General features: G+C 36.6%; 1 long non-coding RNA gene across 1 annotated transcript; it reads left to right on the top strand.

Annotated features, from left to right (window-relative positions):
* The first annotated feature begins 36,598 nt into the window (after positions 1 to 36,598).
* On the top strand, positions 36,599 to 44,350 carry LOC140625653 (uncharacterized). Its single transcript, XR_012024989.1, has 3 exons — positions 36,599 to 36,888; positions 38,066 to 38,183; positions 43,457 to 44,350. It is a non-coding gene; the product is annotated as an uncharacterized lncRNA (long non-coding RNA).
* The last annotated feature ends 25,841 nt before the right edge of the window (positions 44,351 to 70,191 follow it).

The following is a 70,191-nucleotide window of genomic DNA, read 5'->3' as shown; positions in this document are numbered from 1 at the left end:
TTATGTCTTAGGTAGTATCAAAAGATAAATGGAGGGCAATATAAATTTGTATTCTTAAAAAGTTCAAGAAAAATCATCAGGTGATTCTTTCAAACATTTATTATATCTTAAACTTATGTACAATGGTTTCCCACACTGCCCTCTTCTCTTGCCTGATGCCTATATCAAGGTCATACTCAGAGCTTTGAGGTATTCTAAAAATAGATCCAACTTCACTAAAAGCATTAAGCATAAAAGAAAGCATTAAGAGAAAAGTAACATTTAACTGAAAACTCATGGGGAGACAGAGAGGCAATTTACATAGCAGAACAACTATAAGAAATATAACCAAATTTCTCTTAGATATCTCAATTTTCTCCTAAGTATTATTTTTCCCTCTAGACTTCTTGTCCTTCTCACTCTCTTTTTTTTAATTTCTTTTCCTTTCTTTTTTGTTTTCTTTCTTTTTTCTTTTCTTTGCACCAGCTATAAAAATCTTTCCAACAATTCACTTGTATGGCCAACTTAGCACATCAACATCCTTAATTTGCTAATTATTGACAACCCGTGATACTTTAAGCACACATAACAGGTCTCAGTTTATCCAAACACATCTGCTTGTCTTAATTGAAATACCTTTTTTTGAATCATGAGGTTTTCAAAAAGAAAATTAAGCACCAAGATGTGAAATGATTTTCTTCAAGTTTATATTAAATGATTAGTGAAGCTGAAATTGCATCCTTGGCCCAGATCTTGTTATTGAATCCACATTTTCTGTCATTCACTAGATTCTTTATATAAGGCATTGGGAGAGATGTGATGAATACATAGATAAACTGGACACATTTCCTGCCTTCAATTAGTTGAATAGGCAGTTCAATAATATTATTGAAAGGAAAGACAAATGTAGTAGTAGTCTATTGGAGAATATGGAACATGATAAGGTACAGTTGACATGTCATTGAACCACTGAAGAAAATAGAATAACTCTGGAAGAAGAGAGAAAGGATGTGCATGAAAGATCTCAGAAAGAAGTAATCTTTGACCTAGAGACTACGCCGGTTTTGAATAGCTGCCAGACATGTTTATTGAATTCCAAAGAAATATTCACTGATTCCTAAAACATTTTTTGCATTATTTTTTATTTTTATTTTTATTTTTTTAAAGATTTTATTTATTTATTCATGAGAGACACAGGCAGAGAGAGAAGAAGGCTCCACGCAGGGAGACCGACGTGCAACTCGATCCTGGGTCTCCAGGATCAAGCCCTGGGCCAAAGGCGGCACTAAACCACTGAGCCACACAGGCTGCCCTGCATTATTTTTTTAACTAAAAAAATTGTCTTTTCAAATTTCCCAAATAGTTTTATTTATTTATTTTTTGTATCTAAATAATTAGAATGTTTGAAAGCCACAGGACTATCTATAACCTGTAAAATCTCACTTTGTGGTAGTTTTTATTTATATTCCCTATTATTTTATTCCCTGAAATTCACCATTTAATTTTGTTTACGTATATATGGCATTTGGCTGAATATCAACATCTGAACTATGTGAATCCAGCATCAATTAATGGAGAAATATTGATGTTAAAATACCCAGAGAAATAAGTCATTAGTCATTTGTATGAAATTTATCCATCTCTGTCTTTAATATTATTCACTGATCTATTGAATCAAATATGCTAGTTGAATTTATTGTTTTAGGTCATATTGGTACAAGGACTTATCCAGTTCTAATTGATAAAAAATTATTTTTTTCTGACAATAAATCATGCTAGCACACTTTCTTCCTGTGTGTTAAACTCAATGCTATACCTTCTCATTCCACCATCTCTCAATATCTCTCAACTTTCCCTACTTCTTTCCATCTTTACAAAATCAGTTTTTTATTGTTGCTGTAACAAATTACCACAAAACTAGCACCTTAGAAAAATATGTAATTATTCTTTTACAGCTCTCGAGGACAAAAGTCCAAAATAGGTCTCACTGGACCAAAATGGTGGTGTCAACAAGGCCGCATTTCCCTGGAGTCTCTAGGGTAAAATTCATCCCCTTAAATTTTGTAGTTTCTTAAGGCTTCCTATATTCCTTGGTTTATCACCACTTTCTTCCATTTTCAAAGCCAACAAAGTAGCATTTTTCAAGTCTCTGACTCCAACCTCCTCTTCTGCCTCCTTTCCACTTTAAGAGATCTCTATGATTACATTGGGCTCACTTAGGTAACCCAAAATAATCTTATTTTAAAGTCAGTTGATAGAGACTTTAATTCTATCCACAACTGTAATTTACTTCACAACATGTAACACAACATAGTCTCAGATTCCAGCGATTAGAATGTAGACATTGTTGGGAAGCCATTATTCCACCATTTTACCTACAGTCATGGTTCTGGCCACTGTCAGCTCCAACTTGGAAGGTCTCCGTGTGTCCATTCTATTCCTGTTCCTATCCTTTTAGTACTTCCCAGAAGGATCTGACACATCATCCTCTTACCCTTCTAGATTATTATTTTTTGTAAAGATTTTATTTATTTATTCATGAGAGACAGAGAGACAGAGACAGAGAGAGAGGCAGAGACATAGACAGAGGGAGAGGCAGGCTCCCCATGGAGATCCTGATGTGGGACTTGATTCCAGAACTCCAGGATCATGCCCTGAGCTGAAGGTAGATGCTCAACTGCTGAGCCACCCAGGCATCCCCCTTCTAGATTATTATTTAGAATAATATCCAAATTCTTTAACATGAACTCCAGGATTATATGTAGCTGCCCTTATACAAATTCCCAATTTTCTCTCTAATCACTCTGCTTCATTGTATGGAATCACTTCCAGCTCCCTGAATGAACCACACTCTCTCTTCTCTTCACATATGTCTTTTGTCTAGAACATGCTTCCTTCTTGTATTGGCTAATTCCTCCCATCTTTTAGATATCAGTTTAAATGGTATTTCCTCCAAACACTTTTCAAACACACAAATACCTAGGGATGTTTGAGCATTCCTCATACATGATCTTTTAGAACCCTGTACTTTTCATGTCAAAACACTTAATATGTTTTAGGATATTGTAAAGGTAACATTTTTAATTTTATACATTCTCCACTTTATGGTAAACTCTACCAAAGCAGGAACTTTGTCTATCTTATTCAAGGTTGATTGCATCTCTACTGCCTGACGACCTCCTGGCATGCAGATACTGAGTGTTTCTTGATTAAATGATAACCTAGGAGAAATAGAGTCAGCCCCACTCCCCTCACCCCCACCATGGCTACCAAACTCTCAAACTGCAACCCTCTACATCTCTTCAAAACCAGGGAAATATATGCTAACTGTTTGTAAATGTTAACATTTTACTTTGGTTGCTGAGTGGTGTCCAGCATGCATCCTTGAGATATACAATGTTATTCTACAACAAAAGTAGTAAAAATACAGATAACTGAAGACAATTGATGTGCCCCAGTAACCCCTGATCAAAAAGGTGAGGTTACTGGCAAGGGTTAATAAAGACACTATAGTTGAGTTAAAGTTTCAGTCCACTTATGTACAAATATGGTGGGCCTGAAGGTAACTCAGAACAGAAGCTGATGACCAAGGATGTGTGTATGTGTGTGGAGAAGGGGGTTGGGGTGAGTAAATATGGGGTAAAGAAGAAGAGGAGGTAGTCTTGAGGGAAAATTGAACTCACTCACTCATAAATAAAATCTTTGGATAAGCTTCAATGTCTCAGCAGTGGTTATATCATGAAAGGAATTAGAGATTTATCTTTCATTTTTAAATTTTATTTATTTATTCATGAGAGACACAGAGAGAGAGAGGCAGAGACACAGGCAGAGGGAGAAGGAGGCTTCATGCAGGGAGCCCAATGTGGGACTCGATTCCGGGTCTCCAGGATCACTCCCTGGGCCAAAGGCAGGTGCTAAACTGCTGAGCCACCCAGGGATCCCCGAGACTTATCTTTTCTAATGTTTTATTTAATTATTATTTTATTGGGCTTCAGACACAGAATTAAATTTATGTGAACTCTCAGTTCATTACATATTATTTCTAAATAACTACCACCATTTCTAAAATAGAAATTAAAACTCCTATTGCAAAGTATTCTGCTCACAATGGGAATGTCAATACCTATTGAGTGCCTCTTGTACACCAGGCACTGAGTTAGGACTGCAATGCACTTACACAAGTATTAGCATCTCTTTGGCAAACCATCAGAAATGGGTGGGCTGTTCAGTGTGCTTGGGCGTCATCCCTGAGGATATTTTGATAATAACACAAATGTTAGTGTCGGGAGTCCTGTGAGAAATTGTGAACTTGAGCCACAATTGGGATTCAGGTGTATAATGATCTTTTCCATGGATAGAACAATTAGTAGGACATAAAATAGGCCCTTTAGGGAGTCCAATAGAGTCGGCCAACTGGGCAAGATTAGCCCATATATAAAAGAAAGCAATGTTTCTATGTTTGATGTGAGCCTGTTTCTGCCTGACCATCCAACAACCTGACCTTCTCTTCTACTCTCTCCCTACCTATGATGATTCTCAGAAAGAAGAGAAATGTCATTTGAAGCCTGAAGCTTCTGGTAGTAGAATCCACTATGAAAGGGCTGGTCACAACAAATGGTATTTCCTCGCCAGCTAAGCAAGAGAATCTCACAGACAAGTGTAGAAAAATCAGCACCAGCACTGACAGCTTCATGGAGATCTGTGGTTTGGAGGTTGACAATGGAGAAAAAGGCAACCAACTAGGTGATCAAAGCTCGAAGAATCAAAAGGAAAGTGAAAGAAAAGGACAACAGGGCACAGTGATCACAGGCATGGGCAGCAACTATGAGTGTGGGAACCAAATGAACCTCTTCATCCTTTTTTGGCCTCAACTCCCACACACACAAACACACACTGCGCCAGAGACTCAAGGGGGTAATCAGAAAGGGTACAACAACAATAACAATAGCCATTTAGATCTGTTGAGTGCTTAATACTGTTTCCTTAACTACTCTCAACCATATAAGGTTCAAACCACAATGAAGCTCAATTTAATTAATTAATTAATCTATTTATTTACTTATTTATTTTTGGATGGAACAAATAATGCTTAGAGAAGTCAGTCACAAACTGACTGAAGATAAAGCCTACCACCAAGTAAGCAGAGACTCAGAGCATTAAGAAGCTATTGTTTTCTTTCTTTCACATATAGAGAGTAGCAATAAAGAAGAGGATAACTAGAACTCTTTCCACTGTGTACTCCCCAAATGAGTCCAATTTAAAAGTGTGTGCCTTTGTATATACACATGTGTGAAAAAGGAAAGGATGAGAGAATGGAAAATGGATTATTTTATTATCATTGGAAAAAATAACGAGAATATTTTTTTTCTTTGACATTGCAGCCATTCTACCTTCAGGATTAGAAAAACAGGTTGTCGAGATCTATAACAAATATCTATTGGAGGGTGGTGGTGGGGAACACATTTGGGAGTTTTTCCCATGGAACCTTGAGTCATAGTTATTGGATGCATGTGATTTGTCAGTTTCAGACATGAATCACTTCTGTTGTGGCACAAAGTTCTTGGTTGGGCTGAAGGTATGGAGCAGTTTAGTGGGTAACCCCCTTTCACTGCGCCTTGCCACTCCCTGATGAGTCTAGCTATGAGGCTCCTTACAATCTCTCAATGACAGCTCTCCCGCTGAGTCTCACTGTCCTTGACCACAAAACTATGGAGTTGGTGTTTTCTTAAGACCCTGCAATTACTATCCAAATGTGAAAAAGTGACCCCAAGATCTCAAGACTAGCCTGATTTTTCGGTGTGCCTTTCCCATTTCCAAAAGTAGCCACAGGACCAGCTCACTCACCCCTTGAAGCTGACTGAAGTTTCTTTCTTTGGGGCTGCCTTTGAAGTTTAAACCTGGGAGCAGTTATCTGCCAGCCAAGATAAGCATTCCCAGGGCTTCCACGGGCAGCCGGTCCTAACAAAGAAGGGATAAGACCTCTGAGTGTGCTTTGCCATCTACCAACTAGCAGCGGAAAAGAGAGTAATCAGGGCTCTTTCCACAGGGTGCTCCAAGAGTGAATCCAATCAAATTAAAAGAAAGTCAAAGAGAAAAGATAAAATAGCTTCAAAAGAGAACCCACAGCTGTGGACTTGCCTGTCAATCAGCAGGAGCCACAAGCCAATCAGAGGTAAAGTAAAAAATTGTTTGAAAGAAAATGCATTAGAATCAGTTGCATTCCACCAGAGTAGGAAAAAGAAAAAAAAAAAAAAAGCTGGCTAACCAGTACAAGGTGCAGAAAAAACTGATAATCAATCTGTATATCTAAGTCTGTCAATAAAGATTACACATGAATATCTGAATTGGTAGGATTTTCATGTGTTCAGCCATGATTTTAGCATCCTCATTGGTTAATGTTCATGATCTCGCAAAGCTAGTGTAATCAAGGCAATGAACAAAACTCTTAATAAGAACATTAGGTAATTTGGTAGGCGAATTTAATTTAGTAAGTATGATTGTTCTCCCCTCACTGTTGTAAGAGTATGGTGCCCATCCTAAGAAGGTAACTCAATCCTTGGGTTCCTAAATACAGAGTTTTTATGCATTTTTTAATAGTCCCCCAAATAGAATTTTCCATGCAACACCAGTCTTTTTGTTCAGGAAAAAATCTGACTCATTTCAGCAGCGGAGCAGGGTAACCTTTGAGCAGGAGGGAAGTAAAGGCTGGAAAAAGCCAGGAGTGATGAGACCAGACAAAGCTGATTAGCTTTGTGAAATAGGAAGATGATCAAGTTAGGGGAGTTTACATGTCAGGAGCCTGTGATCTACTTGCACACAGCATCATTGCTGGGAGGATGATAGCAGGAAGGCCAACTTGCTAAGCACATGTCAAAGCTTTCACCTCCACCTGGTTTAAGGCCAAGTTTGCAGTTGGTGGGGAAGAAAACCCTGTGGGGCAACTGTACCACCTGAAGTAACATGATCTGCCCTAAGGAACAATAGTAAAGACAGTGATAGTCAAGGACCAACACTAGGCCCACCACCATTTTTTCTGGCATGGTGGAAGTCAAAGTATTGACCCTACAAAGATGCCCACATTCTTAACCCCAGATTCCATAAATATGTTACTTGAAGTGGCAAAAAGGACTTTGCAGATGTGATCTAATTGAAGATCATAAGATGGGGAAATTATCCTGGATTATCTATGTGGACCCAACATAATCACAAAGGTCATTAAAAGAGGGAGACAGGAATATCAGAGTCTAAAAAGGCAATGTGATGATAGAAGCAGAGTTCAGAGAGGGAAGGGAGATTTGAAAATGTTATGCTGCCGGATTTAAAGATAGAGGAGGGAAACACAAGCCAAGGAATGCTGTTGATCTCTTAAGGTTAGAAGAAGCAGAGACACAGAAATTTTGGAAGAAGCACAGTCTTTCCAACTTATTTTGGACTTCTAAGCTGTAGAACTTTAATATAATATATTTATGCTGTTTGAAGCCATAGTGTAAATTTGTACCTACTCGTTACAGCAGCAGTAGAAACTAATACCGGCATCTTTTACAATCAGTATTCTTGTATGATATGTGACACTCTGGAATATTTGTAGCTTTTAGGAACAATGGACTATGCATACAGAGACCCATGGTACATCTTATATAAACACAGTGCTGAGTGAACATTATAACAAGAAAGGAACAAGCCTATAGCTTATTATATGTTACAGAACGGTCCTACATATTTTTAAATTTTGTGGACCTAAAACATTGAGTTGCTTTTGGTGGAGGGAACACTAAGGAAGAAATTAAGTTAAAAGGGAATCAATCAACCAACTAATCAGGAAAGTATGATTATCTCTATTTTCTGCACCAAATTTTTTTTAAGGAAAAATGATGACAAGCATATAGTTTTCTGTATTTTGAATGAGATTGTAAACTATCTTTGTAATAAAAGATATATGAAGGGACCTGACATCAAATGCAAATCCTAGAGGAAATGATGATTTATCACAGCAAACTGATTACTCATGGAAAATTATTGTAATTTATGGTTAAGCAGAGTTAATAAATATTTAGTTTACTGTAACGAAAAATGTCACTTGATTTTTTTGGATCATCACTGTTGAGATCACCTTACACCCTCCTCTTTTACATCCCCTGCTTTTCCTTCTAGAAATGAAATGCATCCCTGACCATTTTGTAAAAGTAAAAATGACTCAGAGAAATTGCTCTTTAGTCTCAATGTGTTTTAAAAAGGAGGTCAGATTGACGTTTGGGGTCTAACAATTTCTGAGCCACAGATTAGCATGACAAGAATTAGGATGAATCCCCTGAATTCACGTGCAGGTAAGACCTGTTTAAAAAATAATAATAAACATGAAGGAGAGAGGGAGGGAGGAAGCAAGGAAGAGAAAAAGAAACACAAATTTCAGGTCAAAAGTATATTTCAAAAAGCACAACAATAATCAGAGAAATAAAATATCCTGCAGATAATATCTGAGATGTAACTGTTAAATATAAAACGAACCTATTGAGAAAAAAAAAGAATCGTCTGGACATGACATCTTTTTTTTAAGATAACAATTATATTTTGCAGGGAGACATAAGTCAGGTGAGAATCTGGACATCTGATTTAAGAAGAATTAATTTGGTGGTGGTGGGGGGGGCGCCTGGGTGGCTCAGTGATTACCTGTTGGCCTTAGGCTCAGATAATGATCTCAGGGTCCTGGGATGATCTCAGCCCCTTGTTGGGCTTCCTGCTCATCAGGGAGTGTGCTTCTGCCTCTCCCTCTGCCCCCACCCCCTGCTCATGCTCTCTCTCTCATGCTCCCTCTCTCAAATAAATAAAATATTTTTTTAAGAAAAGAAGAATTAATTTTTTGTGTCTTTTTTGTGTAATCCAACTGAAAGCAATCTTCATGTTTGTGTGTACATTTGGCTGTTTTCTCCTATGTTTATTTTAATGCTAACTACAGAAGGATCTCCAAAGGAACTGGCATCAGATTTCCCAAAGAAAAGTCGGGTTTTTTCCCAAACATTGCCCAAGGGTTGTGGATGGTGCCAATAGAATTTTGGAAATATTTTTTCCTTATATTAGGAGAAGATAGAATCATGCTTTCCCTGAAAAATATGGGTAACTTGCAAATTCCTTGGCAATAATTTGGAAACTTTAAATATAAAATGGATCCATGTGATGAATCAGCTTTCCAATGAATGAAAAGGTAATAGTGTAAATACTGTCTCTTTTTCTTTCATCCTTTAGAGCTGAAATGTTGCTCTTCCACCCCACAAAAAGCTACGTAAGACTTTGAAAGTATAGAGAAAGTAAGTTGCCTTCTGTGCTGAAAGCCATTCCTGAAGCCGCACAAATATACACCTTCAAGTAGAAAAAAGACTTACAGCTTGTTTTCATTCCATGAATTTCCTAAGCATCTAAAACATAAAGTTTTATAACCTTGATTAGCATTGAAAATAGGTAGATCCTGGGAAGGCAATGGGTATATTATGCTCAAGATTGAGGGCTTTTTATTCCTCTGTGGAGTCACAATGATTCTCCCAACTTTTCGCAGAATATGATTGCTTTTTGGGAAGGTAAATTAATTTCCCAACATAAGCTGCTTTTTTCCCCCTCTGGTGAAGACAATTCTCAAATAAAATGAATCAAATTGCTCATCAGCTATAAAGAATACTCACAAAAACATTCTGACAAAAAGAGAAGTTTCAGATACCACCAGTCTCTCTCCTGACCAGAGAAGTGACCTCAAGTATTCTTAATAACTATAAAAGAAAATTCTTTTGAAATTGTCTTTCATTATTTTTTAAGATGAGATAATGGATGGCTTTATTTCTTTGTTGGGACCAACAGTACAGCTGGGTGTGCTTTCCTACTATGCAGATTCTATTTCTTCACAGTCAAAAATCAACCTCAACAGTTCCTAACCTCTTTTAGACAGATCAACACATGGTGGTGGTATATATATGCTTGGGTTATTGTCTAAAAGGTACCCAAATGACAATCTGTGTTTCTTTTGCATGTGGGGCTCTTACCTTGTTAGTGATAATAAACTATTATATTTCAATTTATTCTAAGTAATACCCAAAGAATTTAAAGAAAAATCTCAGAAAAAAAAAGAGAAAAGTCTCAGAAAATTGTGGTGTGCAGTGCAATCAAAATGATATAAAAGTGCAGTTTAATGATTTTTTCAGGTGACTATGGTGCCTTGGTAAGACAATTGATTTTAATGTGTATGAGTTGAATGAATATTTTACTAGTTTAGAACTTTATGCTGTCAACATCTGGTGACCCATCAGAACTGGGAATGTTTAGAATCTGCTACGTGAAAGATGTCACCTCTTGCTTTGCCGCTTAGTTTGATCCACTGAATTCAAGATACAATAAGCACGAGAGAACGAAGCATTATTTTAGAAAACATAATAACATGTATAATTATTGTGTGCAACAAGTATTTCATAAAATAGAAAGCATTATCATTTTTCCCTCTCATTGTCTCTTTTAATCTATCATGTAGGTTGGTGCTTCCTCTTTAGACCTAGGTAATCACACTTTAATCTTAGTAAATAAGTTTCCAATCTAAAATATAACTTCAATTTTGTTTTAAAATTTTGGTTCTCTCCCTTCTGTATGTAGTCTGTGCCCTTTGCGGGCTGAATTCTTTCATGTCCAGTTTATTTGCCACAGAGAAATTCATAATAAATCTGAGGCCACACTACTGTTCTCTACATAATTAAAGACAATGGCCATTTCTTTTTTGTTCTTCTTTTCATATTGGAAATTCTAAGCCCTTGTAACTATTTCTGTCAAACAGGGCATAGACCATTCAAATACTGGGTACTCTTTTCTTCATTTGTTCCAAGTGTGGCTGATCTTTTAAAAACCTATTGTCCAGGGATCCCTGGGTGGCCAGCGGTTTGGTGCCTGCCTTTGGCCCAGGGCGCGATCCTGGAGACCCGGGATCGAATCCCACGTCGGCCTCCCGGTGTATGGAGCCTGCTTCTCCCTCTGCCTGTGTCTCTGCCTCTCTCTTTCTCTCTCTGTGTGACTATCATAAATAAATAAATAATTTAAAAAAAAAGAAAGGAATCATAAGTTTTCTAATCTGGATAACCAGGTCTAAACTATAGGTTACTGATTTTACTCCAGTTCCTTGCTGAGCTAGAAACCTCACCTGGCCCTTACATTTGGTCTTCCAGCTTGAGCTATGAAAAATTTCTAGCTCTTGTCAATTTCCTCTCTACTACTGCAATAAGATCCCAGTCCTGTACCCTAATGGTAGCTAAAATGTAGCTCTAAAGCAGATGGACTATCTGAGTTGTTAAGAAAACCTTTGCCTAACTATAGCTATTGCAATTTTATCAGCTCACTAATACTATGACTCCAAAACACAGTGGCTGAACACAACACATTTATTTAGTTCACTATTTTGGGGTTAAGCCTGGGCTCAGCTAGAAAGTGGTTTAGTTCTCAGCTGGTCACATGTCTACAATCAGCTGCAAATCAGGTTCTTACAAACCTAAATTCTCCTTCAGCAGGTTGCCGAGGGCTTGTTCTAATGGAAGAGGTAGCAATTCAAGGGAGATAAGAGAAGTTTTAGCCATTTTGAAGGCTAGACTCAGTACTGCTACACCCTCACTTCTTTTTAGCACAACACAGCACATTCTTTTTTAGCAAAACAAGTTAGCCCCGGCCAAGGAGTAGGAAAATAGATGCTACCTTTTCATGGGAGGAAAAAGTATGTGCCCATATAGAGAGTTGAAATGCTGGGGAATTTTTCACAATTAATATACTACATTACTGACTCCAACATTGCTACTGGATTCCTACTCATCACAGACTGCTTTGAATACTAGTACTGGTGTGATCCCACCTAATATTCCCCAGTGGTATTTTTGATACCATATTTGGACTTGTTTCTTCTACTTCTTTAGAAAAAATCTGTACCACCACTGATTCATCAAGGTTTTATACTTTTAATCCAACTCACTCTTGGATTTATTATTTATTATTTTATTTTCCCCAATGTACTTTTCCTTGCACAGTGCTACTAGTTAACTGTCAAGCAGTAATTAAACATATTTATATTAATATTTGGAGGGCTTTTTTTCCTCTCCTTTGGAACATCACCTTAGGGAAATTATATCAAAATGCTTATAAAAAAAATGAGTCAGTCAAGACAGCTATTTATCAGAACTGAAGATGCTAAGTAATTAAAATAGTAGTCCTATGGCCCATCTAAAGTATTCTGACATTCTGTTCCCCCTATACCAATATCAATTTGAGGTATATTTGGAAGCTGTCATGTCTAAATATTAAAGATCAAGATGAAGAATCGGTAGTGGTTTCTTATCTTTGCCATAGGTAGAAAAAAAGCAAATTTCTCTAAGGACATGAAATGAGATTCATCATTTAAACAAAACCAATAAAAAGAGAGAGAAATAGAGGAGAAAGAGAAAGAAAGAAACAAACAAACAAACAAACAAACAAACAAGCTTTTTTAATTAATTGGTGTGCCATCAATAATCTAATCTAATTAAATGACCACAGACTTATTGAGTACCTGGACATACTTGAGCAAATTTAAATATTAAAACAAAATAGAATCAATTAAGTCAAAATAAGTTCACCGTTTATTTTTACTAATAGTTATCATTCTTTTTAATAGCTATAAATTTTAGTAATATTTTGAGCATTAGTCTGTACAATTTCATGAAGTAGGTGTTATTATAAACAATTTACAGATTATGAAACTGAGTTTCCAATAACTTAACCAATTTACCCAAAAACTACACAGATATTAAGTGTTTGATCTCTTTTAAAAAAGTCTTAATAAAAGTATATTAAGAAGTAAAACAGGCTTTAAATTAGTTACAGTGGAAACTGCTCTTGTTTTGGAATCTGTACACTCCCATCCCCATTAAACTCAAATTCTACTTTTTCTAAGAAGCTTCCATGATGTGATCAGGGAGATTTTTCAGCCATAAATGAGTGAATCCTCCCCTTCATAGGCTTCCCACTTCAATACTCGTATTTCCAATACTTTCAATATTTTTTTTTAATTTTTATTTATTTATGATAGTCACAGAGAGAGAGAGAGAGAAAGAGGGGCAGAGACACAGGCAGAGGGAGAAGCAGGCTCCATGCACCGGGAGCCCGACGTGGGATTCAATCCCGGGTCTCCAGGATCGCGCCCTGGGCCAAAGGCAGGCGCTAAACCGCTGCGCCACCCAGGGATCCCTCAATGTTGATTTTATTTTGGCTCATACTTAAGTGACTACTAAACTCCAAAGTTTCTGGAAAGTGGGGAGCTTGCATGGAGTCCAGCCTTGCATGTTATAGAAAGTAATATATTTATATAATGTGTACATACATGTTAAAAATAAATATGTACATATATATGCATCTATGAATTAAGATGGACATTTTCATTCTTGATTCTCATTATTTTCAATCATTATAAGGTCCATGAATTTCAATGATCCATAAATTTCTAGTGCTATTTCTAACTCATAGGGCTTTTACTAATTGTTTATATTAAGAAATTATGGTTATTCAGAAATTACATGAAAATAGATTCCAGTTTCTTTTGAAAAATATTAGTTACTGAGAATACTCTTCTTAAATATTAAAAGCCTACCAAATATGAATAGCAATGATGAAAGTACATTTCACCTAGAAACAAGCCATGGGCTAAATTAGTGCATCATACAACATTCTTTCAATTAACACACTAAAATACTGTATAAACTGGTAGTGGTAACATATAGGTGGTGACATTTCAGGGATGAACCTTATTCTAAGGGATTAATTAGCATTTATTCAAGTGCATAATAATGGAGTTTTAAAGGAAAATGGGCCCACTGGGCTTGTTTACTCACTTTTTAACTTATAGAGGGCATTTTAATTAACTCCATTGCTTTTAGCGCATTTCCCAGGTGCTAGAGAAAACATTCTACTACCTGAATATAAGATATGATAAACCAATATATTTACTTCATCATTTTTGTTGCTTTCCGTTCTTTTAAATATAATCATAATCTTAACTTATTTTTATTCAGCACAAGTTAAATGAGCATAAAAGTGTACACACCATATCCTTTCGGAAATCCTCTCCTTGGAGGCAGCTGTTGTTAACAGTTTCTTAAAAAAACTATTTTAGGAATATTCTTCATGTCAATAAAATAAAAATATATACTTTTTAGATTTCTTTTGGCAAAAGGTAGATTTTGATTACATCTATTCTACACAATTGCTTCTTAGAGTCAGTGATCTAAAGTGGATATTGTTCCGTATCACTGTAAAAAGAACTTTCCTGTTCATGGAGTTGGTTGGGTGGTATTCCATTGCACAGACAGATGCCCCACATATTTTATTTAACCCGTTCTTTATTGATAGACCTTTAGGTTGTTTCTGGTCTTTTGTATTACAAACAACCTTCAACACACAACCTCACAGGAGTCTTTCTCAAACATGCTGTGTAGTCATGAGACAAACACCTAGGGGTGGAATTGCTCTATCAAAGGAGATGTGTTAGTAATTTGTGCTGGCATTAGTCAAGGTGCATTTCATACCCATCACTGGCAAGTAAGAAAGAACTGGTTTCTCTATACCTCACCAACAACGTAGTTAACAAACTTTTAGGCATTTCCAATTAGGCTAGCTAGAAATCACATAACAGGGTTATTTTAATCTAAATGAATGTTACTATGAGTTATACTAAGCATCTTTTAATAGCTTTAATCTCACTTTCTCTTTTAGTTTATTGGTTTTGTCCCAAACCTTTTGATTGGAAAACTTAACTTCTTTATTAATATTTATTCTGACTTGTTAATATAAGTGCAGTAAGTATTTCTAAACAGAAGTAAATTTCTTTTAAGCATTGCATTGAGTGTATCCCCAAAAGTATTTATTATTATTATAATTATTATTTTCCATATTTTTGCTTTTTAATTTAACTGCTTACCTTCTGACCCCTGAAATATAATCTTTTGTTATCTGAATTTGTAATAATTTATAATTTTGTAGCTTTGAAATCAAGTAATATATAATTTCTACATTTGGAGAATATATACAAATGTTGGGTTACTAACGTAAAGTCATTTTGGGGACCCATAAGAATAAGATGTATTGGGATCCCTGGGTGGTGCAGCGGTTTGGCGCCTGCCTTTGGCCCAGGGCGCGATTCTGGAGACCCGGGATCGAATCCCACGTCCGGCTCCCGGTGCATGGAGCCTGCTTCTCCCTCTGCCTGTGTCTCTGCCTCTCTCTCTCTCTCTCTCTCTCTATGTCTATCATAAATAAATAAAAATAAATTTAAAAAAAAAGAATAAGATGTATTCTCTTTCCAGAATCTGAGGTTTGACATATATCCACCAAATAACCCCTGGTAACCAAGGAGCACCTATTAGATACATCTAATTTTACTTAAGTCATATGTTGTTAGTTATATTTTATCCACTAGAAGTATCATGGATTGAGAGTGGTGAACATTGCACTATAAGGAATACCTTCATATTATTCACGTATTTACTATCAGAATGAGCTCATGGATTCTTATTTTATTCAGAGTATTATAACTCATTACTGTTCTTATTTCTTTTTATGCTCATATTGCTTGATATTTGGGAACACTTTCAACCTGGCTCTTCTATCCTGGAACATCATCTCTTCAGCAAAAACACATAAATCCACCTTTCTTCTCCTAATAGTGAGGACACTACTGGCTTTGTTACATGGCAAGATGTTTCAGGTTTATCTTCTACTTTCCTTTCTCCAGCTTAAGCATCATTTGCTCCTCTAAGGTATCCTGTTTCCCTTTACTGAGGAAAAGTATTTAGAAATGAGGATATATTGCTAAGCGTTCAAGTTACTGCTTGTGTGTCATTGTTCAGCCATTTACAATGAATGTATATATCGAGATGAGAGAGGGACACTAGAGATTACTCTGATACTTTCCATTTAATCCACCTGCAAAATTCTTCATATATCTGTGTCACCCATCTTCCACAGTAAGAACCTGGTGCTCAGCCAGATTTCCACAGCTAATTCTTGCAATACAAACAAATTAGTTTCAAAATTCTTATCGCCATGCTACTTCAAAAAAATAAAATCCAAAAAGCAGAGTTCCATACTTATTTGCAGTTTGTTTCCTTTAAGTTGATATATAAGATGTTTAATTGCATTATGAAATCCATTTACATTTAATGTATTTGGTCATACACCTGTATGTGTCTACCATATTACTATTTTTTATTTGACCCTGTTTTTCTTTATTTTCTTGATTTCCTTTTGATTAATCGAAAGTTATAGACCTTTTTTAAAAAGATTTTATTTATTTATTTATTTATTATTTGGGAGAGAGAAAGAAAGAGAGAGAGAGTGCACAAGCAGGGAGAGCAGTAGAGGGAGAGGGAGAAGCAGGCTGTCTGCTGAGTGGGGAGCCCAATGTGGATTAAAATCCAGGACCCTGAGATCATGACCTGAGCTGAAGGCAGACACTTAACTGACTGAGCCACCCAGGTGTCCCAGTTATGGTATGGACTTCTAAATATTCTCCCACATTGGGCTCCCTGCATGGAGCCTACTTCTCCCTCTGCTTATGTCTCTGCCTCTGTGTGTGTGTGTGTGTGTCTCACATGAATAAATAAAATCTTTAAAAATATATATTCTCTTAGTTGTTACTCAAGAGATTATAGGATTTATCCTTGGTTATTGATATTTTAATGAAAACTATGTTTGCCACTTCTCTGATAATACTAGAACCTTAGAACACTCATCTCTACTTACCTCATCCCTGACTTGTCATATATTTTAATTCTACCTACATATGTTTTTGAGTCCATTAGTCTTGTGATTATAAATTTGTATAGTCAATATTCACTTATATTTTCCCACATATTTACCTTTTCTTCGTACTTTATTTATTTTGCATTTGTTGGATTATTACATAGATTCAACACTCATTGAAAGACCTTTTATGATTGATTTTGAATGATCCTTTAGTTCAAAAGCCCTATAGACAAGGTATTTCTGAACTCTTACAGTTTTAAAATTGATGTACCTTCCATGTTTGAATAATATTTTATTTAACATAATAGTATAGTCATAGATTTTTCCCCCCTTGCTGATAGTAAAAGTTTTATTACACTGCTTTTCAACACTGACTGCTGTTGTGGAAAAGTCTGAAATCATCCTGATTGTTTTTCATAAATGAATGAATTGATCTTTCACCCTGATTGTTAAAACTAGTCTTTGTTTATCTTTAATGTTGAAATTATTTTTAACTTTTCCTGGGGCATAGTATGGCCATTTCAACCTGTACATTTAAAATGTCTTATTTTTATTTCTGTAAACATTTCCTTTTTTTTTTAAAGTTAATTATATTCCCTACTCCATTCAGGTTCTTTTCTATTTTGGGAATTCTATTCATATATTAGAGCTCATTTGTTTTTCCTCCTATCTATATTTTTCTATCTAGTTCTTTAAAACTATTTCTGTTCACTTTTACTTAATCATTCTTTTCCTCTTTGCCCCTTACTGTGTTTTCTGTAGTGTCTCCTGTAATTTTCTCAATCTGCTGCGATTTTTTTGTGCAAAGTTTTGATTTTTTTCTTCATTTTATGTCTAAGTTCTGTCAGCTTATATTTTAGTTCCTTCAATTTTCTCACCATCCATTTCTTGAATCTTTGTATCTATACTTTATACTCTTGTTTTACAGAGGTAGTCACAAGTTTATAATTCATGAGAAAATGCAATATTTTTCATCTACTTATGGCAAATTTTTCTTCTGAGTAGTTTTCAGTTCACTTGTTTTCTACTTGTTTCTATAACTTTTTTAGTAGTGTGTTTGTATTGACTCTGCATAGATCTGTCCAATCATCTTTCAATAAGGTGAATTTTCCTGGACCAGCTATTTGCAGAAAGCTGCTGTAATGAACGACCTGGAACTGAAATTTTGGCTAACAAGAAATTTTTATGAGTTAGCTTTTTTCATTTTTTTTTTCCTTCTCTTTAGCTGTGGTGAAAGGCAGACAGCTTCAAACTTCAATAAAACACCTTCCCTACTTCCCTTTCAACATAGGCTCAGTTATTACCTGAAATTTAGCATTTAAAAAATTCTTCTTGTTCAACTCATTTTTTTTCTGCTTTTCAGAACCAAACTGATAATAAAGAAGTTCCATAAATCAGCCCCATACATGTAGTTCCTTCTTCTGCAAATAGAACTTTCTATGTTTTGCTTTGGTATATGCATTTCACTTTGGAGAACTGCAGATTTGAGATTTACAAAAGTGTTTTTTTTTTTTTTTCTGAGATTTGCATTCATGGCTCTCTTCTATTTGCTTTTGCCCACTGTTTAATCTTCAACTATTATAATACAATTTCCACCTATTTTTCCCTCTAATTTCAACAAAGTTGGAATTTGTGTTTCCATTTTTCATCATCCTTGCTGTATGAGTAATTCCTATGAAAAGCAAAAGAAATATAGTTGTTATGACCCATCACCAAAATGGAAACTGTTTCTTAATACTTTTTTCTTTAATATTGACCTACTATGCTAATCTAGAAAATGGTGCAGTGCAGTTGTTTTTAGAAAAACATTGGCTGCTATCAAAAGCACTATGAATCTTAGTTGTTTTCTGCAAGTGAAAACTCACTTTGCAATCCCTAAACATTACTAGTGACTCTAAAATTCTCTTTATTTTAAGCCTTCATAGAAGAATTACTGAGAAATTATGATGGTACATTAATAATTAATTATTTAAATAATTTTATATAAATAAAATATTTATTATATTTCATTTTATTCTTTTAAAGATTTTATTTATCTATTTACTTGAGAGAGAGGACTCGAGTAGGGAGAGGGGCAGGGGGAGACAATGTCAAGCAGACTTTCCTGAGCATAGATCCACTCCAGATCCATCTCACAATCCCGAGATCATGACCTGAGCCAAAATTCAAGTCAAACACTCAATTGACTGAGTTACCCAGGGGCCACGAAGATATTTATTTTAAATAACAAATTTAAATAAGCTTAATTTTAAATAATTTTGCAGAAATTCTAACCATAAACCAAAGAAAAAAAACATAATGGAAATGACTGAGAAATTTGATCCAATATTATGAAAAGCAAAACTTGCATACAGTGAAAAAAAAGAAATAAAAAAATTAAACTGGAAATCATGATTTGCAATATATATGATAAGTTAAAGGTTTATAATTTAATATGCAAACAATTCTGACAAATCAATAGTGTAAGTATCAATACAAGATTTAAGGATGAGTAGGGTGACTAAGTGGCTCAGTTGATTAAGCATCTGCCTTTGGCTCAGGTCCTGGGATAGAGCCCCCAAGTGGACTCCTTGCTCAGTGGGGAGCCTACTTCTCCCTCTACCTGCCACTCCCCCTCTCCCCCATTCTCTCTGTCAAATAAATATATAAAATCTTTTTTAAAAGATTGAAAAATGAGCAAAGGGAAATTTCCTAATCATATATATCTTCATAAATTTGCATTTAACCCAACCATTTCTTGTGTTTCCACCTGTATTTTATCTAATATTGCTGTTTTTAGAAGAAATGCATCAAAATGAGAATAATGATTCTATCTTGCAAAAAAAATTCATTTGGCTAATAAACATGAAAATATTCAAAAAGTATAATAAAGCAAATATAAATGAAAATGATAAGGCAGCATTTTTTTTCCTATGAGACTAGTAACACTAAAAATAGAAGTTATGGTCAGATTAAGGGAAGGGATTTTCACATAAAATATAAATCAGAATGTAAATTGGCAGTGGCATAAACTTTGACATTTTAGCTCCTTAAGACCTTTTTTTTTTTGGCCCCTTCAACTCAAAAATTAACTTCCGGAAATTTATCCTCAGAAAAACTTTGTATAAGAATACCAATCATGATATGGTTTATTTTATGAAAAATATGAACAACCTGAATGTCTAACAGGCAAGAACTGAAAAAATAAATTATGGTTTGTGGATAATGAATATTATGTGGCCATTAAAAATAAAACAGAGATGATAGCTATACTAGCGGTGAGCACAGCATAATATATAGAGCATGGCATAACTTATTGTTAATTGTTGTACAGTGTTGTACAATGCACCGTAAGGGCAAAATGCACTCCAAATTTCAAGGATGCAGTATAATAAAAGGAATGTAAAATATACTATCTATAATTTTTATACTGATTATGTGGTGAAAGTACAATACTTCAGATATATTAGGTTAAGTAAAATACATTATTTATGTTAAATTTACCTGGTTCTTTTTACTTCTTTTAATGTGGCTACTAGAAAACTTCACATATGTGACTCACATTATACTTCTAATGAACAGTGCAGCTCTAGAGAATGAAAGTATGATTTAGTACAGAGGTCACAAACTAGTAGAGAATGCTTAACCCGCAGACCGCTATTGCCGGTCGGTGTAATATTTTAAAGCATTTTTATAATTGCCAGCATTATATATATAATATATATATATGCATAATTTTTATGTTTTACATTATATATATACAATTTTTGAAAATTTTTGATATCTGGCTGATTTCTAATTTCTCCTGAGAAATTAGAAAATGGGACAAAACTGCATTCATGGATTTATTTTTGATGGCAAGATTTTACTAAAGTGACAATGACTACCCCTAGCTAGCTCAGAGCTCTTCATTTTGCATAGCCCAGCTGCCAGTAAGAAACAAAATCCCTCTGCCAGACCTTTGAAGATATTTAGGTTTGAAATCCTTGGGGCACAGGAAAGCATGATGTAAAAAAGTGGGGATTTTACCCACTACATTTGTTCTAGCAAATGTTCTCTATATTGAGTAGTTTCCCTTTTCCTAGCTACAAAAATTGATCAACATTTTACAAGGTGAAAATCTTACTGAACATTTAAACAGTGGCTCATAAGTCAGGTAACAAAACCAGAATGAAGCAACAGCTTGCATCATAGTACAGAAAATACTAGTTTTGTTTAATGCGGAGGCTGCTCCTTTAAATTTTAGGGACCTCCCAGGTCCTCTCTGCACTATTGGCCTATATGACAGGCTTTAATTAGCACAGATTTTTCACGTTCATGGATAGATTAGAAATTTGGAAGTACTTAATGAAAAAGGTCTGTTACCTTGACCAGTCTGAAATTGCAGTTAGAGGACATTTGCTTGCTCCAAAGGCTGACTGCATACAAATATATGAATATTAACACTATGAATACAAAAATGAAGTTTTAGGCTTTTTACTAAAGGAATATTCATTTTGATCCACCGATAATACCCCTGAAGAATGTGAGTGGCATCTTTGTGTAATACCAATGAATTAAATATAACTAGATTTTTTGACACTCATTCAGTCTTCATAGCTTTCCTTTGGCCTGTTGAATTAAGGAAAATGAGGTGAAAAACGATCCTATTCTTCTTCTGTAGCTCGCTCCTCCAATGCAGTTTACAGCCTAATAGAATAGAGACTAACAAATAAATAGACAAATAGAGACCTATGTATATGCCAGCATGCATGTGTAATACATATATACATAAGTGAATAAGTAGAATGGCTACTCATTATTGTAAGTGCAGTGAAAAAAAATGAGCTGAGGTAAAGAATGATAGGAAGAGATAAAGTGGTGGTCAGGAAAGCCTCTTTAGGGAGGTCAAATTTTAGGTAAGATCTGAAGAAAGAGAAGTAGAGAGACATGTGAAGAGCAGAATAATGTTCCAAAAGCCTCAAGGTAGGCAATGCCATTCCAGAACTGAAAGAAGGTCAGAATGGCTGTGACAAAGGCTGACCTGGCCACCCAGCCTGTGAGCCGTGGAGCAGACCTGCCTGGACACCATCATGCTGACTCGGGCATGGCAATGTCGTAGCAGAGGCAGCTGGACACCACCACCCTGGGTAGGGTCTCTACATGCTTAGCATGAAGCACACAGCCCACAGCACTCACCTGAACCCGCAAGACCACACCAACCCCCAGCCTCCCTACTAGAGGCTTTGCTCTTCTCACGTAGTCTTGAAATGTTAACTTTCTCTCTCTCTCTCTCTCTCTCTCTCTGACTTTATAAAATCTACCTTTCTCTCTTGATCAACCTCTTCATCCAGAGCTGGGACTCTGCCAAATGGGGCTCCTTCTTGGACACTAAAGTTTTCCACTCTCTGCCAATTTTTGAGACTCTTCGCCTTTATTTTCTCTTTACTGTTTAAATCAAAGGGCTTAGGTGGGACAAATTGAGATGGTAGAGTCAATGATCGGAGGAATGGAAAGAAGTTTGGGTTTCATTATAAGTATAAAGTCAGATAACTGAAGAACATTAAAGTGGGGAATGTGACAAGTCCCATTTATATTTTAGGATGATTATTCTCACTGTTATAAAAAATGTTTGAAGGCGGTGAGAATGGGAGCACAAGGATGTTAGGGAGGGAGGTGTGTGTGGGCGTAGGAGTGGCTGTGTTTGCACGGAGGTGAGATCAACATGTTGAATGAACAGAATCATGCTAACAATAAACATTGGCGATTTCAACAATTGATGAGAAGAAAAAAATCAATATTTATTGGATGCAAGCTACTTTTCATGTTTCCTACATCCAATCCTCACCCAGGCCTGTAGATGAGATTGAGCTCATTTTACAATTGAGGAAATGCAGACTCAAAACAGGTTGTCTAGTCACACAGAGAGTAGCTTAGATTCAAACCAGATTGTACGATTACTGAGCTCATACTCTCACACATATAAATTTAATTCATTAATTCATTAACGAGCAATGCTGAGAGCCCGTTGTTTACAAAGTTGCTCACTGCTATTCAAAAAGGGAAAACAAATGGCTGAAAAAATCTTAAGCCTTTGTTTACTGTGATGTAATAAAAACATAAACATGATTTTTTTCTATCAAAGACAAGAACATAGTGATAGCCCAGACATCTCAAGTTTTTGTCTCATTATCAATGGCACTTTTAATAGGTATTCTCCGTTTGAGTTCTGCATCTCAAAAATAACTTCACATAAAGTTTGGAGGAAACCACAGTAAATCAAGCATGTTTCTTCTTTAAAAATTCCTAGCAAGGTGATTCCAGCTTCTCCAAAGACAGAAATGGGAAAGAGATAGTGGAAGAAACCATGCCATGATCTAAATAAAGTACCACGTACTAAATAAAGTATTGATTTGCCAAGAGCTTTGCTGAGCTCTTTTGGGGGAGGGGGGGCAGTCAGGAAGATCGATTACTATCAGGAATGTTCACCACCTGTTTACCCAGCCACCTTGTTGCGTACCCACTCTTCCTTACTTGCGGGGTATGAGTGAGGATGGAGAATTCATTTTGTGTCTTAATCATACCTGTTAGCACATCTCTTATTCTATGTGTTTTTGCTTTTTGTTTGTTTCATTTTTATTCCAGAACCAAGTTTTTGATATTTGTATCCTTTTAGTTCAAGCTAGCCATTTAGTAAGGCAGATTATTTTCAGCCTCGGAGTGGAGAATCGGGCACATTTTGCCTTCTAAGACCATCCACTGGGCCACTCGATTGCCTCACGCTGGGCAATTGGCTACAAGATTATCACTGTCCCCAGTGGTAAGTGGGAGTATGCAAACCCTCTTGCTCAAAAACAAGGAAGCTTTCAGTAACATTGTGTTTCATCTTCTTTTCTCTACTTCCTGCCTCTACTTCACACCCCATTCTGGCAGGATAGCCCCCATGGAAATGTTTTCTTTCTGTATCAACCCCCCACTTCCAAGAAATTAATTAAATGATGTCATGCTTCATTTTATCTGATTTGGAAGCAATTCATCACCCTTTTGCTGGTTGTATTAGTCCAAGTGATCAGCATATTAATTCATTTGTGAGAATAAGCTCAAGGGTAATTACAGTGAGGAGGTTTAATGCCTAAACGTGTTAATGTCTGTAATCAGAAGTATTTTCTCAGTACGGAACAATTGTTAGACAATTACTGTTGGATATGATTGCCCTGGTAGACAACAGACGCGGTGTCAAGAGGGAAATAGCACAAGCTTGTTTTGCAAGTACTGTATTATCAGCAAGTTCTCTCTTTTTTCCCCCCAACAATATTTTCTACTATGTTCAGCTCCTGTATAGTCATCCTAGTATTTACTCTCTACATTGTTGATTAAGTAAAAGAAAGTTGTATTTGTTATGTAAAAGGATCACAGGAGACAGCTTGGCACTTCCTGAAAGTCTTACCCTTTTCTTATTCTTTCTCTTCTGGTGCTTTGATTTCTTTCTGCATAAAATTACCAACTTAATAGCTTCCCTTTATTTCCCAATATGCCCCAGAGTCTCCATTACCTATTTTTTTTTCTTATAGTGAGAAGATTCTTATGTCTGACTGAATATCAAGACCCAAACATTCTTAACAGAGAGCAATCCCTCTCGATTAGCAAGTTGCAGTGAATTGGATAAACACAGTGGGAGAACTTGATTATTGATTATCACTCATTACACAGCTGGAGTGATCTTGAATGTGAATTTGGATTTAATCTCCCTTACTTTTCATTCCTTTTTCAAATTTTTCTCAAAGTTTTATGATGTAATTAAAAATGGAAATGCAGTCATAGCTTCCTCTCTATATGGTATTGCTTTCCTGGACCTCCTTTAGGCATGTAGGAGATTATATGGAGGGGGAACAGTACATGTGGCCCCAAAACATGCCATTTGGGAATGTGAATTATTCTGAAATAAAGGCAATCAAGATCTAGCTAGCTAAAGAAAAACTTACCTCAGGCCTCTGGTGGCAACTGCCTCTGTAAAATCATGATCTTTCCTTCTCTTCCACCTACAAGTATCACTGCGGAGTCTCTCATTGGCATATTCTAAACAGGAATCAAAAGAGCAGATGGGTCATCTGGGGGGCTCTTCGACGAGCCTCTGTCTTTGGCTTAGAGCGTGATCCCAGGTCCCAGGATCGAGTCCCACGTCGGGGTCCCTTCATGGATCCTGCTTCTCCCTCTGCCTGTGTCTCTGCCTCTCTCTCTCTCTCTCTCTGTCTCTCATGAATAAATGAATTTAAATTTTTTTAAAAGGAATCAAATGAGGATTCTGGGAAACGTAGTTCTTTGCTTCTGCTTTGCAATACCTTATAACGCAGTGGTGGCAATATCGAGTTGACACAGAAAATCCAACACACTTGACATCTTAATGAGTACTTAAAAAAAACAAAAAAGACCTTATTGGGATGTAATTTACATGGCACAAAAGTCACCCATTAACTTAAAGACTACAATTCAGTGTGTATGTATCTCAGTGTGGAGAAATATAGCAATAGGTACATACAAAGTTATCCAATCCAATCCAATTTTAAAACATTTTCATCACATTAAAAAATAAATCCTATATCTATTAGTAGTCATTTCCCCAATTCCCACTATCTCACACTTCCCAGAAGTAGGCAGCAAATGATTTTTCTGTTTCTCTATATTTGCTTATTCTGGACATTTAATACAAATAGAATTATCACAATACCTGATCTTTTATTGACTGGCTTCTTAGTGTAATATTCTAAAGTTTTATTCATGTGCAGCATGTGCCACTACTTTATTCTTTTTATTGCTGAATAATATTCCATTTTACAGATATATCACATTTATTTATCCATCTTTCAGATGATAGACATTTGAGTAGTTTTCATTTTTTGGCTATTTTGAATAATTCTGTTATGAAGATATATTTACACTTTTCTGTGCAGTCAGACTTTTATTTCTGTTTGGTAATGATGCATTATATTTTCTAAGTAATATCTGTTGTGAGCAGTCCTCCATGGGCCTTTTGTGCTCCTAAAATTTATGCTGATTGTATCAAAATGGAAAGATCCTGACTTCTCTTCCAGTTCAGCCGTTTCTCAGGATTGTTGTGCATCTGGCTTGCTTATTGCTTGCTATAAAAGCAGGGGTCTCCATAAGATCCAAATCTCTCAGCAGCAACATAAATCTGCTTAATGTGTGGCATCTGTCAAGGTCCATTGTTCTGTCCTGCTTGGGGGTGGGGGAACTGTGGTAACCTTGCTGATGCTCATGCTACTTGCATTGCTGGAAGAATTTTTCTCTGAATCCTTTGTCTCTTTTTTTACATTTAGTATCTATGGCAAATTGAGGCAAGTTTACTGCCTGCCATACTGCATGAGGTTGGATGTATTGACTACTTTATATCAGTTTTTTCTTTGGCTCCTCACAACAAGTCTATAAGATAGAAAATGGAGGAGTATTGAAGCCAGGTCACTTGCCCTAGGTCACAAACTAATTGGATCACATCTACATCTACTGCTTCCTTTATGTATTCCTGAATTAGAAACACACAGGAACCTCAGAGTGGATCCTGATAACCAGACCCTAGAGACTATCTTCTAGGATCCTATCCTAAGAAAGGATTATAAAAAAATTCAGAGAACAAAAATCACCACCCTAGAACTAGACATATGCAGATCTTTTTATATTTTATTATATATCTCCTGGTTTTGTCCATTTGATCTGTGCCTACTCCTTACTCCTTGCCACCTCGTAGCTAGATTCTGGTTGACTCACTTTTATGGAGAATACATATCTACATTTCTGAAAGTCAAGTGTAAGACTTGTGGCTTTTACTTATCTCTAACATTTGCCAAAACTCTCTTGATCCAATACCCCAAAAAAGAATAGCATTTTATCCAGAGTTACAATTACCTGGTTTACAAAGCCATTAATGTAATGAACCACTAACTAAAAACAGCTTCCTCAGTGTCTCTATTACTATATGAATCCTTTCCCTTTTTTTTTTTTTTTTAGGACTTTATTTATTTACTTGAGAGAGAGAGAGAGAGAGAGAGTGAATGAGTGGGAGGCAGAGGGAGATGGAGAAGCAGACTTCCTGCTGAGCAGAGAGCCCAATGAGGGCTCTATCCCAGGATGCTGAGATTATGACCTCAGTTGAAGGTAGATGCTTAGCCTACTGAGTCACCTACGTACCCCCAAATCAATCTTTTCAACTCAGTACTTATGGAAGAAAATTTTCCTGTGAGAAAATTTCAAAATATCATTTGAAGTGATTATTTTATTTTGAATTCCTCAGCCCTTAAGGATTGCTGCGGTACAAGGGGGCATCCCATTTAGCTGCATGACACTGCTTTGTACTGCTGTTTATATAATCATGCTGCTCGGCCTTAGATCAGCTAATGTGAAATGCATTTACACAGAAGGATATGAAACGTGCAAAACAAAACAGAGAGCTTACTGGGCTCTTTATTTAAGTTGGAAACTTTAAATGTCTCATACTTAGATGCTTTGAAAAATATTAAGTTCACATAGCAGATCTAAGAATGTAAACCCATGACTAAAGTATAGTATATTTGACAATGAGCTTTATCTGTTATCGAAAGGCCAGTGTACTTCTCCTTGTCATCTTTGTGGCTTTGGGTAAACCATTTAATTACTCCAGGGCCTCAGGTTTCTTTTTGTCAAATAGACTTCATTCATTCATTCATTTATTCATTTGACACAGATTCAAATGTAATAGGGCCAGACTCTGTTTAGGTGATAAATATCAGTATGTACATGAAGCCTATCTTGAGAATTCATTACATAGAAAGATATAGATTCTAGAAATGAATAACTCAGTGTAATATGATGATAGCAATCAATATATGGACAAAAGTGCTATGGAAATATGAAATTATGAAAGTAAGATAGGACAAATTCATAAAATTCATGGAAGAGTTTAATTTTAAATCCTGATTATGAATTTGCAAAGAGAATAAGAGAAACTTCAAAGAGTTATTGTGATAGTTAAATGAGCCAGCAAATATGTCAATACTTCAAATTTTTAAAAAAATGTTTAAGTGGAAATTAACATAAGTTAAACACAATTGCATATGAAATGAACACTGATCAGCCTTGAAAATATAATTTACCACTAGTATATCCCTACTCCACCTCCCCCCACAAATATATTTCTATAAAGTTCTTTGTGCTCAGGTTCTTTGAGATAATTATTTAAATAATGAATTAATTTGAATATTGAGAAAGTTCCCATTATGTTCTGGGTATAGTTAAGCCTGGGGTTTAACAATTTTAAAAATACTCCTACTCTCATAATTTTAAAGAGAAGAGATGGATATGAAAAAGGAAGGAAGGAAGGAATTTTATAATTACTAAATCACATAATGGCAAGAACTAAAAGGAAAATAAAATATATTAAATATATAAAAAACAAAAACAGAAATATTTTGAATGGAATCATCAGGGAAGAACTCTGAAAAAAATGACATTTGAGAAGAGAGTCTCATAAAGTAAGAGAGTAAGCAAGTGCAATGGTTTTAAAAAGATATTGTAGCAAATGACAGCTCTTCGATGCTTCCCAGTATTTGCAATTCCTGTCAATGTAGTAAAACGCCAACCTTGAGTTCAACCAATAGTTCATCTCCATTTCTACTCTGAGCTACCGAGAAGTAGTGGAGAATATCAAATGACTGAGTAGATAAATCTTCCACTACCAATTCGGTCTTCTATTCAGTAGAGTCCTGGATGGTCCCCATCAAGCATTCTGATTTCTATAGTCAGAATTCTTCCCCAATCTCCACCAGAACTACGTCAGATCTTCTCCATGCTTGGCAAACTCTGTGCCCCCATCTTTTTCTCTCTCTTCCCTCTCCTTTTTGTAGAAAAAAATAAGTAGAATTTATTATTAGGTACTCTTGCAAATTCCTGCCATAAGTAGCAAGATTCTTGCATATGCAATTTAACTCTCCTTCTTCTCTCTTATTTCTAATGGAATATGTATGGGGTCACCAATGTCACCTCAATCCTCAAACTTATGCTTTATCAGGAGCTTTGCTCTTTCTTGTGTCTTCAATCTTTTCCTCTCCACTAGATTTTTGCAATACACACATGCATGTTTGATTTGATGAATCTTAAACACTTCCTTGACTCCCATTTTGCATCATTCATTTAAATTAATTTATTTAATAAATTCATTTATTTAATATGTGATGACATTGTGCTAGGCTCTGGAGTTACACTGATAAGTAAAATATAAAATAAATAAGGACATGGTATACACTAATAAAGTAGTAACACTAATGGATATCCAATTTAAGCTGTGATAAATGTTTTAAAGAAAAAACAAAACAAAACAAAAAAAAACAAAAAACAAAAAAACAGTGCTATAAAAAGAAGCTCTCTCCTTTAGAACCTGACATAGTCTAGAAATTCAGGGAAGGTTCCCTAAAGGAAAAATATGCTCCAGAACAATGGATTTTGGAGGGATAGGCTTTTTCAGGCTCAGAGAGAAGCACGTATAAGTCCAAATGTAAGAAAATTCTACAGTGTAGGTGGGATGGAGAAGGCAAAGGAAACTATATAATTTATTATCTAATCTTGGACATTTAGAGAGTAAAATGGGGTAATAAAGACATTTAAAAATATATAGTTATTTAAACTATTAAAGAGTAAATTTGCAGTGCTTGAGTGGCTCAGTTGGTTAAGTGTCCTACTCTTGATTTGTGTTGAGTTCAAGATCTCAGGGCCTTATTTCAGATTCTTGCTCTCCGTCTCCTATGTCCCTGCCCCTGTTTGTGCTTATTCTCTCTCTCTCTCTCTCTCTCTCTCTCTCAAAAAAAAGGACAAATTGACCTTATTGTATTCATTGGCTTGTAAGTTCTTTCTAAATAATATAAAAATAACAATGCTGTGAACATTAATACAAAAAATTTCATTAATGGTGTATGTTGTTAATTTTTAATTAACAGAGATTGCTTTTTAACACTTGATTAAACCTGAAAGGTAATCAGCAATAGCCCATCTCTCTTTGCCCAACACGTTCCAGGTGAGACATAACACTTTTCTTCAAAGACAGAATGCAAGATGCCTGCTCATAAACATCCTTGGACACAAGCAGCTGAGAATATCCCACCCATTCTGGTCTAAAGTGGTAATGGTAGAGGTATTTAAAGCCGCCCCCTTTCCTGACCTCTTGCTGCACCATTTATGTCCAATCTAGCCCTCCAAATGCATGGAGCTATTAAACCACCAATCAGTGAGAAACCTGGGAAATTATAGATTACATATGGAAGGAATATGTGTGGGAAGCAATCGCCGAGCAATCCTTTTGAGTATAAAGAAGGTCATTTAAATGTTGTTGCTGTAGTGGATATTTTATGTATGCTATAAATGTATACCTCTTTATTTCATTGTTCATTAATCTTTTTTTATTTTAGAGTAATTCCCTTTGGCAACAAGGAGTTAAAATAAAAGTTCATAATAATGAACAATTAAGTACTGAACTTCTGTTACTCACAGGGTCTAGGATGATTGTGTAACAATTTCCAATAGTGTCTGTGTCTATAAGATACAAATATTTGCAAATACCATATTTATTTTAGTATTATAAGGTTGGTTAATTGTTGCAAACAGCATATCCTACTACAAAGAAACAGGTTTTTGACGTACCATTTGAATAGTAAGAACTTCTATTTTAAAATAAATAAGCCAGAGGGAATAATTATGGCTTTTATATAACTTAGAGCTAATGCCACTTTAAATAAACAAATAAAAACAAGAGCAGAGGCAAAAATAAGATTCTAAATCTAAAAACAAACAACAAACAAAACATTAAGCAATTTCTAGGGGGATATAATTGTCCATTGGCCAAAAAGACCCAAAGAAAGGAAAAGTATAATCTGGTATTGGATATGCCCTCAGAGCTCATTAGCACGGAGAATGAAATTTCCAAAGGCTGGGTAAAACTTCCCAGTAGGGTGTATTGATGTAACTTTGAGAGTTTGAATTCATATGGTAAGACTGGTTGGTCTGTTTCATTCCATATCAAAGCTCTTTGATTCTTTTTATACTCTTGGTTGTATTATGCTAACCTATCCTGAGATTTATAGTTCATCATTCCTTTGGTGGATATTATTGAAATGGGTCCAATTTATAATAAAAATCTTATAACTGAAGTTAAACAAAGAAAAAGAAGTAAAAAAAAATTCTTGATCTCTCATATATATAAACCCACCAGATGGGTGAGATGTCTTTAAACCAAAATCTGACATGTTAGTGTTTCTGACTAATGTTTCTTAAATCTGAAAAATAAATTCATGACCGCACTTTAAAACCATCTTTGCAGTGTTCACAGAGGTTGTCTCCATTACAATATTATTTCTGAATTTTTCACTTACTGCCATGGGCTGTTCACATTTTCTACATTCATTTATTACTTCCAGACAGCTTACTTCAGTAAATTGAAGTGATTGTATATATATATATATATATATATATATATATATATATATATATATATATATAATTGATCTACTCATGATGTCTACTCTTCATGTTACCCAAAATTTTCTGAAAAGCTAAGAAAGTAAAAGAAAGATATAGAATTTTTCTTTAAGAAAGACAGTGAAAAAAAAAAAAAAAGAAAGAAGACAGTGAAGATACATACTGGTTTTTATATGCTAGCTAGTCAATGTTTTCATGCCTCAGTGTTAAGATGTCAAAGCCATTTACCAGAGTTATCTCAGAATTCTCCTAGATTCTGGCCAAATTGACCTTTAAAATTCTTTCCTTTGCTGAGTTATTCTCTGATCATAGGCAGAGCCACTATTCAGTCAAGTGATGTATTTTGGAATATGTATAAGATATTCAAGGTTCTGAGTATGGACTGAAGAACACCATGTCTTCACTGGCACATCAACTTTTCCTCTCAAAAGCACAATCTAGGGATCCCTGGGTGGCTCAGTGGTTTAGCGCCTGCCTTTGGCCCAGGGCGCGATCCTGAAGACCCGGGATCGAATCCCACGTCGGGCTCCCGGTGCATGGAGCCTGCTTCTCCCTCCTCCTGTGTCTCTGCCTCTTTCTCTCTATGTCTATCATGAATAAATAAATAAATCTTAAAAAAAAAAAAAGCACAATCTATCCTCGCTCTTTTCTTATCTCTATTATAATTCATGGTTATCAGTTCCATAACACTATTTATTGCAAATGTAAATATTCTTGTTATTTTGTTTGTTTGTTTGTTTGTTTGTTTGTTTGTTTTCAGCCTGTCTGGAAAAAGCACATATTTTAGTGGATCCGGTGACCCTTTTTCTCCAGACTTACACTTGAATAGCCATTACTACTTAAACCAGGCCAGAGTGATTCCACTATCAATTCATTATCCCCCTACCTGTGCTGAGACTTCCAGAGGGCTCATTCCTGGGTCTCCCACCTCTGTCATCCTCAACGTCTCAGCAGGCATCCCATTCCTGGCTATCAAGCTGCTGCCCATAAATAGATTGTCCTTAAATTTTTATCTACTGCTCAGACTTATCCTCCTAACCCTGAACTGGCATATTGAACTGCCTACGTGTCCTAAGACAACATCTATGAAACTGAACCTATGGTTATCTCTTTTAAGCAATAAAGTGCTTCATTTTTTTTTCCTATTTCAGACAAAGGCAGACCACCTACCCAGTTACGATAACCATAAATTTGAGAATCATCCTTAACATCTTTTTTCATCAACAAATCCAGTAATAAGAATATATCTACATCTGTGTCTTCATCTATCATCTTCACTTCCCTACATCACTATTCCCACTCTAGTTTAAGCCACCACCATCTCTCAGATGGACTGCTGCAAACAGTCTCTTAATCAGTCCAGTCCCTACTTTGGCACCCTTTAAACTAGTCTTCTCACTTCATACAGATAGACTATTAGATTTCAAATACAAATCTGGGGCACCTGGCTGGCTCCGTTGGTAGGGCATGCAACTCTTGATCTCAGGATTGTGAGGTTGGAGCCCCACGTTGGGTGCAGAGATTACCCAAATGCAAATCCGATCGTTAGTAATCTGTTTAAAGATTTCAATGACTTCCTATTGTTCTTAGGAGAAGGATCAAAATCCCTAACTTGATCTTTAATGGGCTGTGTGGTCTGAGCTTTATTTATTTTCCAGCATCATCTCAAATTTCTCTCTGCTTTCTTCTTATTGGCCAATAATCTACCCTCTCTCTGCCAAGAACACCTTGGTTTGACCCTTTATATCTTGTTTCCTCTCACGTGTGTTCCCTTTCTTCCTCTATTTATTTGAATAATTACAACTTGCCCCTCCATATTTTAGCGCAAGTATCAGTTCCTTGAGATTCTTCTCTGACCACCCTGACTGGATCCAATTCCTCATTATAATTTTTCGTAGCACCAGATGACTCTTTTTATCACAATTAATACTTTTGCAAATTGACTTTTGTGTATCTCACCACTAGCCTATGAGCTCCAGAGCAGCCGAAGATATGTCTGTTTTATACAGCATTGATTTTTATTCCCAGTCTCATGTTAGAGTTTAGTTAACACATCTACAAGATGAGTGTGTCTGTGTGTGTGTCTATGTGTGTGTGTCTATGTGTGTGTGTCTATGTGTGTGTGTGTCTATGTGTGTGTGTCTATGTGTGTGTGTGTCTATGTGTGTGTGTCTATGTGTGTGTGTGTGTAGATGGAGAAGAAATCAAAGCTAACGGCAAAGATGGAATAAGAATTAACCTTTATGATTTAAAATCTTAATAAATTATTTTCCCTTTTTCCTTATCACCATCATCATCATCATCATCACCTACTAATATTCACCGAATGCTTGCAATGTGCCAGGCATTAACCTAAGGACTTTACATGCATTAATCAATGCATTTTTTTTCATTAATCAATGCATTATCTCATTTGTCTAATTTTTTTCTTAGTAGAAACTGAATCCCATCAAAGAGAAGACAGCAGGATGGAGTTGTAAATTCAGATCCAAAATTGTCTGATTCCTGAGCCCGAGGCCATATTCTCTCCCGATTCCGCAGGCCTAATATAACTTACCTTCTCTTGGGAACTGTCTCTAGCTTTACCCATGAAAATCAGTGCATGTTTAATCATCTTTCTGATGCCATGAGCTAGTACTTTTGTTTAGCACTTCTTATTTCTCTTTTATTGAGGTGAATTATTTATGACTCACTTTCCTCTTTTTTAAATTTAAATTCAATTAAGCAACATACAGTACATCATTGGTTTCAGATGTAGTGTTCAACAATTGATCAATTGTATATAACACACAGTGCTCATCACATCATGTGCCCTCCTTAATGCCCATCACTCAATTATCCTGTCCCCCCCACCCACCTCCCCTCCAGCAATCCTCAGTTTGTTTCCTGAGCTAAGAGACTCTCATGGTTTGTCTCCCTCTCTGATTTCTTCCCAGTTTTCCCTTCCTTCCCCCATGATCTTCTGTGCTATTTCTTATATTCTATATGTGAGTGAAACTGTATGATAATTGTCTTTCTCCAATTGACTTATTTCACTCAGCATAATACCTTCCAATTCTGTCCATGTCAATGTAAATGGTAAGTATTCATTCTTTCTGATGGCTGAGTAAAATTTCATTGTATATAGACCACATCTTCTTCATCCATTCATCTGTCAATGGACATCTTGGCTCCTTCCACAGTTTGGCTCTTGTGGACATTGCTGCTATGAATATTGACTTACCTTCCTCTTTAAAGTAGTTACCAAGTCTTGTTCCTCTCTGTATCACTATGCAGTGCCTTAATAGTGACTTAAACACTATTAGTGACTAGTGAATAGTGACTTAAACATGACAGATGGTCAAAAATATTAAACTATTATATAACCATGTTGATCAAACTGAGATTGAGTATGGAAAATTGTGATTATGATATTATATTATTATGACCCCATATTCCTGGGGTCAATTACCAGAAAATTGCCGTTGAATCAGATTGAAATAAAGCGATAAAGCACAAAGCATCATGTTTTTGTAAAGGTCCTCATGTGATCCTAAGCGTATCAAATTTGGAGGCCTCACTGCAATTTGACAGGACCCTACCATCCTGAGAGTTGAGACTGTACTATCAGCTCCATTACATGGGGCTACCATGGGGCCATGCGGCTGTGATCCTGGGTCATGAATCACTATGTTTCCATGAAATTCAATAGATTCTAGAGACTAAGGCAGAAACCACTTCCAAGCCTGGGCTATTTGTTTCCCAGTGGCTAAGTTACTCTCTGTTCTATTTGTGAATTAGGAAGTTTATAGTTCGAATCAGAGATAGAACTAAACATAATATAAAGATTTCGTTAATATATTCTATTTCCCAAATTTGAAATTATTCTAGAGATACTATGTAGTGGTGCATTCTCTTTAAACAATGTTCTTTTAAAATCCAAAGGTTAGCTTACACTAATTAGCCTTGTAATTCTAACTTTAAGTAATGTTCCATAGCATCTGATCCAGCTGTCAGTGTCCCTTTACCAGAGTCTATCACTCTTAGTGAAATCAATCCATAAGGACTATGTCCCAATACAATATGAAAATACAAAATTTCATTCTCTTAAAGTTCTTAGAAGTGATACTTTATGCATAGTATTACTTTTCTAATTGCTAACTTTCTAACTGTTGCTATAAAAAGAATGGCCACAAACTTAGTGACTTACAATAGCATATATTTATTTTCTTATGGTATGGAAGTAAGAAATCCTAAAACAAGTCTCATGGAGGCGATCCCTTGGTGGCTCAGCGGTTTGGCGCTTGCCTTCGGCCCAGGGCGTGGTCCTGGAGTCCCAGGATCGAATCCCACATCAGGCTCCCTGCATGGAGCCTGCTTCTCCCTCTGCCTGTGTCTCTGCTTCTCTCTCTCTCTCTCTGTCTCTCATGAATAAATAAATAAATCTTTAAAAAAAAAAAAAAAAAAAAAACAAGTCTCATGGAGTTAAAATCTTGGTGTCAGCAGGGCTGTGTTCCTTCTGGAGGCTCCAAGGAAGAATTTGTTCCTTGCCTTTTCTATCTTCCAGAGTCTCCTATATTCTTTGGCTCGTGATCCCCTTCCACCAATGGCATTACTATGACTCTGCTTCTATCACCATGTCTCCTTCTCTCTAATTAATACCCTCCTGCCTGTAAACCTTTCTGCCTGTAATTTACAAGGACCCTTGTGATTTCATTGGGTCCATCTAGATAATCCAGGATCATCTCCTTATCCCCAAAATCCTTAGTCATATCTTCAAAGTCCCTTTTACCTTTTAAAGTAAAATTTTCACAGATTCTGGGGGTTAGGTATGGACATCATTGTCCTATCTCAAATCATATCTCAATTGTAGACTCACTGATGCCTGAAACCTCAAATAAAACACAAGAAAATGTAGTTGTCAAGTTATTACATTCAATAATGTTTTTTTCAAAAATGCATAGATGAAATAGATGTGAATGATGCTATGATATTTTGATTTATAATAAAAATATATATTTGGTCTTTATCCCTGTTTCTGGCATAAAACGTCTAAATACCTTGAAATGTTCTAAGTGATAAGAGCTATAAAAATATCTTGATATTCATAAAGGATCCCTTGCAACCACACCTGAGTGTATAATGAGATGACTTTGGTAAAGCACCTAAGGATAGTGGCTGGTTGCCAGTCATGTGATTGGAGCGTTGGAACTTTTAAGTCCCACTTCCTTGACCTAAGGAGATGGAAAGGTAAGGGGATGACTGGAAGTTGAATCAGTCACCAATGGCCGATGATTCTATCAATATTGCCTAGGTAATAAAGTCTCCATAGAAACCCAAAGGATAAGGATTGGAATGCTTCAGGGTTGATGAACATGGAGAGATTGGGGGACAGTGGAGAGATTGGGGAACAATGGTGCTCTCAGCATGGAAGTTTAGCACCTTTCCCATATACCTCGTCATGTGCATCTCTTTCATCTGAACATTCCTAAGTTATATCCTTTTTTCCCTTTTTTTTCTAAACTTTTCTTCCATTCTTTCTTTCTTTTTTTTTTATCCATCACCCACTTACCTCATCACCCATATCCCTCTCCCCTCCAGCGATCCTCAGTTTGTTTCCTATGATTAAGAGTCTCTTATGATTTGTCTTATATCATTTAATAATGAACCAGTAACCTGGTAAGTAAAATGTTTGTCTGACTTGTGGGAGCCATTCTAACAAATTCATGGAACCTAAGGACGAGGATCACTGGAACCTCTGATTGATAGTGGCCAGTCAGAAGCACAGAGTTGCAAGAGACTTGCAACTGGTGCCTGAAGGGGCAGTGAGGGAGGCAGTCTTATACCAATGAGTCCTCTAATTGCAGTATTGGATGATATGTCTAAGTAGATGGTGTCAGAATTGAGTTGAATATAGGACATCAAGGTGTCCAAGTCATGCTTGATGGCATAGAAAAAACCTCCATACATTGGAACTGAGTGCAGGTATTAGGTAGACAGATAGACACACCCGTACAAGTGCGCACACACACACACACACACACACACAAACACACAGGGTTTACAAGTTGGCCAGATCGACTTAAACTAGTAAATCGCATAGGGTGTTAAGGGGCTAGAAAAGTCTTGATCAAGATGACTGAAAACTTCAGTTGAAACTAAAGAAGTCTCATGAGAGCTTCTCTCTGTGCAACGTACTTCTCCCTACCTAGGCGAGGGCTCCTAACTCCATACATGTACACTCTAATTTCATTAATATTAACAAAATTACCTTTTATATACATTTGCTTTTTATTATTTAAAGCACAGTTTCTTTAAGAATAGGTGTGGAGGACAGAAATGTATCTCCTAATTTGTCAGGTAACTAAAGATCATTGAAAAGAAATCAAGAGTCACTGAGAAAAAAAACCACTTTAAAAAAATTTTTGTATCCTCAATTGGCTGTGACTAGAATTTTATACTTGTAGTATTTTCCCTGTTTGTTTTGTTTGTTTGCTTTTTCATCAAGGGTGGATAGGAAAGGCCCAGATGTCATCAGGCTTGCAATTTCTATAAACATTCCTCCTTTTCTCCCCTTTAACTTCAATTTTCTTTTCCTTATTTTTTAGAAGAAAATAATATTTTGAGAAACAGTAAAGCAGAGTTATCCTCTAATCTTTGTATAAATCTTAGGGACATAAGTTCTTAAAGAAGGCATTTAATGTCCTGAATTTCACTCAACAACATACAACAATGCTCACTGAAGTTGACTTGATTTAACTAAAACAAGAAACTGTTTATTGCTTGATTACTTATCCATTTTATATTATAAGAGACAGAGCTTGAGGTTTTTGTTTTTTTGTTTTTCTTTTTCTAGACCGAAGCATGTTGTGGAAATTTACAGAAGAGCCTCTGAAAAGCAGAGTATCCATCATTCTGACAAGTTCTAAACCCACAGCCTGTTTTCTGGTGAACATGTAAAGATCAGCCTTCCTGTGAGAGTTAACATTTCTATAATGTTTCTTGCTAGAAGAGTATGCTTATTAAATTGATAACAGAGAGTAACAACATTTTAAACCAGTCAATTTTCTATCTGCCTCATCAGAGTAGCCATTGTCCCTCGGCTTCCACCTCCTCAGACACCCCCACCACCTTACATTTATTAATTTTGGCCCAGGATTGATGTTAACTGGTATGTAGTACTTTCCATTCTCACAATGACTGAAAATGCAAAGCAAATCCCATCTTTCACAAATTGGTGATTGCAGAAGCTTTTTTTGGAAAGCTCCAAAATATGTACTTTATTCTGCATTTGGAATTTCCTGTGGTTAAATATATATTAATTAATAATTATTAATATATAAATAATATATATTTATATATAAATATATATTTATAATGAATTGTATCTGAATCATTGTTTCTGTATGGTAATTTTTATCAAGCAAAATTCATTGGCGAAAAATCTAAGGTGGGTCATGTGTAGCACTCCACTTTTGCTGATCTGTTCCAAACTGCTTCTCTTTCAAATCATTGATTTCCTTTGTCTTTTAAAACATTACTGTATTTTCAAAGAACCAACACAGCTTTTCCTTCCCTAATCAAGACATCTAGTACCTATTTTATTTACCCACAACTCTAGGATTTATGAATATATGCTAGGAAGTCATTGCATTTAACTGAACTTTGAACTCCCACTTAAAATATGCTCATCTTTGGGAAATGTGATTTTTTTCTGGGAATTCTATTAAAGAAACATTACTTGAAATTCTTCTACGCACATGAAAAAGTACTTCATCATTTTCATATTCATATATAAAAATTTTTAAACATCAGAACAACAAAATGAAGAGTTCTCGGTGTTAATGACCAATCCCTTTGCCCCCTTGTCACCTGCAAGAGCGCAGGCTATGGCCCAGGCCAGCCATGACCACTTTGCAGTTGAGTTCAGCAGGAGCATACTGGAAAATTAGTTTTCACAAAGATATTCATCCCTATTAAGAATGTCCCATCCATGACAATAGACTTTGGAAATCTTTGTTACAAAATATACCACATATTGGCTTCCTCTGAAAGTACATAACAGCTCAGATATTCATCTTCCCAAGAAGAGAAAAACATGTTACATAGTGCTGGCAGGATAAGTTTTCATTTGTTTGTTTGCTTTTTTTTAGCAAATTATGATTGCATGTAACAGACATAAGCAAGATGTTACGCTTTTCCTAGGAAACTAATCCACCATCCCAAGTTATTACAATCTGCTACATTTTAAGACTTATTTTTGAATTGTAAGGTGTAACGTGAATATTCATTTGTCATAAAGTATTTTCAGTAGTTGAATCTTGATATGATATTTTGCAAGGTAACTCAAGCCTAATAATGTTTCTATTTTTTTTTTGATGATTTGATTGCTTCTTGTGTTTTGTGCAACTACAGCTAGGACTTTGGGGTATCTACCCCTAACTTACATTACATTAACTTACATTTAAGCACTGGAGTAAAGATGATGCCAAAATTTGTCAATGACATATGTGGTACACAGGATTGTTGTTATGCATTCTATTTTTTAAAAAAAATATTTTATTTATTTATTCATGAGAGACACAGAGAGAGAGAGAGAGAGAGAGAGAGAGAGAGAGAGGCAGAGACACAGGCAGAGGGAGAAGCAGGCTCCATGCAGGGAGCCCAATATGGGACTCGATTTGGGGTCTCTAGGATCAGGCCCTGGGCTGAAGGTGGTGCTAAACCCCTGAGCCACCTGGGCTGCCCCAGCATTCTAGTTTTTTTTTTCTTATCGCTCAAAAGAAGCATAATCCAAGAACAATCACCATGTGCATGTGATATATGTGCATGTGATATATATATATATATATATGAGACACAGAAATACATATTTGTTTATTTGTATTTAACCTAGTTGAATAATAGTGTAAACACCAGCATTCACTAGAATACCAACTAGTAGCTTCCAGAATCTGATGTGAATGTTTGTCAAACATTAACCAGGAGTATTTTTTTGACTTGTACACCAAAACCTGATATTATTTACACATTTTTTTATTAAATATAGGTTAGTAAGGTGTTTCACTCTTATTACTAACAGAGAGAAGTTCGCTATCTGATTTTCCAGAGCATCTTGGGAAAAAAAATCAGTAACAATAAATTCATCAACTGATTTGTTCAAAATCCAACCATGAGTTAAAAACAACAGCAAACGTCAAACTTTTGAACTTTCAGTCCTATCAAATATAAACACAATTATTGTCTGAATAGAGCTAATAAAGACAAAACTACAATCTGTCCATTTTGGGTGGTGAAAAAAAAACACATCAAAAGTTAATGAATTCACCATTTTTAGAGGTTAGATTCAAAGGCTAATCATGATAATCCCTTGAAATTTGCCACTAAAATGAACCACTGCCTCTTAGGCTGCAAAGTATAAAGCTTGCTTTTTTTTTTTTTTTTTTTTTACCTATTAGAGACATTTCCAGAAGGAATTAAAGCATCTGACTTTACATTTAAAAATCTAGATCCTTTTCTGTCAGGGATGCAAAATAGAAATTCCAAGGCTATTACAATAGAGGATAGAGGCTAGAACTCAGTTTGAGCTCCACTCCATGAGAATGAAGTGCTCAGGGGTGTTTAGGGGCTTCGGTGGAAGTGGAGGTGGAGGTGGAAAGAGTGGAAATCATGTGTGATTGTTAGTTGACCTTACCTAGAGGAAAAGTAGACTTTATCTTCATGACCCGAGGTAACTTTATAACTTGGAGCAAGAGGGTCCACTGAAATCAGGCTACTACTCAGAAACGCCACTAGCTTACGGATTTCAACAGGTTGGTTCCCAGATCTTTGAAAAAGACAGTCCAGAGTTGTATATCTGGCAAGAGGGTTTTAAAAAGATTCCCATCTCAAGGGGGCAGAAAAAGAATTTGCAGTGGCAAGTTTTCTAAAGGAGACACTAGAGAAAGGGAAGTTAGGGATCTAGAGGAAGGAAGAAATTTGGCCACACTGAGGGAATATTCAGGATATCTTGGTCATATCTCACCTTCAAAAAACTAAAACAAAATAGCATTATGTTCACATTTTCTTAGAAACTCTCTTACAAAGAGAGTATCAAGCAGCTGGAAAAAGATGTTTAGCCACTCTGTTTTTTGTTGCATTGCCTAGAATTCTCTAACCAAACCTGTGTTTTCCAAGGGCCAAGGCCTTGGGTCCAGGGGAGGGGTAAACATAAAGAGGGTGGGTTAGCATGAACTTGAGCTGGACATGGATGATGTTGGGTCAAGCCTTAAAAGAAAGGATGGGTTGCGTGAGGGCTCAGTGGAGGTTGCAGCTCCTGGAGGATGAGGTTCATTTTCAGGCAATTACTCTGAAGTACGGAGTTCACTGAGCTGCAGCTGGGGTAATTGTGTTAAAGGTTAAACTGAACAGGAATCAAAAGGCGGAAATCTAAACCAGAGCAAATAAAGTATGAGAGGAAAATGGCTAATAGTAAGCCCTTTACTGTTTTCTAAAAACCACTGATCTCTACCTATATTGATGCATTTCTTTAAACATTTCCAATTTTAAAATCACCTATTACTCCAATAGGTAGCAACTTCTCTGGGCTTTTTCCCTAAAAGTAAAACAAAGGATTGAACTGTCTAGTCATCTCAAAGAATGATTTGGGGATCGTCGACTTTTACATCACCTGGGTTGCTGGTTAAAAAATGACTAGTCCTACAGAGACTGTGCTGCAGCAGATGCAGAGCAGTGGGGGATGAGAAGCAGGGCAGTGAAAGGGAGCCCAGGGGAATGAGGAAAGAACCATTAAAAAGAAAAAAAAAAAAAGAAAAAGAAAAAAAGTAAATACTAGAGTAGATTGCGGAAAAAGTAAATTTTTACCAAGCTAAAGCTTGAGAACTGCCAAATGTATAAGCAATGTGCATGCTGTCACAGGTTTAGTCTAAAATAGGTGGGAAAAAACCTGATGCAAATAAAACTCTTTATCATTTTGAAGTATTTTAAAAACACTGATGATTAATGTTTTCCACTAAAATTTGTACTGGCCCGGTTTTTTCAGTGAAGTAGTAACTGGTTTGTAAGAATTCAAGAACTAGAAGTTAAAAAAAAAACATAAGATATGAGAATGGCAAAAACCATTAAATATCCTTCTGCCCAATCAACTTAATTAGCTCTGAATTTCTAAAAGACCTGAGAAAAAAAGTAGCTTTCCATCTCGTGTGTCCTAATAAAGTAATTCTCCTAAAATATTATCTTTTTAATAACAGCAACCTGGGAACGTCTGCACTGTCATGAACATCTTAAGATGACTTACTTTGGGGACAGTCTTCTCTCCTAGAAGCTTGCTATAATCTTATAAATAAAATAACAGTATTTGTAATAAGGGAGGGATAGTGAAGAGGAAAATGCATGGAGCATTATGAGCCTGAGGCAGATTTAAATGGAATACCACAACTGAAATATTTGCTTGCCAGGAGGTTACACACAGGAATTAGAAGGTCAGAGAGAAAGAGAGGAAAGAAAAATGTGAAGGAATGAAGGCAAATTATTTCAATTTCCCCCATTACCAGCTCTTTGTCTAATGAGGTCTGGTTTACAAAAGATTTACCAAGAAATATGTTCATATTCAAAATGACTCTCTGCATATATAAGAATTGTAGTTGCTCTATTGAGAATAAAAAAGTATTTATTTAGTAAAAAAAAAGAACCACTATAATAATAGAGCATAATAGACAAACAGCAGTTGAAATAATTCGATAAATGATATGATTCTCTTCAAATTTAATCAAATCTCAAAAAAATTAATCAAATCTGTTTGTCTGACAATATACACTTGTAAATTTTGTAGTTAAAATGCTTTCACGTGCCACTTATTAGAATCTTTACACACTATAGTTATTCCCTTTGTGTGTGTGTGTGTGTGTGTTTTCCTTGTAAAACGTGTGTTAGTGAGGTCACATTTGATTCCAAGTGATGGAAGCACAACTTGAGTGGCTTGAGAAGCTTGAGAGGCAAGGGAAAAAGAAACCCCTACCAAGGGTGGCCACTTGGAGGGAAAAGTAGTTCCCCTGATGATACCAAGTTTGAATATTTTTAATGTACAATCTTAACTTTCACAACAATCCTGTGAGGCAGAAATAAAAGGAAGCTTTATATATGAGAAAACTGAGTAACTAGTAGCTTATCAATCTGGTTAATTTTGGAGGTTGAGCCTTCTGACAGCAGAAGGTATTTCCCTAACTGCTTACTGTTCTGTCTCCCACAGTTCCAGCCCCACCAACCCCAATTCCTTGGATTCTGGAAGGCTTTATGAACATACCCGGAGAGATCATCTCTAAATGTGTCATCAGCTAGTGCTTTATCCAGATTACATTCACAACTAATAGTGGAATTCATGTCAGCTCTTTACAGAAGTGAGAAGACATTTGCCTGATTCTGGATTTTCCGCCCTTGTCCTGACAGGAGGTAACCACAAAATGAAGCACAATTCAGTCTTTTCCCCCAGCATATAGTGCAAAAAAGTCACACATCTAGGCATTGATTTAGCTTTCAACTGGCATCTTCTAAACTAGATGTGAAAAAAGGGTTTAAATTCTTTGGGATGGCTGGCAAGACCCTAACTTCTTGCTTATTGATTTTTATGTTATTGCTTCTGGTTATGAATTGTGGATTTAAAAAAAAAAAAAAACTTTTATGGTGGCTAATAAAAGGGAAAGCCAGGAGAAAAATCCAGCCCCTATTCCACACCCCTCCCATTAGTTTCTTTTTTAAAAAATATAAATCTATAAAGAGAATTTAAAAAAATAGTATATATAAATCCAATTTGTGTCACAAAAAGGCATAAAGAAATTCCAAGATATAAGGACTCTGTATGATACAGCAAAAGGGAGAGACTCCATTTCTCCTGGAGACAGAGGGAAGGAAGAGAGGGCATTAACCTTTTCTTGGCTGAAAGGTATACTTGATGATCAATAATGAACTACATTCATTAGTCACTGAAAAAGGAAGGAGTAGTATTTTTTCTTTCATATATCCAGCCCATAATAAAGCATCAGGGCAGCCCCGGTGGCGCAGCGCTTTGGTGCCGCCTGCAGCCTGGGGTGTGATCCTGGAAACCCAGGATCGAGTCCCACATCGGGCTTCCTGCACGCAGCCTGCTTCTCCCTCCACCTGTGTCTCTGCCTCTCTCTTCGCTCTCTCTGAATGAATAAATAAATCTTAAAAAAAAAAAGCATCAGATTGCACAATTTGTTTTATTACATCACTGCAGGCAGCTGGAATATGAGGTGTTGAATTGGTGCTCCTTTGCAAGAATTACAGCTCATGTGTTGCTTTTATTATGGTTCATTGGTGTTCTAGGTCAATCTGAATATACAGCTTTAGCATTTTCAAATTCCAATTTGACAAATAGTGTCCTGAAAAGTTTGAGGATAGGGAGAAATCAAATTCTTTATATGAACACATTAAAAAATGGGCAGGTTTTATGCTTCATAGGAAATGCTAACTCCTAAAAATATTGTCTACTTAATAAATAACATTGAATAACATTGCCATTTAATTCAAAAACTTTAGGGTAATAGAGTCCTGAAGGACAAACACCATTGCCCCAGGACTTGATTTATGATTGGAAGGGGAGGTCTTCTAGCCTCCCTTCTATCAGTACATTAAAATTCTCAGAGACACCATTTCTGATCTCATGGATAGCAGGGATCCAGTGGAAAGCAATAAAAAAAATAAATAAAAGATTGGGAAGCACCATGAATGCAATGGATAATGGAATTACCAGCTGTATGAACTAGAAATTGAGATACTATTAATGATCATTTGATATAAAAAATATGGGTGCACTAACATTTCCAAAATGAGCATTGTCATATTCCTTTGGGGAATTTTTTTTTTTTGGTAGCAAATGGTTTATGCAGAGGAGAGAAATAAACGTATTTAAATTAAATACGTTAATTTAAACAGTTCTGTGCATTTTTTTAGTCTAGAATATAAATCAGAACTCCATAATCACATGTAGGCCTGTATGGCGAATGCTGGAAGGCTTTCATTGGGCTTCCCTGGTGTGAATGCTGATGTGCCCAGCACCATGCAAGGTCCTCTGCATATGTTAATCGTAATACATTTATCCTGGAGAAAAATATTATTCTCAAAGTTTAAAATATGCAACTGTATTTCAGGGATATTATTAACTTCTCTAATGCCAAACTGGGATTCAAACCAATGTGTTGGATTCTGATGCTCTTCTATCATACTGTCCCTGCTCAATTTATCAGACTTGAAAAGAAAGACAAATTAATCTCTGGCATTCTTCTATTTTTTAAAAAAAAACATTCTTCTGCAATTTCCACTTCTCTCCCTCATATAAGAAGACCTGTGTGTATAATTCTTTCCATTACACTTCTGTTCCCATCCTATGCCTACAACACACACATGCATGCACATGTGAACACACACATACATACACATGCGTGCTCACACCCTTTGGACCCTGACCTGTGTGTATAACCTTGCCTTCCCTAGCTTACATTTTCTTTTCAAGCTAGTAGTACTTTGATAAATTCCCTCAGATTCCTCTTCCCTCCTAGATGACAAGGCTAATACAAATTCCTGGCCTTAACCAAATTTCCTTACAATCCCTCCCTTCTCATTGCCAATAACCTCTACAGTATACCTGCAAATTAATTTATCCAGGGAATAGCCAATTACTCCTCTAGAATGCAGCTAAATAACTTTACAAATATAACCTATACATCTTTTCCTTTATGCTTTTTGCTCTGAATTCTCACCCTTTGAATAGTTATTATCTATCAAGTTCTACAGTAAATGCAGACACATCTTAATGACGACACAGTATGAGAAGTACCAAATTGTAGAATATTGGGGAAATGGGTTATTATTTTTTTTTAAATAAGAGGGTGACTAGTATTAGTTATGGAAAACTAAGAGCCATAAAGGGTCTATTAGTTAGTTTCTATTTCCACAGAACAAATTATCTCAATACTTGCAGCTTGAAACAATAGACATTTATTATCTGACACAGTCTTTGAGAGTCAGGGAAGCAAGAGCATCTTAGCTGGATGGTTTTGCCTCAGGGTCCTCATGAGGTTTTAGTCAAGAAGTTGGCTGTGGCTGCATTTCTCTGAAGGCTTGACTGGGGCTGGAGGATCCATGTCCAACATGGCTGTTGACAAGAGATCTCAGTTACTTAACACGTGAGCCTCTCCATAAGTGCTCTATGACATAACAATCAGCTTACCCCAGGATGAGCGACTGAAGAAAGAGAAAGTGGGAGTAACAGTGTAATGAAGACAGACAATGGATTGTCTTTTATAAGCTAATCTCAGAAGGGCTATATCATGATGTTTGCCAACTCTGTTCCATTGTGGAAGAAAACTGTAGAACATTACCAATAAGAGGAGATGGGGATTATTGGGGGCCATTCTGAAGGCTGACCACATCCCAGGGGAAGACTGGAGTGAGAGAGACCAAGCTACTGAATTCTCTTAGGCATAAGATGATAACTAGGAGATGTTTCTGAAATAAAAGAACAATTTGAATGCCAAAGGATGAGAAAGAGGAGTAAACAAGAATCTCAAAATGTATAACCTTAGACCCCAACACTGATATCATTACAGAGTATAAGCAGGTGATGGAACTGTGTCCAATTCATATATGCTGTTTCAGAGGCATGGAGATGTGTCTCCAGATGGAAAAGTGCAGAAAGAATGCCTTCTTCTTAGCCTCAGGATCTTCTGGAATTCTGCTCATCTTACAAAACTTACCTCTAATATTTTCTGCACGAACGTTTTCTTATTTCCAACACTAGAAGCTATATCCCGTCCTTAGGATCTCTGTGCATTAAGTTCCTTCCTCAGAGTTTATTTTACTCTGTTTAGTATTAAACTATGCATGCCCACTCTTACTTGGTTATAATCTGCTTAATTTAATTGTGCAAGAAATTTTTTGAGGGCAATGAACATGTCTTCATCCAGCACTAAAACTCTCTAGTTTAGCACTTAGCACCTAAATCTTCCAATGAATACTTGTTGAATATCATTGAAAATGTCATTTCAATGAAATCCTTAATGAGACAATTTCAAGAAACATAGTCAGCTAAGAAGACATTGTTTATTAAGGTGTGTCTCTGTCTTCACATGGCTGTTTTCTTGCAAAGATACCAGTCATATTGGATTTGATGCCCACCTTACTCCAGTATGATCTTGTTTTTACTAAGCACAATGTCAATGACCTTCTTTCCAAATAAGGTCAATTTATGAGGTCAGGGAGTTTAAGATTTCAATATTTCCTTGAGGAGACACAATTCAATCCACAGCATTATATATCAAGGAAATGGAAATTAAAACCACAGTAAGGGATCCCTGCCCTGGGTGGCGCAGTGGTATGGCGCCTGCCTTTGGCCCAGGGCGCAATCCTGGAGACCCGGGATCGAATCCCACATCAGGCTCCCGGTGCATGGAGCCTGCTTCTCCCTCTGCCTATGTCTCTGCCTCTCTCTCTCTCTCTCTCTGTGACTATCATAAATAAATAAAAAATAAAATAAAACCACAGTAAGATACCCTCTAGATCCAGGAGAATGACCAACGTTCAAAAGACTGACAACACCAAATATTGGCAAGAAACCCTCATACATTGCCAGTGGAAATGCAAAATGGTACAATTTTTAAAAATAGTAAGGCAATTTCTTAAAAAATTAAGAACACCTGAATGATACAACCCAGCAATACTCCTAAGTACTTATCCAATAAAAATGAAAACACAAGTGCTTGTATACAAATATTCCATATAGCATTTTTTCTGAGAGCAGAGAAGGGGAAACAACTCAATATCCATCAATTATGGGGATCCCTGGGTGACTCAATGGTTTAGTGCTTGCCTTAGGCCCAGGATGTGATCCTGGAGTCCCGGGATCAAATTCCACATTGGGCTCCTTGCATGGAGGCTACTTCTCCCTCTGCCTGTGTCTCTGCTTCTCTTTCTCTCTGTGTCTCTCATGAATAAATAAATAAAATCTTTAAAAAAAAATCCATCAATTAGTAAATGCTGTGACCACTCACAATGCATTACTCAACAGTAAAAAGGAACAAAATTTAAGACATGCAGCAACATAGATGAATTTCAAAAAAAAATTCATTTAGCATTTACATTCATTTATACCATGCTAAGTAAAAAAAGCAAAATATAACACACTACATTTTGCATTGTTCCATTTATTTGAAATTCTAAAAGAAGGTAAACTATAGGGATAGAAGATCAGTGGTTGCCTGTGGATGAGAAATGGGGAAGAGGATCTACAATCAAGAGGTACAAGGAACATATTTAGAATGCTGGGAATTTTTCTGTATCTTAATTCTGGTGGTGATTACGAGGCTGTATACAACTATCAAAATTATCAAAATGTACACCACATGTGTATTTTATTGCATGTGAATTATATCTCAAACTGAAGGAGAGGTAAAATGGTAAAAATAAGTTTAAAAGTTATGGACCCATCTATGCAGCCCAATTCTATGGCTATTTTAGTTTTAACACTTTCATATTTTTTTAATCCAAATTTCAAGCTTCAAACAAGGGATATGCTTTCAAATCAGTAGATACCCTTCATGTGACACAAAGAGTTAGCAGATAAGATTGGAGTGCTAATGGTATATAGAGAATGCATCGGCTAACAGTAGTCCTTTAAAAAATGTTTATTATTTTTATTATTTCATCTGTAGACTCATCATTTTCTCTCTGCTCTGCCATGGGGCCAGAACAGTGTTATCTTGGCAGGAAGACACGATCTGCTGCCATGTGAGTGGTAGGCTCAATGGCTCATCCATGAAAGTCACCTTCTATTTGGATGCAGTTTCCTGCACTCGCAGGTGCTGATTGGATCAGACACTTACCTTGCCTGGGGTTCAGAGCCTGTGCGGCTTCCTTATCTCACTGCTAATTCAAATTTTGTTTGACTAGTTGGGGCCAACTTTCTTTTCCCAGAGTCTTTATTCCTGAGATCCAATGTAGTGTTTACCACATTACCATTTCCTTGAGGGGCTTTGTCTATGTTATGCTTCTGGATGAAGGCATAGAGATTTTTGTTCTTAATTCTCAGTGAAATTAGGAATTCATACAGAATACATTAAGAACAAAGAAATTGACTTTGGAGGACAACTTGGTGTCCTATTATCCCTTCTCACCAACCTCTCAACCACAGTCCTTTCAATCTTCTGGAAGCCGTAGAGATGAAATGTCCTACGTTTCTTCAGTTCACTCTCTTATATTTGAAATATAAATTAAAAATGTTCAGGATGAAGTTAAAAGGAATTTAGTTTTTTAAATCCTTTTAAAATGTTCTTTATCATCAAATCTAAGATTTATTCTAGGTGTAATTACTGAAAAAAGATGATATCTTTGTTTACAATAACAAATCAAAGACTAAGTCTATAGTTAAAATTTACTATAATTTGTGTTTTACTAAGCAATAGGGAATGTGGTTTTTTTACTAAGCTTATTTAAAATGTGAACTAGGAGAATTATCTGGAAATAATGAAAGATTATACTGCAAACTAGGCTGAAAGGAAGATACCTTAAAAATATATATATGTTTAAACACACACACACACACGTCAGACTTTCTCCATTTTTATACTTTCAGGCCCTTTAATCTTCTGGTCCTATACCTAACTCATATTATTTTCTTTCCTCCTTCTCCTACTCATAAATGATGAGGACTTTCCAACCAAATGTTTTTACCACAACTGGACACTTTTTCAGTGAATTTTATGGTATGTCATGTCATCTTTCCAGAACCATCTTACTTAGGACTTTCTTTTCTTTAATTAATATAAAAATATTAATGATTATTACCAAAATTAAGAAAAGCTTCTTCAAATATGCCATCTTCTCTTTTTTCTCAGTGTCACCAACTTCAAATCATCAAGGCAAAGATTGTCGAAAATTGTGCAGGTGCAAATATTTTTAATAATAACTATTACATGTTCTTGGGAACAACTGATACTCTTAGAGCATTTGAGGGGGGGTCGATTTCATAGATAAGACCAATTTGTGAGAGTCCAAGAATAGGATAGGGGGAGAAAATGGTAATTAAATTAGGTTTTAAAATATATCACTTGTTCCTTATTCCTATAATAATTCAATATCCAGGTGGAAGCAGATGGTTTGATTAGATTTTTATGGCACCCTTAAATGGTGCAGATTTTTTTTTTCTTTTTCCCATTGGGTGCTTGAGGGAAAATAACAATCAATGTAAATTTAATTTTCCTAAATGTTTGCTAAAGTTCATAGTATTACTAAACATGGTTTAAATTCACTTCACTGAGAGTTTCACTCAAATGATTAAGCTTGAGTTTTAGCTGACCCAAGAGGGCTATCAAATAAAATGCTAATCTGGACTTGGGTAAGGAGAGGCTGATTCAAAAAACTGTTGCAACTTGGGAAGTAAATTATTGTAATAGGAAGGTGGACTATGGCAATAGGCAAAGAGGGATTTGGGATATAAGGAGGGAAACTATTTTAATAGAAGAAGAGAGACTATTACAATAGAAATGAACACTGCAATCATAAGATCTAGAATTTTCTCAAAGGTCAGGTAGAAGGCTTCTCCTTTATTGGGAGGCTAGAAAGAGCTGTGGTGGGTGTGCAGGATGATCAAGTGGCAGGATCAGAGAGTTGAGCAGAATTTTTTTTTTCTTCAGCTCATTTTCACTAAGGGGTTGTTCTGCTTACACTTAAGAATGTACTAAAGTTCAGGGGTCTCAGGGAAGGAGAAGCCTGATTAAAGTTGGATTAAATTTGAGGGCATTTGCTCAAGATTGAACAGTAGGGACAATTAAGCTAATTGTTTATGAGACAAAGAATGGCAATTTGCAGGGTCTGCAACTGGTGATGAAGGCGCACCCTCAAGTCTTAGAGTCTTAGCTAAGTCATATGTGAAGGGTGGTTCTTCCCAGTAAGGCATTTTCTAAAAAAAAAAAAAAGATTGAGACTTTCTGAAATGTCACTGTTTTCCAAGAACGCAGAGCTTAGGTAAAGTCTGACATTGTCAGGACCCACTCAAGCTAAGCAAAAATGAATATCCTGTCATGTTGATCTAAGATTTTTATTTGATGCATTGGTCATAACCACAAAATTGTTAATTGCCTCATAAGCAGTCAATATGACTGTTTATATTAAGAATTTCTTATTTTTCTCTTTTTTCTTTTATATTCTCAACTATCAGTAAGAGAACATTAGATTATTTGAGTATATCTTTGTTCACTAATTTATTTGTTCAGCAACTGAATCTAAGATAGTGGAGTAGGAAAGAGTCTGGAGATGGATCATGTTGGGTCGTTGGACTGTAAACAGGAGATGGGGAGAATTTCAAAGGAGACCTAAGGTTTTATTAATGAAAGCAGGTTTTGGCTTCCCCACTGTCCTTGCAATCACTTCTTAAGCCTCAGTTGTTAAAGGACCCTGCTTTAGTGCCTTCCACCCCCTACTGGTGTGAGCTTTGGTCTCAGTAAAGAGAAGAATATCAAAGAAGAGCCTGCCAAGCACTCTCTACCTTTTCTCAACATTCTAGGATAACACCTGCTGCTCTTTCCCGGGGTTCAGCTACTTTTCATGAGAAGTAATATTGAGAAACTGATGGGCCTGGGTTCACCTCGGATTTTGTCATTCTAATAAACACATCATTAGTGTTGCTTTTTTATTTTTAGTATGATAATCAAAACTTTTATTAAGCAATGGTATATATTCTTTAAAAAACTGTTACATAAACATGGTGATTTGTTTCCCTGCTCCTTGTTAAAGGGATTATGTATGAAGAAAGTTACCACAGTATTTATTCAAAAATAATTGTACATATGCGGTTGTAATTTAGAAAATTGCAGTAAGGTTAGCTGCATTTTGGATTTAAGAACCCCCAACTATGAGAATCATTGAATTGTAATTTAATTGGCCTGCCACAGTGGGAGTCCGGGATTGTTTCCTTGTCCACCCTTCCAGTCTTCTTCTTTGTCCTACAATAAGATGGAAGACAAAGATGAAAATGAATGGCGTGGAGAAAAAACAATTTTAATGTTAAGTACCGTGAATTTTTCTCTCCTCTAGAAGTAATAATATGTCAATTTCAGCTTCAGGGACTTCATGAATCAGACATTCAAATGATGGAGTGTCAGGCAGGCACTTTGAAGGGAATAGAAAGTTGAGTCCCTTGTCAGCTTTTGGGGCGGTAACATGGTTTAGTGCATATGAATTTGCAGCTACATGTACAGGCATGTGAGAAGGCTTGTGGTTCTTCATTTCTTTAAATCAAATTAAATCTGGTTTTATCTCTGCTTCATGAGGCCCTGAAGTAAAATTTTAGATCAGTCTTCCTAAAGATTCCAATTGATCTATGTCAGTTATGCAGAGTAAAACATTCATGAATGACCACTCCCGTTTTAATCCACACAGATGACCTCAGTGAGCTCATTACTGAAACCCATGTGGTTCTGTGATATCCGTTGTCTCCTCTACTTCTCTACTGTTTTTGGAAAAGGAAACACTGCCAAAGTGTGGGGCCACAGATCAACCTCCTTAAGTGTCTTGTATATCCGTTCTCCCAAGAAAGTGTGCCATTGTTTAAAGTCCCTGTGAAGATACCTGTGGTCTTCAAACACTGCCCCTTTCCCAGCCTAAAACCTTCTCCCCATAGTCTCCCTCTGAGTTTGCCACCAGAGTCTCTGTCTTCTTACAAGAAATAATTCAATTGATTTAGATTTTCACAAATGCTAAGATGATTGTGTACCAGTCCTTGAAAGGAAAAAATAATACTTTCTGGAATGGCAGAGGAGAAAATACAGAGAATAAAGTACAAATAGTTCTCTGAGTCTTTCACAGCAGAGAAAACAAAATATAAATTACCATCTGAATACATTTTTTTTTCTGCCACCTTGGATACTCAAATGTTTCAAGGGGATTAGCTGAATTATTATCCTCTCCCTTCATTCACTATAAAGGAGGCCGATGGATGGGAAAAAAAAAAAATCACATAATTGGATTCACAGTCAGGCCATTTGCTTAGATTAATTCATTAAGTAATTAGTTAATTAATTTTAACTTGATTAAACTGGAGTGATTTCCATGATCTAGGAAAAAATAGTATATTAAATCTCGATGGTAATTCCAAGCAAGGTAAACTGAGTAGAATATGGCAGTAGGTCTGGAAAGTAGGAGTGAGGAGCCAAAGGGTAAAATTGGCCCATTTGACTAAACAAATATCTGGGTTGGCATCAGAATATAATCAATCAAATATTAAACACCTTGTTTTAAGGAATGAAGATATTATACAAATTGCATATTTTCTAATGGTTTGGAGATGCGCTTTACGTTGGGAAATACATATAATACTTAGAATCTTTAAAACTTTTAGTGCCTTTCAGAAGCCAAACAGGAATCTTCTGACAGAAATAAGACAAACATGATATATTTCCTATGGGACGTTTCAGGTATGAATCAAGATCTACAAATGTGTACACAATACTTTAACCCAGGCACACAGCAGTGTGAGTTTAAGATTTTGGTGCTTATGCTTTAAGCTTTAAATTAAAGGCCAGCCTCCTTGTTTATGAAGCTTTCCTTATGCCTTTCTTTCAAAAGTTGAACCTCCAAGGTCTTAAAAATAATAGCTTATACCCAGCTAATTCCTGTGGGGAGTGTGAAGATGACAAAGAAGGATATTTGGAAGAGGAACTTCGCATCCTAATCTGGCAGCTGATCATCCTTGTTTCATTCTTGTATCCTTTATGTCTCTCAGTGTCTAAGAAATAGTGTTTCTTCTTTATCTCCAGTCAAGTAAAATTTAATTGCTCATGTCCTGACAGCTTAGTTCTTTCAATTTCTCCTGCAAGTGAGCCAATGGCCCCTTGTGGCAAGATGAGTAATGGAAGCAGGGGTGGGGTTGGACTTAGAATCTGAAACTCCCTTTCCTGTTTCCGTGCCTTAATAACTTTGAGATTGCTTCAGTCATTTAACATCTCTTGATTATATGTTTATTTTACTACAAATAGTATTAGCAATCTGTTAATAATGCTCTCATTCCATTTAGTACAGGGTGATCACAGTGACCTACTGATACATGGTCTATAAATACTTGGTAAAATAGTATGTAAATAAAAGAACTAGTCCTGGTATTAAAGCAAAATACATCTGGCTGGATAAATTTTAGTTAATAGCCTGGGCATTTCACAATTTCCTAGTCAAAATGATCCCAAAAAGATAAAGCCAGAAAAAACAATTTTAAGGAGATGCTTGAGCAAATGTCCCCATGGGTTTCAGTGAAGGTGACTTAGTGGATATGTACCTTGTGGGGTAAAATCATTTTTTGAGATATTTATTTGTGTTTGTCTTCCATATTTTCTTTCTCCCATTTAGTCGGATGGGATGCGAGGTGCTCAGGGGAGAGTTGTGATAGTGCAAAAAAGTAGGAGTAGCCTTCAATTTTAATCCTGGTTTTTGTTTTCAAAATTTACACTCACTGAAAGGATTATGCGAAATTATCTTCAGAATCATCTGAAGAGCTAGTGTCTCGGAGGGAGTCATTAGTTCTAAGGGATTATTGGAGACAGCAAGGGGCCAGGGATCTGGGAGTGGGGAAAATGGACAGCTGACACTTTGATTCTGGCATCACATTGAGAAGTGGCAAGAACTCGAGAGAAACCAGCTGCCTGGCTCTCCAGCTTTTTAAATTACCCTCTTCCTCAAGTATGTGCAAAAGTTGCAGAGCCATGTGAACTGGACCAATAAATGACTTGTCAGTAAGGTGTGGCCTGTTCATTACAACCCAAGGGGTCTCCCTAAGGACCTCAAAGTCAGTCCATTCCTGCAAGAAGGGACAGCTCCAATTGGTCTCATTTGTCTTCTTAACTAGCATAATCAGCACTTATTGTGAAAATTAGGTTCACTTTATAAAAAGTGTTCATTCTTGCCACCTGAATTATGAGGTGTCTTAAAAACCAAATTAAATGATAAAAAGGGAGTCAATTGAATTGGCAAATACACCTCTTCTTTCTTGCCAAAACTAAGCTATACCCCATCTGATTGCTTCAGCAGATTTAATTATTATTAATTGGTCAATCAAATCTATTTAAAATATCACACCAGTCAGTCAGTTAATATTTATTGAACATCCTCCATGAACATAGCACGGAGCATGGGAATAATTTAATTATTACATGGTAATTGAATTAACTTGTAATATAAATAATTGTTAGTCTGTGGGCCTCCCTCCCTTCCTGGAAATTATGTACCCAGATAAAGCAAAAGCAAAACTTACAACCATGCCTGAATCAATCATCATTCCCCAAATAATATTTTAATTACAATTATTAAAAAGTAACAGTATAAATTAAAGTGAATCATCTCTTTTACATAAAATTATGGAATTTTAAAGCTGAAACTGGCCTTGTGTTACAGAATTTCTTTTCCTTTAGTGTTCTGGGGTTCTTGGTCACACCACTTGGAACAATGAAGAGGTAGACCAGATGAAGAGTGGTGGGCAGCAAAGCAAAGTTTATTGAGCAATAGTGACATGGGAAAAAGCTCCCGAAGAGGGAGCATGTGAGAGGGTTGCCACTGGAGTTTCTAAATCTAGGGGTTTTCAAAGGCTTGTTGGTGGGCTCTTTTAATTTGATTAGCCCTCCAGGCCCCATCACCCAATCCGGTTTCTGTCATCTGCCTATCATGCACATATTAAGGGTGGAGGGCTCCTCTCAGGGTGGTATAAAATCCTTTTAAGGGTGGTTTCATCCTAGAGAGGGACCCCTGCATCCCTGCCTGCCTTTCTTCCAACTATCCTTCATAATTTTGAGAGTGTCTAACTCTGACAAGCATCCCCAGAGGTATGAACAACTGAACCAAAAACTTAAGCTAGTTTATCTCAGGCCACAAAGCTCATGAGAAAAGGATTTGAAACTCTAACTCTTTGATTTCTAACTTCTGGTCTTTAGTCTTCCTTTTACATTATGAATTTGCATTTCCTTATCTCTGTAAATATGATCGTATCCAGGTTAATTATACCTGAAGAAAAACTAGCATTGAATGATAGTATTATTATAATAACCAATATTTACTGAGTTTTTACTATATGCCAGGCACAGCTCTGCCTGGATTTTCTCATCACATTTGAAAAACAATTCTATAAGAGAAGTAACATCAGTGTTGTGCTTTTATATGTTAAACTAAACTGAACTAAACCCCACAGACAAGGAGTCAAGTCCTATGTCTAGTAAGAGGAGAAATTCCTATTTAAACATAAGCAGTCAGACATGAAAGCTCAACCTACTGGACTCAGTTTCTTGAATTATAGAAAACTGACCAAATTAATGTGTTAGTTATTTAATCATTTGGCAAATATTTAAGTCCTAAAACTTAAGATTTCTAGTACTAGGCACTGATCTAGGCACTGGAATTGAACTATAAATGAGAAGAATAAAGTCTCTTACCTCAATGGATTTTGTATTCAAATATTTGCTAGGTATTTTTAGAGTGTAAGGAATAAAACCATGCTTGGCTATTACAATTGATAAGAGTGAAAGATAATCGGAAAAAAGGCAGGCAGGGACAAAACCCCCCACCCAACCCCTGCCCTAAGAGGGAGCCATCCTTAGAAAGATTCTATGACACCCTGGAAGGAGTCCCCCCCACCCCTTTCCCATGTGAACAACTACCTGATAGGTAGATGAGCTTGTGGACAAAAACTTGATCGGGTGACAGGTGCAGGGAGGGTTAATCAGATTAAAGCAGCCAGCCAACAAGCCCATAAAAACCCTTAGACTTAAAAATTCCCAGTGGCAACCTTCTTGTGTTCCTTCTTTTTTCAGGAGCTTTGTACTATTGCTTAATACCGTTGCTTGATAAACTTTGCTTTGCTGCCCACCGCTCTTCATCTGGTCTAGAAGACCAGATTCTTCATTCTTCCAAGCGGCATGACCCAGAACCCTGGAGCACTAAAGGAAAAGAAATCTTGTAGTAAACAGAGGAAACTAGAAGGTAGAAAATGCCAGAGAGGAAGCAGACCACACAGCTGCACAGCCAGGCTTCCCAAGGGTCTAGTAATCTGATATGGGATTCCCTAAACTGGTGGTCTGAGATTTTGAGGATTTGGTATAGTCACCCCTCTGCTCTGACTCACTTATTTAGTCTCTGGATGGTTCCCCAAATTCCCAGGAGAGTATGTGGCTAGCTCACCTGTCATTGTGTGATTTAGAGCAGGCCTGTTAGGCCAAGGTGCCATGTCAGGTCACATCACTGCTGGTGACCAGCTTCTAGGTGGCTGCATTCTCCATCGGGTGCTGACTCTGGTTGAGCCACCCCTGGTAAGGATGCAGGATCATATTAGATAGAACAGAAAGTAAGTTATGGGGTGATACGTCTTAGAAGCCCTGCCCAGCACAATTGCAATATTCCAATTCTATAAATGACAGACTTACTCATGATTATTTTGGCTACATAACTCTGTCATTATTCTTTTTTTTTTTAACTTAAACATTTGCTGAGAATTAGATAGGTGGAATTTAACAAAAACCATATTATTTGCATTCAAAATATACTTACCTTGGTCAGATTCATTTTGCTGAGAGATGAAATATAAATTTCACAAAAAATGACAGTTTTTATTACTTTTACAGAAACTTTTCTGGTAGTCATTCATTTCACTTATACACAGTGCATTTTTAAGTATTAAAAGTTGAGGATCCAAAAATAAAAAGGACCGAGTCTCATCCCAAAAGGGTCCCAGAGAGTCAGATAAGAAAGTAACCAGAGGGAAGACACAGCATAAAGCTGCCCTCTAGGCACTAAGGGGATACAAGGTAGTGGTATTTTCTGGGACTATAGCTGGGAGCCAGGGAGACATTAGAAGAGGCTTCCAGGAGACAGTAACACCCACATTACGCCCTGATGGACACGATGCGGAAAAGGAGAGAGGCTTCCTAAGGAGAGAAAATACACAGATTATCAGGCAAAAGAAAGCAAAACACCTTGGGGAAACAGAAGTAATTAATTCAGCACAGCAAACAGGAAGAGTTTGTGGATAGCTATAGTAAGATCACAGTAAGTTCAGAAAGTTCTGGAAAGGTGGAGAGGGAGAGTAGGAGCAAGCATACTGAGCATATAGTCAAGAAAGAGGTTAGGATGACAGACTTTGGAATAGAGAAGGAAGGAAATGAGAAGACACTGCACGGATCAACTGGGAGAAAACGAGGATATTAAGATCTCATGATGCTGGTTGATATTGGAGGACAAATTTATTGGGCAAAAAAGAAAAAGAAAGCTAGAGAGTTGGGCCTAGATGAATCTTGAAGCATACTTTTTTAGATGCCGAGACAGTTCCTGGTGATGACAGTTTTGGTGACGTGGTTTATAAAAGGGAGAGTTTATAAAAGGGACGTGGGGATAAAGAGCTGGGATGAAAATATTAAGGCTGAGTTGTTAGAATACCACACAAATATAAAGGTCACCTAATGTGAGGGCAGACATAGAAACAGAGAGGAAAACTGTGAGCCGGTGCTAGAATCGTCAGTGGAAAGTGATCTAGAAGTTAACAGGATAGACTGAGGGTGTCTGGGCTAGAATACTTGAATCCTAAAGGAGGAGAATTGTTTGCATAAGAATAGAGGGAATTCTTGTGTGGAGATAGTGTGTAGAAACAAGGAAAATGAGGGAGAGCTGTAAGATAAGAAAAGCAAGATTTAATTGCTTTTAAATTAAAAGTAACTACCATCCACAAAGAAAAAGAACAACAAAATGTAAAGAATAACATTCACAAATCCTGATCGGAATTGGTGCCAGATGTCCTGGCTATCATACTTTTTTTTTTTTTTTTTTTAATTTAGGTAGATTATACTAGGATGATAATGTTGCTGAAAAGCGTGGTGCTGGTAACAGTTCAACAATCCGTGGCTGCTCATTCCTGCCTACTTTTACCCTCCCTCTAAAGCAGGTTAGCACTGAAGGTGGTATGGAAAAGCCTGCATGCATGTTCAATTTCTTGTTTCTTCTCCTTCCCTTTCCTCCTGGCCCCCCCACCCCCCTTCGCTCGCTCCTACCTCTTTTGTTCAGTATATGTACCTTTGAAGCTAATTTGTACTACTGGATATGTGACTGGAGCCACAGATACAGAATCTGTATTGTTCTTACTGAAACACAGCATGGGATTAATATTAAATTTAAATAAAACAAACTTAAATTAAAAATGCCCCCCCCAAAATTAGCGACAAACATACTGTATATTACATGTGGCGCAGCAGGATCAGAAAAAAAAAAAAAAAACGCAAAGATAAAACAACTCCATCAAACACTTAGTATTTCTGTGGCAAAGTATATAGCTTTTTATAACAAATAAAATATCAAGCAATTTTAGGGACCTGGGTACTCAGTTAGTTAAGTATCTGCATTTGGCTCAGGTCATGATCCCATGGTACTGGGATTGAATCCCACCTCAGGCTCCCTGCTCCACAGGGATCCTGCCTCTCCTTCTTCCTCTGTCTCTCTCTCTCATAAATAAATAAATAAATAAATAAAATCTGAAAAAAAAAAAAAAACCACCCAATTTTAATAATTTTAATAATTTTAATTTGAAGAATCAGTTCAGGCCAAGTTTTCCCATCAATCGATTTTCCATAAACAGAAAATGCGCCTATTTTCCCATTTTTGAAGATTTGGGAATTTGGGGGACTTTGGAAGTGTGGGTAAGAGTTTATGGATCTGCAGGTCTTAAAGTCAGAATCTTTTATAGACAACCGTCTCCACAGAAGGCCTACATTGAATGTCAGCATTAATTGATTCAGTCTTGACTGCTGATAATCCCTATGTAGTTTAATCCAGAGTGGGTTAACAATGGAGAAGGTATAACAATGGGACCTATTTTATTAGATTTTGGGAACCATCAGCTCTCACAATTCACATAAGCCATTTATCTCAGTGTCTGATATATATTATGTTCTCAGATTATTAACTATTACCATATTAATAAAGGCAGCCCTGAGCAACAAGATTTTGGCTTCCTCTTTTCTGAAATCTGCTCTGGCCCTACTGATTTTGCAAAGCACAGCAAACTTCGCATGGAAAAGGCAACCCTTCTGTGCATTCCCTTTCCCCAGGGTAGAGGAAGACCACTCCAAAAAAGAATCTCAACTCTCTTCTTCCATCTAGTAGAGACCCGCAGCCATTCATTCTCCAGCTCAAGTAATTTATAATCTTTTCATACTTTCCTTCCGAAGGACCATGCCCCACCTACAGGGGAGAGGCCACAAGGGAAGGGAGATTTCTTTTATTTTTACAATTTGTCACGAATGATGTGGATTCTCAATTGTCTTGCTAATTCAACACCATTTCTTGGTAACCTCTACAGTAGGCATTGAGTTACATGTTGAGAATTTAAAGATGAACAGAATGAATAGTCCTTGGCCTTAAGTATATCATAGTACAAAGAGATAGAAATGTAAAGAAGTAATTCCAGAGAAAAGAGTACTTGTTTCAAGTGTTGAATAGAATGTAGAGGAGGACAAAGAATGATGGAACTAGAGCTGAAGGTGCAGGTTTTGCCCATATGAGAGGGGTTTGGGCTTTATTCTGGAGGCAGTGGCCAGGACTGAGCAGATAAATTAAGCAAATAATGTACCTTGTAGTCTCCTCCTTTCTTTGAAAACTCTGTCATTCCTTAAGTGCCATGGACTCCTTTGTCTCGCAGCATGGTGTTATCAATCACAGGTGAACATTTGTTTCCTCTCTCTCCCTTTCTTTTTCACACATACCAGATAGAATGAATGCTCACTGTACATACCACACACGTTTCCCAGCATGAAATCTAAGAATCAGTTGAGCCATTTTTTTTTAATCTATGTAATTTAAAATGCAATCACTTCAGCTCACCATAGGTAAGTGCTTAAGGTCTGCCCTCCCTAAGGCAGGCACTGATGGACATTCCCAGAAAATCATGTGATGACTTTAGACTTGATAATTTAATCCTTGAACTGAGAAAGGCAGCCGTCATTGATAATTCTGGTTGATTGTGAAAATTACCATCTTCTGAGAACCTCAAAGAAATCAGGCATAGCCTAACATAATGAGCAGGTCTTTATAAAGATTTTTACTTTTTAAAATGATGTATTGGGGTGACTGACTAGTTCAGTCAGGTAGGCGTTTGAGTCTTGATTTTAGCTCAAGTAATGACCTTAGAGTCATGAGATCCAGCCCTGTGTTGGTGCTTCTGCTTAAAATTGGGTGTGGAGCTTGCTTAAAATTCTCTCTCTCTCTCTCTCTCTCTCTTTCTCACTTGCACTGCCCCCCCACCTCTAAAATAAAAAATAAATAAAATAAAATGATGTCTGGAGGACATAAGAAATCTCCCCCTCCTCTGATAATAAAAAGTGTATAAACCTTGCAGTCAAGAAGATCTGGGTTAAAATCTCAGCTTCACCATTGACTTGTTGGCGCCTTTGTAAAAATGTGTTTTTACTACTGACAGTATCATCACCAGTAAATTGGGTACAGTAATCACAGCCTCATAATATTGTGATGGACATTTACTAAGCTAATTAAGTTTCTAGTAACTGGCAGGGTTTTCTGTAATTGTGTAATAAGCAATCCCCAAATTTACTGGCTTTAAACAACTATGAGTCAGGGATTTGGTGTGTGTGGGGGTGCAGCCAGGAGAGCTTGTATCTGTCTGGAGCCTTAGCTGGGAGGACTCCAAGATGGGCTGACCTGTCAGCTGGAGGCGGTCATCAGCAGGAAGTATCTTCATGTGAGTCGCATATGTCAGTCTCTTATATCTGACAGTTGATCTGACTGTTGGCAGGGACTTCAGGTGGGACTGTCCAGCAGGAGACTCATGTGGTGCTTCCATGTGGCCTGGGCGTTCATTCTCAGAGCATAGTGGTCTCAGACTTTTTATTTTTATTTATTTTTATTATTTTTTTATTTTTTTAAGATTTTATTTATTTATTCATAGAGACACAGAGAGAGAGAGAGAGAGGCAGAGACACAGGCAGAGGCAGAGGGAGCAGCAGGCTCCATGCAGTGAGCCCGACGTGGGACTCGATCCAGAGTCTCCAGGATTGCACCCTGGGCCAAAGGCAGGCGCTAAACCGCTGCACCACCCAGGGATCCCAACAAGCTCATTTAGATACAGGGTATGAATATAAGGGCCCACCTCTCAATGGATGGAACATCCAAGTCACATTGTCAGAAGACTACACAGGGTAGAAAATATTGTTGTGGCTAATCTGAGAAATACAGTCTGCCACAATAACTGATACATGATAGTTCTTAATAAATATGGTTTTCCCATATTTATCATACTTATCATGACCATTTGACCAAATTTCTGATCAAGGTAATATCCATTTTATGTTCCTTAATTCAGCCAGCAAGTACTTATTTAATACCAACTATGATCATTATTATAGAGGATCAGCGTTATTAAATACTTAGTATGTAACAGGCACTATTTGAAACACTTTACCTGCATCATTTTATTTTATCCTCATAACACACTAACAAGGTAGTGACTGTATAAATGACTGCCTCCTAAGAAAGGAGCAAACTGGAGTTTAGAGAAATTAAGTCACTTTCCTATGTCAGTCACGAAGCCAGGATTGAACCAGAGTAATGTGGTTCCAGAAAGTACTGTTATAGCCACTCATTACACTATGTCTTATCTTCACCAATATTTAAATCCAGGATTGTGATTCATGAACTTATTGCTTTGTGACATAATAATAATACAGATTTTGTTACATATATTAATACATAGATTTTGTTTAAAGGAATAAAACCATTTTAAATATAACTTCTCAAGAAAGTCTTAGAAGGATGAACATCACACTCATGTATTATTACTGTGGAAAGATAATTAACATTCATTAGATGCATTTAACATGCCTAAAAATATGCTAGATTTTTTTCTTGAAAATAATGTTGTATGTAGGTACTGTAATTCCTATTTCACTATATGCAATATACTCTCTCCCCCTCCTTTTTTTTTAGAGAGAGAGGGAGAGACAGTTGGTGATGGTGGTGGTGGTGGGTGATGGAGGGACAGAAGGAGAGAGAGAATCCCAAGCAGGCTCCATGCCCAGCACAGAGCCAGACACAGGACTCAATCTCATGGCCCTAAGATCATGACCTGAGCCAAAAACCAGAGTTGGATGCTTAACCCACTGAGCCACCCTGGGTCCCCTACTCCTCTTTTTATTCAATCACTATTTATTGTGCTCTTTCTCTACAGTGAGCACTCAGTCAATAGACAAATACTCCAGGTCTTGGCATATTTATGATCCTTTCTCTCAGAGATCTTATAGTTTATCAAAGAAGATAAAGAAGATAAATAATTAAGGAAGCAATTACAACAAAGTGTGCAAAAAGTTATATGATCAGGGAAATCCTAGGAACCATGGAGCCACTGCGGGAGACCTGGTCTTATCCAGGGATGATTGTGAAAGAAACCCAGTGGAAGTAACACTGAAGTTTGATTATGAATAAAGGAAAAAGACAGTGAATAATAAACAGGATCTCTATGTATATTGTTATTTTCCTTCCAATTCCTAAAAGATATATAAATCTCTATTTTACTGTTAGAAGAGTATTATTTTTTTTTTATTTTTTATTTTTTTTAAATTTTATTTATTTATGATAGTCACATAGAGAGAGAGAGAGAGAGAGAGAGAGAGAGAGAGAGGCAGAGACACAGGCAGAGGGAGAAGCAGGCTCCATGCACCGGGAGCCTGACGTGGGATTCGATCCGGGGTCTCCAGGATCGCGCCCTGGGCCAAAGGCAGGCGCCAAACCGCTGCGCCACCCAGGGATCCCTGTTAGAAGAGTATTAAAGCACATCCTGGCATACTATTATTTTTTTCAAAAAGTAGATTCATGTCTAGGCATTTCTGACTATAAAGCCAAGTGTTTTACTATACAGCAGGGCTTCAGAAAGTGTAATTCTCTAACCACCAACATGGTCAGCACTGTTAGATTATAGAAATGCAAATTTATTGGCCCCACCTGACCAACAGAATGAGAACCTCTGGGAGTAAGGCCTCACAATCTGTGTTTCATTTACCTTCCAGTTGATTCTTGTACTCTTGAAATCTGAGAATTGTGGCTCTAGACATAAAGTGGGAGACTTTGGGCTGGATGAGTAACAATCGCCAAGGATTTAAAAATCAAATATAGAGATAAAGCAAGCTCACAAAAAAATCAAAGTGAAGGCTGAAAAATTGCCATGTAAGTAATCCTATGACTTTATAAGAATTCAATATGAGGGAATTTGGTGTGATGTTTGGATAATCAAGAAAGTGATTAGCAAAGATCTACTGAAGAAGGTGGTATTGAACTGGAAATTGAAGGCTAGGGAAAATATTTGATAGAGAGTAAGAGAAGGCCTTCCAGAAAGGAGTAGCCCCAAGCCTATGTTTGGCGATGAGCAAGTAGACAATCCAGAGCCTAAGGGCGGCCAGTGGACCAGAGCAATGGCAGGATGCTTTTGTCTTGTAATAGATCACTAGGCAATGCTCATGGACATTAATGCTTGAGAACAGCCAATCTTGTCCAGACTGACAGCTCACTTGAGACAAGTGGGGAAAATAGGTTGAGAAGTATTGATCTAATAAACCTCTAAGGTTTTATAAATGAATATAGGGGAGGAAAAATAATCTTCCCTCTACACTTCTAAGTTCTTACCTAAAAACTCTGCAATAAATGTCAGATTAACAAGAGAAAAATAATATGTTTATTAGCATGCATACCTCATTCATACCTGGGAAATACTGAGGGAAAAATGAGTAACTCTCAAATATGGCTCAGATTTCTGGCTTGCGTATCATCTTGATGTGGAAAGAGTAGGCTTCCTAGAGGAAAGTGACTGGATTTTAGGGAAGATGAACTCTTAGAAGAACAGATGGGAGGTATGATAATTTGTGACAATTTATCTGGGTATAGTATGAACTTCTAATCTCTTCTCTTGTGATAAGACTCAATCTTCCTTGTTTGATAAAATTCCTGGGGAGATTTATGACAATTGAATTCATTTTGGAGGTTCTGTATGTAGGCAGATAAGGAGAGTTCAGAGAAACTATATCCCTCCATTGATTGTTTTTCAAGGGCCTACAGCTCAAAATAATCAATATACCAACGTGGCATATTTTGGAACGGCACGTCCTACACCCCCAAATCATACGTTTGTGTGTGGCATATTCTGCTCCCTTTATGAGGGGACTGAGCCCCAATAAAGTTAAATGATTTGAAAATATCACACAGAGATTAAGCAGGGATTAGAACAAGGACTTCTTATGGCTTTTCTATATCAAAGTCAGGGAAACAACTTTGTAGGCTGTAACACTACAGGTCAACTCTTCAGTTCAGAGTTACTGAGAATAACAGATCTAGGAATGGAAAGGAGAGATGGATAGGAACAACTTGATAGAATTTATTAGAAAATAAACTCTCTAGAGGCCGTTAGGCAGCCGAGTAGATCAGAAATGAATTTTCAAAGTCATATTTAAGAATTTTTCTAAAAAAAAAATCCCCCACCCAAATAATGTCATGATTTAGAGAAAAAAAAATAATTCAATACAATCATCTTGAGGTGAATCATACTCCAAAGGTATAGATCTCAGTGTGGATTGAAAGGCATTGATTTCTCCTTCAGACTGAAGAGATCCAATATTAATAGCCTATTAAGAGCCTAAATAAAAGAAATTTTGTTCTCTGGACATTTGAGGCAGAAAGTGGAACTACTAAAACAAACAAGGACAGTGGCAACACCCAAGAGCAGCCTGGAGTCTCAAAGTCTCTGGCCTTACTGCCTCCCGTCAGAACCATTGCCAGTGGGCCTAGGAGGAAGGTCAAGTCAGGTAAAGGGGCAATAAATGAAGAACCCAGGATGAGATGGGCCAAAAAGATATCAGAAAAATATAAGTCTTCAGACAAAAATGTGCAAAATAGGAGAAAGAGGGAGCAAAAGGAAGAGAGGCAGTGGTGGCTGACCAAGAAACTTAATCAGGTAGGTATGCAAGAAAATAGTCACAAAATCTGAGAAACCAGTCTCCAAAGAAGCCTGAGGGGAAGAGGCCACTTGTGATACACATCATACTTTTCAGTGTTATCCATGTTACCTTTACATCCCTTCTCCCTCCAAAGGAATGTTTTTATCGACTACTTTGTAAATACAAGTTTTAATAGCTACACAATGGCATTTTTTTCTTACCTCATCCCATTTTTTAAGTATATTTTTATAAACTTAGTGTAACTGCTTTGAGAAGTGAAATTTTATGCTGAAGGGTTTTTTGTTTGTTTGGTGCATGTGCATCCAAAAACTATGAGGATGTGGAATTAACAGAGCTTTTGTCTTTTTTTTTTTTTTAGAGCTTTTGTCTGCTGTATCAACTTAACATTTCAATATTCAATGGCTAATAAAACAAAGTTAGAAACCCAGTGTTTAGTAGGAGAGAAATATAAAGATATGGAAAAATAGGCATGAATTTCATCCCACACATAACTCAGGGCTGTGAACTTTGTGTAAATTAGCACACACATCTATTTCTGGCATGTTACATGCAGGTTAACATATTTTATATTCCAGACAAACAATGAGAAACATGGACACTTCCAGGTAAGAGAATTACATTTCTAGGAAATGACCTTTCCAGGCTAGTGAATGTAAAATATCGAGGTCGTTCAAGAAACAAATAGTTGGCACCTAGGGAAATTGGAATATTTAAAAATATGCCTTGAAGAGCTAAATGACCTTTACTTTTTCTCACTAAATATTAAATGCTCACCTGCGTCCAGATTACATTTATCAGGAAAGTTTGATTTCAGGTGTTCAAGCATTTAGACTCAGGGCATTTGACTTACCAAAACTCATAGCATTGAAAATGAAGAGGAGTTTGCCTGGAAAAATTTTTATCTGTACAGCTAACGCCCCAGGAGAAAAACAAATGGAAATGCACTATGATCTAATACACTTGGATAAAACACAAAGCAACCGTCACCTGCACTTGCAAACAACTTTACAGTTAAAGGATATAGTTTCCCCTTTCCCTAATTTGGCCGGGGAATTGGGGGTTCATATCAGGCCTAGGAGTTATTGTGATGTTTCTATCTTGTTAACACCGTATTTTGATCATCGGGTAATTATAGGTGCTTCTCTAACACCTCTATAGTTGAGTAGTGGACTTTTTCTCAAGCATTTACTCTTCAATGTCAGAAAATTATTATTCCTCATTGATATACTAAAAATGAATAATGCTTGCTCAATAAATAGTTAACAAATCTAAATTTCTTTTGAAAATTATTATAAAATCCAAATTTCTGTCTTGTCCTCTTAGAAAAGGGCCCCATTAGAGTTTATCCAGGGTCTTGCTTTCCCCTGGGTTTTGTTTCAGAATCACTTTGGTACAGGCATTCACAGAAATGCCCATTTATCTAGATCATTTGAATGTTTCTCCTCTCAAATTCAACTGATGCTTCTCTTACTGCATTTAAAGCACAGTCATGAATTTGAAAAATGATATAAAAATAGTAGCAGTGACTACTATTGGAAAAGAATATGTAATGGAGTGGAAGCGGTCTTGGTGGTCGCTTGAAAGGCTGGTGAGTCCAATTCTAACTCCTTTCAAATGGATAGCACAGTCTCACTGATATTTTGAATATACATTATAATTGTTCATTTGGGGCTTGATTTTCAGTGGGGAATGAGTGATGTTATTTCTCAAAGAGCTCTAAGCAATTAAGACTATTAGAAGGACAGTGAAGATATTTGCATAACTTACATAGTTTCATTTTAAAAACACGTAAGTAAATGTAAGGACCTGGTCTTCAAAGTGCAGCTGTTAAATATCTATGGTTTCTTTTTTAATAGAAAATTAAATATAATCTGTTATCTTCTCTGATTTTCTGCAGCCATAATAGTATCTTTGGTGGTAGTGATGGGGGGAGTGAGGGTGGAAATTGAAAATAAAAGAATGGACCCCAGCACAGAGTAATATCAATACCAGCTGGCATATTTGATATGTAGCAAAAGAATGCTGAAGGAATATATTTCACATTCCCCAAGGGAGATTCACAGGGTCCTAATACATGGCTAATGCAACTCTGGAGCTACTATTGTGGTTGAAGATAAAGTACCTCAAATGAGGAAAAGACATTATGGCTTCAAAATCTGTGTCCTTGCTCATTCCACTCCTGTGTTAAAGACATCTTAATAAGGAAAAGCATCTTGGCCTCAGATCAATTATCTCTTGCCTTATTAACCCATCACTTGCTCATTTCTCTCATACTGGAAAAACAAAGTCAAAACCAGGGTCACTAAGGTAAAATGTTGCCAGTGAGGATAAGGAAGTTCCCTGCTATACAGAAGGTAGGGCTCATCTTATCAACACGTTATCTCTGTGAGATGGGAGCTGAAAGTCAGCATCCTTAGCAAGACTGGCACATGTTGTTCCAGAACCGAACTGGCAATACTGGCTTCCTGTGGGCTTTTATTTTGTTTCAAATGTTTCTAAGTTTGTCCACAAAGATCCCCCAAAGCCAGACATGTAAATTGTGGCAAATTAAAACATGCTTTCACAGTCTCTTAAAAAATGTGCACATTGATAGACTTCAAAATCCTACTTCTAAGAATTTGTCCTAAGAAAATAATGTACGATGTGCACGAAAGGCCAGAGCAATGTAGATGTCATCAATGAAGAATTGGGTTAAAAATGTAGTATTTCCAGACAATATAAGAATATGTACCTGTTATAAACAAACTTTTAAAAGAGTATTTATGGACCTGGAAAGTGATTATGATATGTTAAGGATGAAAAAGAAGTGAAACCAATATAGCAAACAATCTCATGTTTGAAAAATATTCTGAGTGTATTCAAGGATATGATGGCATATGACTATTTAAAATTTTTATTCGCTGCATCTGTATTTCCTCATTTTATACAAAAAATATGAATTATTTTTAAACTAAAAACTAAAGTAGCTAAAATATTGGCTCAGTTGGTTAAATCTATTTTGCCTCAGGTCATGATCCTGGAGCTTTGGGATGGGGTCCCGCATCGGGGTCCCTGCTCAGAAGGGAGCTTGCTTCTCCTACGCCCTCTGCCCCTCCCCACTGCTCGTGCTCTCTCTTTCACTCTGCTCTCTCTCAAATAAATAAAATAAAATCTTTTAAAAAAGATATTGAGTTTGTGCTGTATCTTCTGACTTTCTAGGGTCATTTCCATCGTGCCTGGAAAGTACAACTTGGCTAGACCTCCTTGCTCAAGGACTATAATACAAAGTTGGCCTCCTGGGTTCACTTATTCATTGGGAAAAAAGACAAAGCAGCTCATCATACCATCTTCCTCTTGTTTACTATCCCCAAAATGAATTTAAAAATTTGAAATTTGAAATTTCATTTGAATTTCAAATTCTCAATTTGAAAATTTTCCTAAATGTCAAACCTGCCGTATTTTACAACATCAAAGAGTGATACTCACTAATATCTCCCTTAAGCTGTGGGTTGGGTAAGGGAACAGGCAGAGGAATGTAATCATTGGGTCACATTCCCATCCTACTCCCAAACATGCCAACACAGATGCGGGGAAAGAGTGAGCATATCAGCTCTGGTTGCTTAATCTTTGCATGTTTCCACGGGAGCTTGGAATCATTACTGACCCTTACTGACCCTTAACTGACCTCTGGAAATGTGCCTCTCAGAATCCTTTTTATGTTACTAATTGATGATGTCGTATGGTGTATGTATGCCTGGAACAATGGGGCATGCTGTGCCAGCTTGTCAGAATTTGTCAGCATTGATTTACGCGAACAGGGGGACTGGTGATGTTCCTGATTTTACTGTTGGGATTCTGAATTTCAGTTACCATGGTTGGTTGCATAGCAGGACGTGCCTACATGATCCACTCTCCATAGAACCTTTGGATCCTGAGACCTGAGCATGCTTCCCTGGGCAGAGACACT

Source organism: Canis lupus, chromosome 36, assembly GCF_048164855.1.
Source record: "Canis lupus baileyi chromosome 36, mCanLup2.hap1, whole genome shotgun sequence".
Taxonomy (NCBI): Eukaryota; Metazoa; Chordata; class Mammalia; order Carnivora; family Canidae; genus Canis; species Canis lupus.
The sequence above is the reverse complement of the archived record's forward strand: the minus strand, read 5'-3'. Positions and strand labels throughout refer to the sequence as shown.